Below are 72,089 nucleotides of genomic sequence, written 5' to 3'. Positions count from 1 at the left end.
ATAACCTGGGAAGTGGCAAAGAAAAAAGTGAAGAACCTTTGTCTCAACATGATGTGGGCATAAACAGGGTTTCTTTTCTGAGGTAGTGTTATAATGAACAGTATGGGCTTGAAAGTAAGAACTTCAAGTCAGATCTCAGGCAGGTTCAGTCACTTATTAACAACGTAAGCTTAAATGAGGTTCTTAATCTTGCTAAGCTTTCATTTGTGCATCTGTAAAAGTGGTTAATAATTATACGTACCACAAGCACAGATGTGAAGATTAAATTCTATGATAGGTACTTGGCACAGGGGTGAACATATAGCAAGTATCTAATTAAAAGCTATCATTAGTTTTATGTTTATTATGCTTTTCTAACTTACAACTGGAAAAGATGAATCAAGCTGGGGAAAACTGCTCCTTTTGGTTTTCCCTATCAAGTTTCATCTACTTTCACACCCTGTATTTACATTTGAAAAGTGATGAGCCCCATAGACAAGTAGATGCTCAAGTATTATTTAGGCGCAAACTCTCGGTTTCCTCTTTCATTCTAATTGGCTTTCACTATTATGTGCAGCTTCTACCCAGACAGTAAAGAATATGCCTGCAATCCCGGAGACCTGGGTTCAATCCCTGAGTCAGGAAGATCCCCTGGAGAAGGAAATGGCAACCCACTCCAGTGTTCTTGCCTGGAGAATCCCATGGACAGAGGAGCCTGGTGGGCTACAGTCCATGGGGTCACAAAGAGTCAGACACGACTGAGCGGCTAACACACACACACAAACACATACACACACACACACACACACACACAGTACAGAGTAACTTACATGAGCCAGGGGAACTTCAGAGCTATTTAAATATTTGCATTTGTTTAGTGTGATAATGATTTGGAATTAAGATTCCTGTCTTCTAAGTGTAGTGACACATTTTGTATCTTGTAAGCTTTATATTAGAATTGCAAGAAACATCATATGTGAATATTGATTGAAGTCGTAAAAGAATGCATGAAAGACAGTGAAAGTGAAGTCGTTCAGTCATGTCTGACTCTTTGCGACTCCATGGACTGTAGCCCACAAGTCTTTTCCATCCATGGGATTTTCCAGGCAAGAATACTGGAGTGGGTTGCCATTTCCTCTTCCAGGAGATCTTCCTGACCCAGACATCAAACCCAGGTCACCCGCACTGCAGGCAGATTCTTTACTGTCTGAGCCACAAGGGAAGCCACAAAGAATGCATGCATATGAGCTATTTTATCATTATTGTGACATTTACATTAAATAACACTATAAAACACACAGAATTATGTCTTTGCTACTACATATACATACATATTTTATATGCTTAAAATAACATATTTATTCTTCTGAAAGGCAGAAGTCTGCAAACATTTTCACTATGCTAAAACCAAAATACATTTTAAACACATTAAGAATTTAGGAAGTAAATTCATGTATCACTGAATGGGGATGAGTTTGAACAACTTATCTTTTTAATGATCAGTGGATTTTGCTTTGATTTTTCTTGTATTTTGTTTTTAGGGATTTTTAAACATCGTTTGCCAAGTCTTTAAGCCAGTCACTCCAATTTTTAAGAGGGTTCAGTGGATTTTCTAACCAATCTAATCACATGGACCACAGCCTTGTCTAACTAATGAAACTATGAGCCGTGCCGTGTATGGCCACCCAAGACAGACAGGTCATGGTGGAGAGTTCTGACAAAATGTAGTCCACTGGAGAAGGGAATGGCAAACCACTTCAGTATTCTTGGCTTGAGAACCCCATGAACAGTACGAAAGGGAAAAAAGATAGGACACTGAAAGATGAACTCCCCAGCTCAGTAGGTAGCAAATATGCTACTGGAGATCAGTGGAGAAATAACTTCAGAAAGAATGAAAAGATGGAACCAAAGCAAAAACAACACCCAGTTGTGGATGTGACTGGTGGTAGAAGGTCTGGTGCTGTAAAGAGCAATATTGCATAGGAACCTGGAATGTTAGGTCCATGAGTCAAGGCAAATTGGAAGTGGTCAAACAGGAAACAGCAAGAGTTAATGTCCATAGTTTAGGAATCAGCAAACTAAAAAGGACTGGAATGGGTGAATTTAACTCAGATGACCATTATATCTACTAATGTGAGCAAGATACCTTAGAAGGAATGGAGTAGCCATCATAGTCACCAAGAGTCCGAAATGCAGTACTTGGATGCAATCTCAAAAATGATAGAATGATCTCTTGTTCATTTCCAAGGCAAACCATCTATTATATCATAGTACTCCAAGTCTATGCCCTGACCAGTAATGCTGAAGAAGCTGAAGTTGAACAGTTCTAAAAAGACCTAAAGATCTTTTAGAACTAACACTCAAAAAAGATGTCCTATTCATTATAGGGGACTGGAATGCAAAAGTAGGGAGTCAAGAAACACCTTGAGTAACAGGCAAATTTGGCCTTGGAGTACAGAAGGAAGCAGGGCAAAGGCTAATAGGGTTTTGGGAAGAGAATGCACTGGTCATAGCAAACACCCTCTTCCAACAACATAAGAGAAGACTCTACACATGGACATCACCAGATGGTCAACACTGAAATCAGTTTGATTATATTCTTTGCAGCCAAAAATGGAGAAGCTCTATACAGTCAGCAAAAACAAGACAGGGAGCTGACTGTGGCTCAGATCATGAACTTCTCATTGCCAAAATCAAACTTGAATTGAAGAAAGTAGGGAAAACCACTAAACCATTCAGGTATGACCTAAATCAAATCCCTTATGAGTATACAGTGGAAGTGACAAATAGATTTAAAGGACTAGATCTGCTAGACAGAATGCCTGATGAACTATAGGCAGAGGTTCATGAAAATTATACAGGAGACAGGGATCAAGACCATCCCCAAGAAAAAGAAATGCAAAAAAGCAAAATGGCTGTCTGAGGAGGCCTTACAAATAGCTGTGAAAAGAAAAGAAGTGAAAAGTAAAGGAGTAAAGGAAAGATATACCCGTTTGAATGCAGAGTCCCAAAGAATAGCAAGGAGAGATAAGAAAGCCTTCCTCAGTGATCAGTGCAAATAAACAGAGGAAAATAATAGAATGGGAAAGACTAAAGATCTCTTCAAGAAAATTAGAGATACCAAGGGAACATTTCATGCAGACATGGGTTCAATAAAAGACAGAAATTGTATGGACCTAACAGAAGCAGAAGATATTAAGAAGAGGTGGCAAGAATACACAGAAGAACTGTACAAAAAAGATCTTCACGACCCAGATAATCATGATGGTGTGATCACTCACCTAGAGCCAGACATCTTGGACTGTGAAGTCAAGTGGGCCTTAGGAAGCATCACTACGAACAAAGCTAGTGGAGGTGATGGAATTCCAGTTGAGCTAATTCAAACGCTAAAAATAATGCTGTGAAAGTGCTACACTCAATATGCCAGCAAATTTGGAAAACTCAGCAGTGGCCACGAGACTGGAAAAGGTCAGTTTTCATTCCAATCCCTAAGAAAGACAATGACAAAGAATGCTCAAGCTACTGCACAATTGCACTCATCTCACACACTAGTAAAGTAATGCTCAAAATTCTCCAAGCCAGGTTTCAACAATACATAAACTGTGAGCTTCCAGATGTTCAAGCTGGTTTCAGAAAAGGCAGAGGAACCAGAGATCAAATCGCCAACATCTGTTGGATCATGGAAAAAGCAAGAGAATTCCAGAAAAACATCTACTTCTGCTTTATTGACTATGCCAAAGCCTTTGTGTGGATCACAATAAACTGTGGAAAATTCTTCAACAGGTGGGAATACCAGACCACCTGACCTGCGTCTTGAGAAACCTGTATGCAGGTCAGAAAGCAAGACAGAAATGGACATGAAACAACAGACTGGTTCCAAATAGGAAAAGGAATACATCAAGGCTGTGTATTGTCACCCTGCTTATTTAACTTCTATGCGGAGGAGATCATGAGAAACACTGGGCTGGATGAAGCACAAGCTGGAATCCAGCTTGTGAGATTGAGATTTCTGGGAGAAATATCAATAACCTCAGATATGCAGATGACACCACCCTTATGGCAGAAAGTGGAGAACTAAAGAGCCTCTTGTTGAAGGTGAAAGAGGAGAATTGAAAAGTTGTCTTAAAGGTCAACATTCAGAAAACTAAGATCATGTCATCTGGTCCCATCACTTCATGGCAAATAGATGGAGAAACAGTGGAAACAGTGGGAGACTTTGGGGGGCTCCAAAATCATTGCAGATGTGACTGTAACCATGAAATTAAAAGATGCTTCCTCCTTGGCAGGAAAGTTGTGACCAGCCTAGATAGCATATTAGAAAGCAGAGACATTACTTTGCAGACAAAGGTCCATCTAGTCAAGGCTATGGGTTTTCCAGTGGTCATGTATGGATGTGAGAGTTGGACTGTAAAGAAAGCTGAGCGCTGAAGAATTGATGCTTTTGAGCTGTGGTGCTGGAGAAGACTCTTGAGAGTCCCTTGGACAGCAAGGAGATCCAACCAGTCTATCCTAAAGGAGATCAGTCCTGAGTGTTCATTGGAAGGACTGATGTTGAAGCTGAAACTCCAAATCTTTGGCCACCTGATGCAAAGAGCTGACTTGTTGGAAAGGACCCTGATGCTGGGAAAGATTGAGGGCAGGAGGAGAAGGGGACGACAGAGAATGAGATGGTTGGATGGCATCACTGACTCAATGGACATGAGTGTGAGTAAACTGCGGGAGCTGGTGATGGACAGGGAGGTATGGAGTGCTGTAGTCCATGAGGTCACAGAGTGGAGCTCAACTGAGTGACCGAACTGAACTGAGGGGATTTCACCCTGGCCAAAATGTAAGAACAGGAGCCAGATTCACACCTGTGCCTTAAACAACTAAGAATCTGGATGAAAAGACTGAAAAAAAAAAAAACTTTCCAGACACTGAACAACAAGAAGCTCAAGTGACCCCAAAGGAAAGAAACAAGTAAAGTGAAGCTTACTGTCAGTCATTTGCGTTGTCTGGCTGTGGGCACTTAGTGGAGCCCTGCATGGGGTTAGGGCTAGGACAATGGTGAGCTAGTGAGCTGCAGAGGGTGAAATTTAGGGAGCACTAACTTTCAGGGTCTTGCAATGCAGAGTGAGTCCTGAGGTCTTTCTGCCCCACTTTTTTTTTTTTTGGTCTGCATTGGATTTTCCTTGCTGCATGAACTTTCTCTAGTTACGGCGATCGACAGTTAATCTCTAGTTGCAGTGCACTGGCTTCTCATTGCAGTGGCTTCTCTTGTTACAGAGCACGGGCTCTAGAGCATGCAGACTTCAGTAGCTGCAGCTCCCAGACTCTAGAGCACACGCTCAGTAGTTGTGGCTCACAGGCTTATAGCTCTGCAGCACCACGGATGGAACCTATGTCCCCTGTGTTGGCAGGCAAATTCTTAACCACTGGACTGCCAGGGAAGCCCCTAGAGGTCTTCTTGAACTGGGGAGATTTGTAACCATCTATTAGGGAGACTCAAGTGACAGAAATTTGCATAGAGAGTCTCAAAAGAAAGAGGACTCTGCACAAAAACAGACCCCAATATCTGCATTGTTTCCTAGAGTTTTGACTGATTACTTCCCGTGTGCAGAGTAAGACTCCAAGAGAGTGAGAAAAGAAACATTACCACAGGGGTTATGAATGTTTGCGTCCCAACCAAGCATCCAACCTGTATAAAGAAACTTCATTAAACACCAAGACCATCTTTCCAGAGATTAACATTACTTAAGAGGAGAACCAATCTATTAATACTTTTAGAGTGCAGGCTGCTCCAAACGGAGGCGAACACTCCATTCTACCCAGGGTTTCACTTCAATAAGTCATAGGTATTTAACGGTAAAAAGAGTGGCTTACATTTTTCTTTAAATTTTGCACCCAATTGTATGGGGAATGTCAATGTTTAAAATAGAACAAGCAGAGCTGCTCTCTGAATCGAGAGTCCCACCCTCTGGAGTAATTCCAGAGACTATGTGTGTACTTCTGCAGAAGAGAATTTTAAGCACAAAGGATCTGAAACTCAGCTAATTAGCCCTCCATGCCTCACTCCTATTACTTACAGCACTAGATCCAGCCAAACACGATTCTTAGCATTTTTCCAAAGTTACTTCTTGGGGATTGCAAGGTAAAAATATTATGCTTTTTTTTTTTTTTTCTAAATTCTTACTTAAAGGTAAGTACTTACATTGTACCTCTGGTGCTTATAGATTACATCTTTCCATGCAAGAAATGAGTAGCCACATGTTTAATAATCAGAACCAAAGCTCTGGCTTAGATATTTGCGAATTTACTAGGAGCCTTTTCGTGCCATTAAAAACAGTATTTGAAAAAAAAAAAACAAAACAGTATTTGAGTTATTTCAAGTTCAGGCATTGGCCTCAGAAAATTTTTCAAAGAGAAGAAAAATTGTCAGTCTAAAAATATGAAGAAATCTAAAAATAGTTGTGTCTATTCTTGTACCACGTAAATATAGAACACATTTAAAAGGAGCTTTCCAATAACAACTTCTTTGTTGTTCAGCTTCAGGAGGTTTTAACTCAGTTGCTACAGATGTAGCCTCTTTTCTTGCTGTATTGCAGCCCTCTAGCAAGTTCTGTAAAATTGAAAAGAACCTATAGATTTTGTACCTCTGTTAGCCAATATGATGACACTCTTACCAGCAAACTGGCTATGGATTTAAAAAAGAAAAGCAAAAACTTATTCAACTGGTTATGTTTCTTACTGGGGCTTCCTTGATGGCTCAGAATACAAAGAATCCACCTGCAAAGTGAGAGACCTGGGTTTGATCCCTGGGTTGGGAAGATCCCCTGGAGGAGGGCATGGCAACCCACTCCAGTACTCTTGCCTAAAGAATCCCCATTGACAGAAGAACCTGGCAGGCTACAGTCCATGGTGTCGAAAACAGTCGCACACAACTGAGTGACTAAGCACAGCATGTTTCTTACCTGGCAGGACACAGGGTGTAAGAGCTTTCCTGGGAAATCCATGGAGGAAATCATCTGACGGTATTTAGAGTTAGGTGGAAAACTCTGAAAGAGATGGGAATACCAGACCACCTGACCTGCCCCTTGAGAAACCTATATGCAGGTCAGGAAGCAACAGTTAGAACTGGACATGGAACAACAGACTGGTCCCAAATAGGAAAAAGAGTACGTCAAGGCTGTATATTGTCACCCTGCTTATTTAACTTATATGCAGAGTACATCATGAGAAACACTGGGCTGGAAGAAGCCCAAGCTGGAATCAAGATTGCCAGGAGAAATATCAATAACCTCAGATATGCAGATGACACCACCCTTATGGCAGAAAGTGAAGAGGAACTAAAAAGCCTCTTGATGAAAGTGAAAGGGGAGAGTGAAAAAGTTGGCTTAAAGCTCAACATTCAGAAAACTAAGATCATGGCATCTGGTCCCATCACTTCATGGGAAATAGATGGGGAAACAGTGGAAACAATGTCAGACTTTATTTTGGGGGGCTCCAAAATCACTGCAGATGGTGACTACAGCCATGAAATTAAAAGACGCTTACCCCTTGGAAGGAAAGTTATGACCAGCCTAGATAGCATATTAAAAAGCAGAGACATTACTTGGCCAACAAAGGTCCGTCTAGTCAAGGCCATGGTTTTTCCAGTGGTCATGTATGGGTGTGAGAGTTGGACTGTGAAGAAAGCTGAGCACGGAAGAATTGATGCTCTTGATCTGTGGTGTTGGAGAAGACTCTTGAGAGTCCCTTGGACTGCAAGGAGATCCAACCAGTCCATCCTAAAGGAGATCAGTCCTGGATGTTCATTGGAAGGACTGATGTTGAAGTTGAAATTCCAATACTTTGGCCACCTCATGTGAATAGTTGACTCATTGGAAAAAGACCCTGATTCTGGGAGGAATTGAGGACAGGAGGAGAAGGGGATGACAGAGGATGAGATGGTTGGATGGCATCAGACTCGATGGACATGAGTTTGAGTAACGTCCAGGAGTTGGTGATGGACAGGGAGGCCTGGCGTGCTGCGATTCATGGGGTCGCAGGGTCAGACACGACTCAGCAACTGAACTGAACTGAACTGAGAGTTAGGTAAGTGTATCCTCTGGAGAAGGAAATGGCAACCCAGTCCAGCATTCTAGCATGGAGATTTCCATGGACAGAGGAGCCTGGTGGGCTACAGACCATGGGATGGCAAAGAGTCGGACACAACTGAGTGACTAACACTACTACACCACTAAGTGTAGCATCATGAGGTGATATGAAGTTTCTTTCCATTTCTGTTGCAAAATCTGTGCTTTGGGAGTAAAAATATCCATAACAATTACATAAATTGTTATGATAGATGGAAATTCAGGTTTTAACAATGTGGAAATTCGATTATAATTGCATTCTGAAGATCCAAAACTGAAATGGTGTGATATACAGTAATTGTTCTTTTGCTACAACTCCCTGTAGGTAGAATTGGATTTTATAAATTTTTCTTTGCTAACGCCTTGTAAGTTTTTGTGTATGTGTGCTCAGTCATTTAGTCATGTTGGACTCATTTCGGTCCTATAAACTGTAGCCCACCAGTCTCCTCTATCCATGGGACTTCCCAGGCAAGAATACTGGAATGGGTTGTCATTTCCCCCTCCAGGGGATCTTGACTGACCCAGGGATTGAACCCACATCTCCTGCATTGGCAGTTGGATTCTTTATGGCTGAGCCACCTGGGAAGCCCCTTGCAAGGAACCAATAATTGATATTTCCTTACTGAAAGCAATGCCAATTATCTCACAAAAAGCAAAATGTTATGTGTGAATTGTCACACATCTTATCAAAAGGGCATTATCCTCAGCTGCAATCATTTTTAGAAGGGATCACGTTTTGTTCATTTTAAATCCCCAGCTACGGACACAAATCTCCTGTAAGTGAACATCATTTAATTAAAACCTCCTACTTCATCCAAAGGGTGACTTTTTCTTCTTCTGACTTACTTTCATTGTAACACTAATGTGAAACTTCATAATTAAATAATTGTTGGTGCACTTTAGTACATGTTAGATTTGGACAGTGGCAGTATTCAAGAACCACAGCTTTATTGCTTGGTGACAATGGTAACAGTCACACCATTGTTCTCTCCTGTCACTGAGGCATCTTTTCACGCTATGATCAGTGCCGTGGCCATTGCAGAATCTGAATGCCCAGGACTACATGCTATTCTGTCTGGCAACAAATGTACCCATCCTAGGGTAGACTATGAGCTTTTTTTGTCCACATGACAGGAAAACTGAGGGAGATATTAATTTATAGATTTGTGGATTACTCTCCCAGCTGTGGGGGCTTTCCAGGTGGTACCACTGGTGAAGAACCTGCCTGCCAGTGTAGGAGACATAAGAAACTTGGATTGATCCCTGGGTCAGGAAGACTCCCTGGAGGCGGACATGGCAACCCACTCCAGTATTCTTGCCTGGAGAATCTCATGGACAAAGGAGCCTGGTGAACTATAGTCCATGGGGTTGCAAAGAGTCAGACATGACTGAGCAGGCCTGCATGAACACACTACATACGTTTAAGGTATACAATCTAATGGTTTGACTTACACTCATCATGAAATGATTACTATAAGTCTGGCAAACACCCATCATTTCATATGGATACAAAATAAATATATACAAAATAAAAGAAAAATAACATTTGTTTCCTTGTGATGAGACCTCTTAGAACTTACTTTCTTAACACCTTTCATATATAACGTTTAGCTGTGTTAACTGCATTTTTCATGTTTTACATCACATCCCTAGTGCTCGTCTATCTTATAACTGGAAGTTTATACATTTTAACCACCTTCATCCAATCCCCCATGTAACCCCATGCCTCTGGTAACCACAAATCTGGTCTCTTTTTCTATGAGTTTGTCTATTTTGAAGTATAACTGGTCGACAACACTGTGTCCTGGGTGCACAATGTCGTGACTTGACATTTCTATACATTTTACAATCACCTTGATAAGCCTCGTTACCGTCTGTCACCATACAAAGATTATTTGTATACATACATAGTTATTGACTCTGTTCCCCACACTGTACATTTTATACCCATGACTCATTTATTTAGTAACTGGCAGTTTGTTCCTCTTCCTCTCCTTCATCTGTTTCTCCATTCCCAACTTCCCCATGTACACACTGTTTTATTCGATGGAAACACAACAGTAAAAAGTATTTAAGAAATACTTAGAGCCCTTATAGAGCTTACATTCTAGTAAACAAATACATATGACACATGTACAACAAATAAGCATTGTAGATAATGTCAGGTAGAGATAAGTGACATGAAGAATATGGCAGAGTATGAACATAGAAATTGGTGTGACAAGGGCTATTTCAACCACAGGTCCACTGCAGGTTTCTTGACCTAGCATCTAAAAATAGATACAAATTACATGAGGAGCAGGTGATGGGAGGTCTGCAGGAAGAGTATTTTCTGTGGCAGAGTGAACAGAAAATATTCTGAAAAAACAGATTATACAAGCATGGTTCATGTGACCAGCAGTCAGGAAATGTGTCTGGAACTAGTTAGCGAAGAGAAAACATAAGAAGATAAGTTTGAAGAATCAGGCAGGAGCCAGATCACGCAAGCCCTTACAGGTCAGGGCACGATTTGGGATTTTGTTATGAGTTAAGTGGAAAGTCATGTGGACATTATATTATAAATGAGTAAGAGCAGAAGCGGGGAGGCCAGTATATTTTTGAAACTGAAGACGATGGTGGTGGGTGCAGTAAAAGAATTTCAGTATAAAATGGAACCAGAGGATTCGAAATGGAAAATCTCACAAATGTGTCCCCTGGAGAAAAAAAAAAAAAGGACTGAGATACATTTCCTGTAAACGCCTGCTTTATAGACAATTGACAATACTGGCATTTTCTTAAATGCCATGGAGTTGGTCAGGGGTTGCCCCCTATCAACTTTGGGAAAGTTTGTTTCTGGTCTCCAGAGGCATAAATAAGAAACGACCCAGGTAGGGCTGGGCTCTCAAAACAAGCTGAACTGAGCTTTGTTTGTATGACTGGACTGGGTCTGTCCGCTCAGAAAATTTTCAAAGCTGGTCTCTGTGTGGTTTTGATTTTAACACACTCTAACTGACCCTTCTTTCTGTTCTCTGCCCATAAATACAACCTACCCCAAACCCTCAACAGACTCGCCTGTGGCTTGCTACCACTTGCATGTCCTGAAAAGCAATTGCTCTGCTAGTCTCAAATAAACTCAGCCTTTGACAATTTCAGACCTGCTTCGTTTTACCCTTATATTTAGGTCTACAGTAGCAAACCCAAGAGTTCCAGCTCATATAAAATCTGGCCTGGGGGAGATAAAACTAAGAGATGAAACCACAACCAACGATATTCAGAATGTGAAATTAAGCAACATCACAATTAATCCTGAGACACAGTGAATCAAATGGTGTAAATACTTTGAATTTTTCTACATTACATGAATACAAAGTCAAATTTATTATATTGAATGGTTAGGGTTCAGTCTTTAAATTTCATTATGTATCACATAGATCTAATGTAACCATAGCCTAAATTCGCCCAGATAATAACTGCATATGACCTATATGATAGTCATGCTTTGAATAGAGGAGAGATATATGTCTCAGTTTCCTTGATGGCTCAACAGGTAAAGAATCTGCCTGCAATGCTGGAAATCCGAGAGATGTGGGTTCAATCTCTGGGCCAGGAAGATCCCCTGAAGAAGGAAATGGCAACTCATTTCAGTATTCTTGCCTGGGAAATCCCATAGACAGAGGAGCCTGGCAGGGTACAGTCCATGAAGTCACATAGAGTCGGACACAACTGAATGACTTAGCATGTCTAATAGAAACAAATCTTAAATACTTTAAATTATAACACCTGCAATAATGAAGAAATTATTACATTATTATTATTGAAATCTTTACCAGAGATTACTAAATTTAAAAAAAACTAAAGTTGTAGAGATACAGCTGATGATATTGAGCTGCTGTTAAAGAAAAATTGTATTTTTCCATATTTCTCTGATTTGAGATGATTGCTACTATAAAAATATGAAGGTCTTTGTGTTTTTCACAGAAGGTATTGCTTTATGCTGATAAGCCTTTCATTTTAGATTTTTAACAATGGTGTGGATGAGGATAAAGAAACTTTTTACAAAGAAAATGGGGACAGGTTACAAGACAGTTTCTCAGCACACTTGACTTTCCTCACCTCACTTTCAGAGTGGCTGGTAATGAACAGAGCATTATACTTCCAAAGATGTCATGATCCTCCAAGAGCCTTTTACCATCTGAAAAATGCCTTATTTGTTACATTTCAAGATACATGCCTTTTTTTAAAGGAATCACTTCCTCTCTTAAGAGTGGTGTAGAGCCCTCTTCAATCTCAAAAGGTGGGAAAGAAAACAGCCCCCTTTGTGAGAAACTGATTTCCTCCAATGAGTTAAACTGCTTCAACAACTGAATGCTTTATGGCTATTTGCTGGAAGGTGGCAGAAAGAATTCATGTAAATTCTATTTATGTAAATTACTGTCTCTACTGCTATCAGCTATTAGCTGGTATTTTGTGTTTACTTATTTTTATGTAGTGTCACATTAATGTCAACAAAAATTGTGTAGATGAAACAAGAAGGGAGCACCTCCATGTGTTTTTCTAAGAAACAGATTTTGCCTAAAAATACCTGCCAAGAACAATCCACAACAAATTCTGGACAATCGGGGCTGATAAAGTCATAGCTGGCTCCAATCCCTTATTTTTCTGCATCTGTATTCCCAAGATTAAATTGTGAAGAGTTTGGTTAAAAAAACGATTGAAGAGCTCTTATCAAAATTATTTGTTCTTAACAATCCCTGGGATGTGCATTTGTGTTTGTGGGCTAAGTGGCAGAAATGTGAACATTTAAAAGTTTAAGTTAGAAAAATCTCAAACTAGAACAGCCTGGAGTTCTCTTCCTCATTTCCAGAGGCAGCAGCATTTTATAGGGATAAAATCGAGGCCAGGTGAAGCCTCCATGAATACAATTACAAACTTTCCTTCCTCAATTACACAAGCTCACAGGCAACCTGACCACATAAATATCCAGGTGAGGAAAACATTCATCAGAACTATAGATGTAGGGCTTTCTTACTAGTTCAAGGGTAAAGAATCCACATGTCAATGTAGGAGACACGGGTTTGATCCCTGGTCCAGGAAGATCCCACATCCCACGTGCCGCAGAGCAACTAAGCCCATGGACCACAACTACTGAGCCTGTGCTCTGGAACCCGGGAACTGCAACTACTGAAGCCTGGGCACCCTAAAGCCTGTGCTTGGAAACCGTCGGGCATCTCACTACCGGCCGGAGAGGACCGGACGCGGGGTGCGGGTTTTCCTTCTCTTGGAAACAAGAGAAGCCACAGCAGTGAGAAGCCCGAGCACCACACGGAAGAGTAGCCCCCACTCATTGCAACTAGAGAAAAGCCCTTATAGTAACGAAGACCCAGCACAGCCATAAGTAAATCAACCAATAAACAAAGTTATATATTAAAAAATTACAAAAATCCATACACGTCAAATTATTTAGAATCTATACCACTTTTTCCAAATGCCAGCTTTTATTAATTCTAGGCTATAGGTACTTGTTTGTTTCTTATTGACTTTTTTCCTCTATCTTTTTTCTTCTAGTTTATTACAATTGCATAAGTTTAAGATGTACAGCATCACAATTTGGCTGACATCCACCATGAAATCGTTATCACAAGAAGTCCCATAAGCATCCATCATTTCACATAGATCCAAAATTAAAGAAATAGAAAAAAATTTTCCTATGTCATGAGTAAGATTTTCCTTCCTTGGTGCTTCAAATTTAGCTCATTCATACACAGCATGATATCAGTGAGAAGTTGTAAATCACACTGAAATATGCCTCTATTTAGTGAGCATGTCTCTTGTGGTTACCGAGCACTTGAAATACGGTTAGAGCAACTGAGAAAATGAGTTTTTAGTTTTATTCAATTTTAACTTATTTAAATTTTAACCTGCCTGCCAATGCAGGAGACAAGGGATCGATCCCTGGGTTGGGAAGATTCCCCTGGAAGACGAAATGGCAACCCACTCCAGTATTCTTGCCTAGGAAATCCCAGAGAGAGGAGCCTGGAAGGCTACAGTCTATGGGGTCACAAAAGAGTCGAACACAGCTTAGAGACTAAACAACAATAACAAAAATTTAAATTTATATTTTAAAATGGAAGCTTTATAAAACCCTTTATCATTAAACACAACATTTCGGTAAAACTGTATTTTACAGCCACTGCAAGCTGTAAGACATCATCATTGCAGTACAGAATTTCTATTGGTCTCTGTCAAACAAACAGAAATCCGTGACACCTCATAGTTTATATCATCTGTTGTGTCCTTTGTCTCATGGTAACAGCTTCAACTTTCATACTTTCAAGGCAGAGCACTGGCAGAATCCTCCTATAGTACAAGAATCAGGTGGTTTTCTTTTGTTATCAAGATCTGAGATGTTTTTATCAAACACGAGTTGGTCATTAAGGTCTGGAAAGCTCTTGAAGGAGCCCTAGAGAAAAGTAACAGTGCGGCTTGGGCCCATCCCCCACACTTTCTTTCCAGGCATCATGCAAGGACGGTCATCCATGGTGCCATCATCACATTTTTTATCTTATTTTCACCACTCTACTTGTATTTCCCATCCTTATCATTCTCTACGGGTATCTGAATATTACAATCATCCAAACCATCGCAGCACTTAGTTTTCAAAGTGCATCCAGAGAAGGAAACCTGGCTTGCTGTAGGCTTTCCATGGAAAATTCCCAGGTAAGAATACACAGCACCTCCTGGGCTGGAGGATCCAGACAAGAACACTCACTAAGCACAAGCCTCCCAGGTACCAAAGCGCTTCCCTCACAACTCTGTTGTGACAAAGGTCAGACACACCTCAGGTCCCCCTGGAGGTCCCCCCAGGCCCTGGCTCCTTACACAACAAAGGTCACATGGACACTGCAGGTTTATCATAAGTTGTCAACAGCACTTTATTTTTTCTTTTCAACATCCTGTTCTGCGGCTTCCTTGGCCCTTTTTGCCCGGATGCCAAAGAGCCGGGCGTTGGCGCGGGTCATGCGGAGACTAGCAAATGCCTTAAAGTTCTTCTCCTCCTCTGTGATGACTCTGGCTTTCTCCTTCTTATAGACGTTCCGTATGGGCATAGCAGGTCCAGTCAGCTGAGTGGCCAGTTTGAGCTCTTCAGCAGAGCTGTCTCCCTTCTTGGGGGCCGAGGGCTTGCTGGGGAGCAGGATAAGCTTGGAGCGGTACTCCTTGAGCCGCTGCACGTTGGCCTGCAGGGACTCCGTGCACTTGTTCCGGCGTCTCGGGTCCACCGAGATCCCAATGGTCCGGGCCACCTTCTTGTGGATGCCGGCCACCCTGAGCTCCTCCAGGCTGAAGCCCCTGCCGGCGCGAACCTTCGTGTGGTACCTGACCGTCGGGCATCTCACCACCGGCCGGAGACGACCGGACGCAGGGCGCGGGGCGATGCGGCGCGCCCTGGCCTGCCGGGCCTTGCGTCTACGGATCTTGCGAGCCGGCTGGTTGAACCACGTGGCCACGCGCCGCTGCCAGTCCTTGTGGAAGTGGGGCTTCAGGATCATGCCATTCCGGCTGGGCGCCATGGCTGCGGCCGAAAGGCCTCCTCCGAGGGCTCACGGCCGGGAAAGCGAGTAGGAGATTCTTGACTTCAAGGCAGTGAACTGAGAAGGCTGGTAAGCAGAGAAAACCTGATGGGTGGGGCTGGTAATCAGTTCTGGATATTGCCATCTATATTACCCTCACGTGTTTCGTTTACTTTTCTTTCTTTATTTACTTTTTAATTGGAGTATAATTCTTCTGGTCATAAAAGTCAGGCCAGCCAGGCGTACAAAGACCAGTGCAGTCATCTGCCAGGCTCAAAGGATCAGAAACAGCAGCAAGAGGCCTACAGGCTGGGGAACGAGAACAAGACAGAAAGGACCAGAATGAAACAAGAGGCCAAGAACACAGAGAGATGGTTCAGAAAACACATACAGGGCACTAACAAGAAGGAGACCTTGACAAGAAACCATCTCTAGCTCAGAAACTCGCACACACTTCCTATAAAGACAAAAACCCAAGCCCAAACCTGAGGAGCCTGGGGCTGGCAGGCAGAGAAAAGTGAGTACAAACACCTGACTGGGATTAAAAGGTGAGTTACCCTGGACACAGCACATATTCATTCCTTTTTTTCATCCAACAAGCAAAACATAGCACTTATTGCATGCTGTAACACTCCTTAGGGACTGAGGATACAGCAGAAAGAAATGGACTTTTCTCATTGCATGTGTATTTGGTCACTTCAGTTGTGTCTGACTCTTTGCACAGACTATAGCCTGCCAGGCTCCTCTGTCCATGGGATTTCCCAGGCAAGAATAATGGAGTGGGTTGCATTTCCTTCTCCAGGGGATCTTCCTGACCCAAGCATCAAACACTTTCACCAGTGCCCCCTTCATTGGTAGTTATTTATAATCATCAAAGCAGTTGGCACATTCTGTGTATATTAAACTCTCCTGCTGCATGCCAGTACTCTTTGAGAAGTACAAAAAGAAAGAAGGGATGCAGGAGGAAGAGAAGAAGCTGTGCCAGGAGCCGTCTCACCAGCCTCGCCTACTGGCTCTCAAGGGCTGGGCTCCCTTGAGTAAAGAATCAGCCTGCCAATGCAAGAGATGTGGGTTTGATCCCTGCATCAGGAAGATTCCCTGGAGAAGGAAATGGCAACCCACTCCAGTATTCTTGCCTGGGAAATCCCATGAACAGAGGAGCTTGGCGGGCTACAGTCCATGGGGTCACAAAGAGTCAGACACAACTTAGTGACTAAACAACAACACAAAGTTTTGTCACTGACCAGCCTCCTCATTTGTTTTTGTCTTGTCCAGCTGCCCTCACACCACAGTGATGGAGTTAAAGTGTTGCAACAAGACTGTCCAGGACCCTACAAAGCCTAAACTATTTACTCTCTGGCCCCAAGTAGAAACCAGCTGGACCTAATATTTTTTCAACGGTTTTGAAAATATTAAGTTCATGGAAAATTGTGCCCCTTTTCAAGCCAGCTTTCTTTAATGACTTTTTCACAGTGGAAAAGTAGCATTATCAGTTTTGTTTTTAAATCCACTTTTATTAATAACAGACCTGCACCATCTACTTGTGACAAGAAGGTCCATCCAAGGATTAACAATCCTATTGCTGAGCCTGGAGGGATAAGGATGCCACCCTTTGAGATCTGTCAGCGTGGACCCTTGAGTCTTCTGTCTGGAAACAGAGCCACAACACGCCCAGCTTTAAAGGACCCTAAAATATTACATAACTGTACAATGATCCTATCAGATGACTGAAAACCTTCAACATGAAAAATATTTTCCACAGGCATGCAGTGTATGAGATTTTAACCATCATCTGTAAACTGAAATCTTCAATTTTTCAAACTTGTTTGTTTCCTGAGCAATCGAGTTCAAAGAGCTCAGCAAAACACAGTTTTTGTTGTTGTTGTTTTTTAAATATTTCCATTCATTGTCTTTGTTGTGAAATACTTCGTCTCTTAAAATAACCTGCATTAGCATCACAATCTACTGAAATGAACAAATAGTGCTTGGGTTATTTTGATCTTCAAGGAAAAGTACGTGAATCTTTTCTCCTTCCACCATGGGGAAATGACCACATTTCATGTGTTCTTAACCACTTGCTGGTTTTTTTTTTCTCTACATTTGATTCTGCCTTTTAAAATGTGTCTTTGATAAAAGCGCTGGCTTAAAACTCAGACTGCCCAGGATCCAAATTCCTCTTGGGTACTTAAGTTGTGTGGCTTTCAGTAAACCCCATGAGGCTCTGTCTCAGTGTCCTTATCTGTAAAATGGGGTCATACAGTCCTGACTACATAGATTATAGTGCAAATTAAACAGAGCACCACAGGCAAAGTGCTTAGCACACGGTGCCTAGCACCCAGAAACTGCTTTATATTTTTTGTGTCTATGATTGTCGTTGCTCAGGTGACAACTGGATGACAGTTGGGTCCTACTCTTCATGACCCCATAGACTGTGGCATGCCAGGCTTCCTTGTCCCTCACCATCTCTTGGAGTTTGCCCAAGTGTGTCCATTGTCATCAATGATGCCATCCAACCATCTCATCCTCTGTTACCCTCTTCTTCTGCCTTCAATCTTTCCCAGCATCAGGGTCTTTTTCCATGAGCTGGCTGTTTGAATTAGGTAACCAAAGTATTGGAGCTTCGGCGTCAGTCCTTCCAATGAGTATTCAGTATTGATTTCCTTTAGGATTGATTGATTTGATCTCCTTGCTGTCCAAGGGACTCTAAAGAGTCTTGTGCAGCACCACAGTTTGAAAGATCGATTCTTTGGCACTCTGCCTTCTTTATTGCCTATGAGGAAGGATTGTTATTGCCACAGAAGGGATGGACCAGAGACTCTTTCATTTTGATGTCATAGTAAACCCTGTGTCTGCATGGTTAGAATGTGTAGAAACAGTGTCAGAGACAAATAGTGTCATTGTCAACAAAGCCATCTGTCAGCAGATTAAGTGGATTCAAACAGAAAGAACTACTCCTGTTTATCAAGACACAGAAGGAAAACGTATTAATTATGTGAACAGAAATATCACAGGTATTAACTTGAGTCAACATAAACACTTATTTTGCACTTATCTCGATTCCACTCCTAGGGAATCTTAGTATTTATCTAGTTCAACCACCTGTGTGGTTAAGTCTTTCTGCCCCTCTTTAAATTCTTCCCACGGTGAGGAAAATGTCATTCCCTGAGACAACCTATATCAATGTGAGACTTTTCCTTACACTGAGCTGAAAATGACTTCCTTGGCGCTCACAGCATTTAGACCAAGTTCTATTCCCTGGAGCTGAATCTACTTTCTCTTACCCTTGACAGGTCTCAGAATACTTGATGAGAATGTCTACTAGTCGGAGTTTATTTCTCTGGTTCCTTCAACTCTGAACCACAGATTTTGGGGGCCTTTACCATCCTGGCTTCATATTCTATTGTGCTTTACATACAACATAAATGCTTTCTTTTTAAAACAGCTCACCTTCCATGGCCCTCCGGCAAACGTTTGCTGTTGTTTAGTTGTGTCCAATTCTTTTTTATTTTTATTTTTTTATTTTGGTATTTATTTCTTTTTTTTCTTTTTTATTGGAGGGTATGAATTGCAGCATACCAGGCTTCTCTGTCCTTCACTGTCTCCTGAAGTTGCTCAAATTCATGTCCATTGAGTCAGTGATACTATCTAACCATCTCATCCTCTGCCGTTCCCTTCTCCTGCCCTCAATCTTTCCCAGCATCAGGGTCTTTTCCAGTGAGTCGACTCTTCGCATCAGGTGGCCAAAGTATTGGTGCTTCATCTCTAGCAACAGTCCTTCCAATGAATATTCAGGGTTGATTTCCTTTAGGATTGACTGGTCTGGTCTTTTTGTAATCCAAGGGACTCTCCAGAGTCTTCTCCAGCACCACAGTTCAAAAGCATCAATTCTTTGACGCTCAGCCTTCTTTATGGTCCAACTCTCACATCCATACATGACTACTGGAAAAACCAAACTTTGATTATAAGGAACTCTGTCAGCAAAGTAATGTCTCTGCTTTTTAATACACTGTTTAGGCTTGTGGTGGGCGTACCTGGTGGCTCAGAGGGTAAAGAATCTGCCTGCAATGTGGGAGACCCATGGTCCATCCCTGAGTCAGGACGATCCCCTGGAGAAGGGAATAGCAACCCACTCCAGTACTCTTGCCTGGAGAATTCCATGACAGAGGAGCCTGGTGAGCTACAGTCCATGGGCTCACAAAGAGTCAGACATGACTGAGTGACTAACACTTTCATAGGTTTGTCATAGCTTTTCTTTCAAGGAGCAAGCGTCTTTTAATTTCATGGATTCAGTCAGTCAATTTAGATGGCTCTGGGTTAAATATTCCCTCAATGAAGGTATTCAGCTAACGTGTGTTGAGCATCATGGTAGGTTTTGATAAGGAATGCTGATATATTTATGGGACTGCACTAGGACTTTCCTAAGTCCTGTTGCCAGGTTCCCATGGCCCAGGGTGCATACAGCTGTGTCTGGGTATCTGCATCCTCTGCATGGCTTGCTAGAGGGACTGAGCATACGCTTATGTATTTCCACAGTGGAGTTCCCTTGCCAGATGACATTCCATTGCTTTCTTTCACTAACACTCCCTACCTGGTGCCCAGCATGAGGCAAATACACCTTTTCTTGGTTGTGGACGCTCCCAAGGTGGGGGAGGTGGGAGACATCCCCATTGAGGATGGTGAAAAGTTATCTGGATGGGATGGGCTTGTTGACAACTATGAGATTTACATAACAGATGCTGAGCCACCAGAGAAGCTCTATAGTAAAAAATAGGAGATGGTTAATGCGGAACCCTCAGTTGCACAAAGAATTTTCTAAAATTCTGACCAATAAAATAATTAGGGATTCTGGGGATTCCTGTTCACATTATCAGTCAAGGGATACTCCCCCAAGAATTTATTATAGCAAATCTACAGAAATCTCAGGAGATCAGCACGTAAAATTTTAGCCACTTGCAGTTCACTGGGAGCCCCTTAGTTCTGCAGTGCTCTGTGCGCTGTGCTTAGTCACCCGGTCATGTCCAACTCTTTGTGACCCCACGGAGCCCGCCAGGCTCCTCTGTCCATGGGGATTCTCCAGGCAAGAATCCTGGAGTGGGTTGCCATGCTCTCTTCCAGGGGATCTTCCCGACCCAGGGATCGAACCCAGGTCTCCCACATTGCATGTGGATTCTTTACCCTCTGAGCCACCAGGGAAGCCCTAGTGTAGGGAAGCCACTTCTAAACAGTGACACGAGGATCCAGGCTGATTGTACCTGGACCTCTATCTCCTCAACCGTGGTCAAGCCAGCCCACATGGAAGGGAACGTGGCAGAGGAGGCACAGGGCTTTCTAACACCTTAAAGGCCAGGAGGAGGGACTTCACTGGTGGTCCAACAGCTAAGACTCTGCACTCCCAATGCAGGGGGCCTGGGTGTGATCCCTGGTCAGGGAACTAGACCTCACATTCCTCAATTAAGGCCGGCATGCAGCAAAGAAGATTCAAGATCCTGAGTGCCGCCACTAAGATCAAGTGCGGCCAAATAGATACATAATTATTTTTTTTAAATAATAAAGGCCAGGAAGGTGACATAGCTCACTTCCTTCCACTCCCCATTTGCCAGAGTCAACTCATGGTACCATCACAACCGCAAAGGAGAAATGGAGGGCTGGACCTGAGTGTGTGATAAGCGTGAAGTGTCTCTGCTGTGACACTTGTATATAGGAAAAGATAGAAGAAATACTTTGCCATAAGAAAGTCAAATTTTAGCAATATTAGATTTGGGTACCTAACACCCCCTGTACAATACCAGATTAATTCAAGATACAGAGGAAAGGAAGATGTACTGTTCACATATCAATAGCTAGAATTATGACCTTTTGATAGCTGCTATGTAAGCTCAGTTACATCCATTTATGTCTGTTATTATAAATGATAAATTTTATTGGCTTTGCTAATCTCTTTTATTCTATGCAGAGAGGTTTTGCAGTCATTGAAGCTGATTATAAATGTACTTGTTAATGTTTTCCAATCAGTTCAAGCATGAAGTGGGGTTTATGATTTTTCTACCACAAATCTCATTATTCAGTGATTGTTTCTTCCATCCAACATTTTTGTTTTCCCTGTTAGGTTTAATTAAAAACCCATTTGAACCATAGCACCAGCCTTACTAGCATAATATGTCAAAAGCTCTATGCTCCATGAGAAATGCAAGAATCAACTCTCCAGGGTGCCTCATGCTCCCAACATAACACTAAGCTTTTTATGAGCAGTACTTAAGAATTCTGGGAGAAGATTCGAGGTGCTCATTAATCAATTCAAATTTAACCATATCTTTATGATTGAAGAAGTGTGTATGTGGTTCATAAAGTGGTTCATGAGCTTTCAGTGAAAATTATTTGGTCTACTTTCAAGAGAAGTTTTGACTCCAAGGTGATGACCCATAAGCAACACCCAACTGGCATGATAATACATGTCAAGTAAATGATACCACTAACTATTACCTGCCTACTTTGAGAGGCTTTTCTCATCTGTACTTGAAGAGCTTTTAGTTCACTCAAATTTAAGACAAAAGATTTCAGCTTCAAGAATAAGAGTATTTCAGGCTTCCCTGGTGATCCAGGGGATAAGAATCTGCCTGCCAATGCAGGAGACGCGGGTTCAGTCCCTGGTCTGGCCTGGGAAGATCCAACATTGGGCAACTAAGCCCAATGGCCAGAGCTACTGAGCCTGTGCTCTAGACTCTGGGAGTTGCAACTGTGGAGCCCGCATGCAGCAACTACTGAAGCCCAGGCCCCTAGAGCCCATGCTTTGCAACAAGTCAAGCCGCCACAGTGAGCACTGCAACTAGAGAAAGCCCATGCAACGTCAAAGACCCAGCACAGTGTTCCCAAAATTAAAAAATATATAAATAAATCTTTTTAAAAAAAGAATAAGGGCATTTCTAACAACTGATCTGGGAATATTGTGAAGTACTCCGTCACCATTCATATATACATGTATATGTACATATAATGCCCCCTGAATTAGAAAGTCATCTTTTGGTGTCTGTAAGAAAATCAATAGACTGAATATATTGGGCCCAGTTGGAAATCACAGGGTCTTTCAAGGTCATGAAGTTGTCACTCCTGCTCACTGTGTAAGCCCTTCTATGTTGTCACCAGGTAGTCACCTGGATCCAAGCCAGGCTGGTCTCCTAGACTGAAGGTGCAAGCTCTCTGAAGATGTGTTTTGTTTAAAGCACATTGTCTGGACTTAAACCAGCTTCCCTTTCTGCATCAGTGATCCTGAAAGAAATAAATCTCTGGGTTCATCCTGATCTCTGAGGAATGTCCTTCCCATACAGAGCCTCCCATGTACTGATGTTACTAGGAGCCAATTTACAGAGAGAACATGGCATCAAAATGATGTCCTATATTGAGAATAAATACATGTGATAAATAGGTAAAGCCACCTGTGAAGGACAGGGAAGCCTGGCGTGCTGCTTCCCTGGGGTCGCAAGGAGTTGGACATGACTTGGCGACTGAACAACAACAAAGCCACCTGAAAATTTTAGCAGTTTATTTATGAGAAATGCATGAATATCCCAACAACTAAAATGAGGAGAGAAATCTTGGAAAGGCACGTCTCCTGGGCATGAAGAAGACAAAATCTTTCTCCACATGGGAGGTTTATATGCTAACCAAGTGCTTCATTTGAGTCAAGATTGTCCTCTTTTGTGTTTATTAATCTTATACTCAGGAGTGGACCACCCAGAAGAAAAATAAAAAGGCCCTGAACTTTCTGCATTATTAAAAAAAAAAAAAATATTTTGACTTGGTGTCCTGGACCTGTTAGACTGACTTGCTTCTTTTTCTAGCCATGGTCACCACATTTCTTCTATGGAGTCCTGGTGCTGTGGGTGAACTTGGGGTGCCTCTTGAAATGCCTTCCAGGATCGGGCTGAACTACTTGGATATATCAAAGCAGTTGCATTTAAAAATTGCAAAACCAGGTCCACAAATAACTGACTTTGGTAAAGATTACCGTTGGATCCTGCCTGTCTTGTAACCATCATGCGAAACAGGCCCACTGAGAAGCATCACTGTAATATGCTAGGGCTGAGTACTAAGTCGCTTCAGCTGTGTCCTACCCTTTGCAGCCACACAGACAGTAGCCTGCCAGGCTTCCCTGTCCGTGGGATTTTCTCCAGGCAGGAACACTGAAGGGGGTTGCTATTTCCTTCTCCACAGGATCTTCGTGGCCCAGGTTTCGAATCCATGTCTCCTGCATTGCACGCAGATTGTTTACCCCTGAGCCGTCTGGGAAGCCCTCACTGTCATATACAGTGGGGCTGAGCCGTTAGCTGAGACCACAGGCATGAGCTGTAACTCACCTGCCTCCCACTTCGGCCTCCCTCTCTTTCACCCCTCTCCCTCTCTGTTTTACCTTTCTTCCTGTTCTCCATACCATCCCTATCAGTCTAAACAAAACATGGTGCACATGTAAACCTATAGATTTAAACATTTTAAAATATGTTTGAAATGCATGCCCGCCAAAGAGTTCCTCAGTATGTGGATAAACGAGAAAATGTGCATTCAAGGAAGTGCTTCTTTTCTTTCCTAACAGTGACAGGAAATTTTATTTTTCATTTTTAAAATTTTTTAATTGGAGGATAATGGTTTATGATGTTGTGGTGGTCTCTGCCATACAACAACATGAATCAGTCACAATTATATATATATCCCTTCTCTCTTGAGCCTCCGTTCCCCCTCCCATCCCACCCCTGTAGGTCGTCACAGAGCACTGAGCTGAGGTCCCTGTCTTGTACAGAAGCTTCCCACTAGCTGTCTACTTCACACATGGTAGGGTACACAGGTCAGTGCTACTTTAAGGAAGCTCCTCTTGCATGCTGTCAACCTCTCTGTCCCTCCCCTACACCAGGCCGGCTCCCCAGGCGGGGATGCAGGTGGCCTTCATTCTCAGGAGGAAGAGCAGTGGCCTAAAGAAGCATACGTGTATGTGTGTGTGCGTGGTGTGTGTGTGTGCGTGGTGTGTGTGTGTGTGCAATGCAGTGGCCTAGAGAAGCATGTGCAGGTGTGATGCTGTCTTCTTTGTGTGTGAAGCATGTGTGTGTGTGTGTGTGTGTGTGTGTGTGTGTGTGTGTGTGTGTTCTGCATCTCTGGGGGATAGAAGCCAGGTTCTGACTCGGTCTCTCCTAGGGCACTTCTGTGGGTTTTCTGAAGATTCTCATCTCCCCCCACCGCCCTAGCTGAGGACCTTCAATCAGTGCATTCCCTGCTGAGGGTGACATGCTCTCCAGCCCCTGATGGGGAAGCTTCACCTCCCAGAGGCCCTCTGTCGCAGTCACAGTGGGCAGTCTCATCTCAGGAGAGTGCTGGCCTGACCACCTTCTGGACAAATACATGGTCTATGGCAGAAAGCCGGCCTTTGCCTGCCTGACTTGAGCCCTGGCCCATCCATGCAGGCCCCTCTCTCAGTTCTGGTCTTATCACCAACCTCCTTTTTATTTTTTACTTATATTATTTTAAATATTTTTTTTATGTGGACCATTTTTAAAGTTTTCATTATCTCCTTGACCAGGCATAGGAACCCACACCCCCTGCATTGGAAGACAAAGTCCTAATCATTAGACTGCCCGGGAAGTCTCACCTCTCATCTTCAGACTTTTCTCCTCCTTGGGATCTGCACCCCAGGGCTCAAAGGTCTTTTTCTCCAAACAGTTCCATCCAAACCCTTATCATTCCATCTGAGGCAGAGAAGGCGGTGGTAAAGACAGTGTCCAGCAGGAAGCTGTAAAGGAATCCTCACCATCTTCCCCTCTGATTAAGTTCCTGGTCCAGGTGAAAGGGTGGCTCAGTCTGATCCCCTAGGGACCTGGACAGAAGGTCTGGGCGGATGCTCTGACTGGCATCTTTCTTGAGATCCTCTGGACTCTTCATTCCCATTGTTCTCAGCCCTGGAATCTCAGCCAAAACTCCGAGACTGGGAGAAAACTTATATATCACCTCCTGTTGCATGTGGTCAGTGCAGTCAGGCACTACCCACTCTTTCTCTCCAGACACTGGGAATCATATAGTCAGTCAGTCATCAATCACTGCTGATCTGGCCAGGTCTTGAGGAAGTCAGAAAGGAAGATGAGGTTAGAAGCCTTCAAGAACTGCTGACTGAAAAATAAAAAAACACAACCTAAGAGTTAAGAGTTATGTTTCATTCTCCAGAAATTCTGAGGACTTGAAGGCCCAGATTCAGCATCTCAGATAACTCGGAGACTCCTCACAAGAGTCAAGGTGGTTTGGGGGCGGGGGGGGGGGGGGGTGCGGCAGCAGGGGTCTGGTGGAGGAAGCCAAGAAATACAGTTTTTGCAACAAAGACCAGGTAGTTGGAACATCTAAAGATTACTATTAACTAAAGAAAACCAGACATCTCAGGTTAAGGAATTAAGCACTTTTCTCTTGGCTCAGATGGTAAGAATCTGCCTGCAATGCAGGAGACCCGGTTTCAGTTGGGAAGATCCCCTAGAGAAGGGAATGGCTACCCACTCCAGTATTCTTGCCTGGAGAATCCCATGGACAGAGGAGCCTGGTGGGCTACAGTCCATGGATGGGGTTGAAAGAGTTGGACACGACTGAGCAACTAACAGTCTCACACTGTGTATAGGAAGACGCAAGAGTCTGGGCTCACTGAAATCGTTCTTTGAGATGCACCTCAGCTATCTGGGGCCAGCATCCTGCGCTTTCTCATCCTGAATCTCCTCAGGGGGCACCATCTGGAGTGGCTGAGGGGCAGACTACTGGATGTGGGAGGCAGGGATCCTGCCTCCATCCTAAGACCTGGCAGGGCTCACCACTGGACTGCCATAATGTGATGCCTTGATAGCTACAACATCCTTTGTTTACCAATATGGCAGGCACTGTTTTTCATTCACATAATCATCCCAATAAATAAGACAAATGGATTTAATTTAAAACATATTTAGTCAACAACAGGCTTCCCAGGTGGCTCAGTGGTAAAGAACCCACCTGCCAAAGCAGGAGATGCCTGATAAGCAGGAGATGCAGGTTCGATCCCTGGGTTGGGAAGATCCTCTGGAGAAGGAAATGGCAGCCCACTCCAGTATTCTTGCCTGGGAAATCCCACAGACAGAGGAGCCTGGTGGGCTACAGTCCCTGGGGTCACAAAAGAGTCCTGACTGAGCGACTAAACAACACAGACCCAGGTAACCACTCCCACAATCAGAGAACTCTCCCGTCACCTCAGGTGTTCCCTCCGGGCCTCTTGCTGTCAGCTTCCTCCAGTTAGCCCTGCCCCTGCCTGTGAGTATTCCAAGAGCTTGGCCACTTAAAGATTCCCTAGGGCTTCTTTTTCTTTATCTACAATCATTGTATTTTGCTGGTAATTTCCTGATCAGTATCTGGGATCAACAGACTGGTTCCAAATCAGGAAAGGAGTACCTCAAGGCTGTATATTGTCACCCTACTTATTTAACTTCTATGCAGAGTATATCATGAGAAACGCTGGGCTGGAGGAAGCACAAGCTGGAATCAAGATTGCTGGGAGAAATATCAATAACCTCAGATAAGTAGATGACACCACCTTTATGGCAGAAAGTGAAGAAATAAAGAGCCTCTAGATGAAAGTGAAAGAGGAGAGCGAAAAAGTTAGCTTAAAAGTCAACATTCAGAAAACTAAGATCATGGCATCTGGTCCCATCACTTCATGGAAAATAGATGGGGAAACAGTGGAAACAGTGACAGACTTTATTTTGGGGGGCACCAAAATCACTGCAGATGGTGACTGAAGCCATGAAATTAAAAGACACTTGCTCTTTGGAAGAAACACTGTGACCAACCTAGACAGCATGTTAAAAACCAGAGACATTCCTTTGCCAACAAAGGTCCGTCTAGTCAAAGCTGTGGTTTTTCCAGTAGTCATGTATGGATGTGAGAGTTGGACTATAAAGAAAGCTGAGCACTGAAGAATTGATGCTTTTGAACTGTGGTATTGGAGAAGACTCTTGAGAGTCCCTTGGACTGCAAGGAGGTCCAACCAGTCCATCCTAAAGGAAATCAATCCTGAATATTCATTGGAAAGACTGATGCTGAAGCTGAAACTCTAATACTTTGACCAGCTGATGCGAAGAACTGACTCATTTGAAAAGACCCTGATGCTGACAAAGATTGAAGGCAGGAGGAGAAGACAACGACAGAGGATGAGATGGTTGGATGGCATCACCGACTCGATGGATATGAGTTTGAGTAAATTTTGGGAGTTGGTGATGGACAGGGAGGCCTGGTGTGCTGCAGTCCATGGAGTCACAAAGAGTCGGACAGGACTGAGTGTCTGAACTGAACTGATCCTAGAGAATCAGGAATCCTGAAAAATCTGTCTACCTTTCACTCACTTATTTGGAGCCACCACTTGCTCCATGTATATCAAAGATAAGTTTTGCTTTTTGTTTCCAAAGCTATAACTGCCATCTCTTTAGGGGCTAAAAGAGAAAAGTCTGAACTTAAAGAGCAAGAGATGTACACTTGAAACTAAATGCAGTAAACTCTACTCCCTCCCTCACTTCCTATTACATTTTGGCTAGATTTGGAAAACGTGTCGTACCAGGAAGATGGCTACCGTTAACTCTATTCACCTATGGGAAGAGGAAGAGATAAGAAGTAAAGAACAAGGGAAACTTCCTGGCAGTCCAGTGATTAAGACTCCGTTCTCAATACAAGGGGCCCAGGTTCGATCCCTGGTCGAGGAACTAAGGTCCCACATGCCACAACTAAAGATCCCAGAGGCCGCAACAAAGACACAGCACAGCCAAATAAATAAATATATTTTAATTAATTAATTTTTTTTAAAAAAGAACAAGGCTTGGTGAGGAATCTGAGGGCAAGCAATGACTGTGTAAATGTGGGAGAGGGGTGAACAGAATGAATAAGTCATTTGTTGAGCATGCTCAAGTGCAGTGCTAGGTTCCAGGACACCAGTCCAGAATGGTCTTGCCCACAAGGAGCTCACAGTTCAGTAGGGAGGAAGTCCAGGGAGCGATGATGTGATGAAATTACACGCCATGACCGAGATGCCCCATTTGCTAAGAAAGCAGGCGCTCCGAGCATGAAGTCCAAGGGTATCTCCTGGACACGATGATAGCTGACATCAAGCTTGAAGAACACGCAGAGTATAAAACCTGAGAATTTGTTTTTCAGGGTTGTGCACAGTAATGAGTGACTCATTGTAGAAATCATAAAACATTTAAAATTAAGTGGTATCATTCAGAAGCACTCAAGAAATGAGAAAAAAATTTAAGTGCCATCTGAATCAGATTATATGCAAATCTAAAGTGATTTAATTACATTCTAAAAGACATGGGGGTGGGGCAGAGGGAGAGCCTGCCAAGTCATGGGACAGGCACTGGGGAGGGAGCTAAAAACCCGGGTTCTGTGTTTGAGGGGCAGACCCTTCTGCAGCCTTTCCAAGGACAGTAATGTTACCCACATCCAGGCATTCAGCAATCATGCTGAAGAAGAGGAAGTAGGAGGCCAAAGTTTTTAATCTGGCTTGGCTTTAGAAGATTAAAAACCAAAGAAAGTGAAAGTGTTAGTCTAGTCACTCAGTCACTAGACTCTTTGCAACCCCATAGACTGCAGCCCTCTGTTCATGGGATTCTCCAAGCAAGAATACTAGAATGGGTTGCATTTTCCTTCTCCAGGGGATCTTCTAAACCCAGGGATCTAACCCAGGGGTCAAACCTGGGTCTCCTGCACTGTAGGTAGAGTCTTTACCATCTAAGACACCTTGGAAGCCATAAAACCAAAAGATGGAGCTAAATTATCTTTCTAGCATTTTAACTCCTAGAATTCTCTGGTTGGATGTCCACCTGGCAGATGTTCAGTAATGAAGTATAAGGATGTTACAAAATGTTACTTGAAGGACTGTAATAGCTGGAACGTGATGGCTAGAGCAGTCGATGGCTCTCTGCAAAGGGAAGCAACATTAGGCAGTTCTTCAAGTAGCTATGGTTTCTGCCAAGTAGGGGGATGTCAGATGAAAGTAATCTCGCTATCTCTGACTGAAACGACTTGACTAGTGCCAGGTGCACCCCCATAGGTGCATTCCAGAACTTAGCATGAGAAGTAACTTGGCATGAAAAACGCTGCTAGTATGAGGGACCTCTTTATGCTGGTGTCAACATGATGCAAGTAAGAAAGAGTGGGTCACTGGAGCTTTGTATTCTACATGACTACACGATTATGAGTCATCCTTGGAGTACTTGATCTGCTGATCCAGTTTTAGAAGCACTGAGACACAGAATGACTCAGTTGCTGAGCATCTTCTTGACTGCAGATATTCTTGTACAAACCATATTACCTAGAGCAATCTGGGTGTGTCTCATCTTTTCTAACTATGAAAGCTTTGAGGACAGCCTGGGTGAGGGAAGCTCCAGGGTGATGACAGCTGAGCAAGAGACTTAGCTCTGCTAAAAAAGAAAAAGAAAAAGAAAAATAGGTGCCTCTGGAAGACACTTTGTAACAGAATCCAGTATTATTTATAAGTTTGTGCTGCAGAAAAATGCATTTTCTATTTGCTTCGGAACTAAGGTGAAGAAATCAAGTTGTGAAAATTTGCTTTATGACTTAATGGACAATATGGAGATAATGACTGTCAGAAGTGGGGAGAGGTCTGGGATTTCACTCTACTGGAAGCTAGTAAGCTAGCCTAGTAGTTTCACGGAAGCTGGCAGAAGACACGAGATTCCTGGCTCAGGGACAAAGCAGTGGCAGCCTTCAGAGTATCCGCATTCCCACTCATTTCTCAAGCCCCAGTTCCCACAGGGTGACACTTACAGTGTCAAGACTCCTGTACCCACAGTGGCTTGTGTTACAGGAGACGAATTTTGAACTCAGGGACCCTGAATCTCTTAAAATTGGCAGTAAGCCGGCCAGGAGTTATTTTTACTATAATGTACAGGAAAAAAGGTCTTCCCTGGTGGCTCAGATGGTAAAGGATCTGCCTGCAATGCAGGAGACCTTGGTTCTATCCCTGAATCAGGAAGATGCCCTGGAGAAGGGAATGGCAACCCGCTCCAGTATTCTTGCCTGGAGAATTCCATGGACAGAGGAGGTTGGCGGGCTACTGTCCATAGGGTCGTAAAGAGTTGGACACAACTGAGCGACTAACACTTTCACAGGAAACAAACGTGTCCTTCTCTCTGGAGGGAGATTCCATCTCTGTCTTTCCAGGCTCTCTGCTGTACAATAATCCTCGTAAAGATAACATTCTTGAAAAGGGAATCAATATGTCCAAGGAAAGACAAACAGAAAGCATAGAGGCTTACAGAAAACTGTCTCTCAACAGTGACCAGGGAACAGAATCATGAAATCTATTTAGAGGGCTTAAAACCATGGAAGAGACTTCCCTGGTGGTATAGTGGATGGGAATCTGCCTGCCAGTGCAGAGGACGGGGGTTTGATCCCTGGCCCAGGAAGATTCCACATGCTGCAGGGCAACTAAGCCCATGTGCCACAACGACTGAAGCCTGGGCACTAGAGCCTGTGCTCCACAAGAGAAGCCACCACAACGAGAAGGCCACGCACCACAACTAGAAAGTCACCCCCACTTGCCACAGCTAGCGGAAGCTCGCACAGCAATGAAGACCCAGTGCAAACAAACAAACAAACAAACAAACAAAATGGATGAATATTTCAGGTCATAGGGTAAGCACTGTTTACTGAGGCTCTCTTTGTTATATCTATAATTTGAAAAAAAAATTTTATGTTTTTCATTGACAAAAAGTTTCGGACACATTGGCTAAGATATTAAATTATTGAGTTCTTTCATTCTGGATGACATGACTTGGCTTGAATTATACACAGTCTGTGCAACAGCAATATGTAGTATGTTGGGGCTCTTCTGTAAAAAGTTATAAACACAACTTGATAGACTATATATTCTAATCATGATTGATGAATGCATTCAAATGTTATTTTTTGCAAATCAAAACATTTCAGATACTACACAGTATATTTTTTGATTAAATGGAGTTTCAAGAAAATAATTTTACCTTAGGTTTTGGGTGGATAATGGACAGAATGTGTGATATGAGTTCAGACAACTTACAGAATAAAATATAATGTGGGAAATTTTACATTATGAGCTGAATTGATACTTTGCCAAGTACTGGATTTAATAAAGAACATGCACACAAATGAACAAATATTTGACATCTCAACAGCTCCAAAGTTAATATTTATTTCAGCTTACTTTTTTTCTTGTGAAACAAATGTTTTGAACAGACGAAATGAATGTTGGGTCTTTAATGTATTTGTTAGATTCATATTTAAAGAAACACTTCACACAACAGACAAATTTTGTTAAAAATCCAGTTTCATAAATATTTACTGAGTTCAACCATGCAGAAGATCTGAGTTAAGTCAACAGATACAGTGGTATGCAATATGGGTACCTGGCTTTATGTTGATCATATGGATTATCATGATTATAATTTCAAAGGGTAGAAATTATATCCAGTTTTCTATTGTACATACCTACAGGACTGCCTCTATTTTAAATAAGTCTTAACTATTATTATTGCTAAGATCAGGGCCACAGTAAGGGCTACAATGCTAACATATTACTGTATATTAAGTGGAAAACTTACTGAGTGGAGTATCTCTAAATCCTGGTGAAAATAAATTTTAAGAATAGACATAAATCATGTATTAGACACAGGCCATATACAGTCTTAACATATGAAAGACACTGTCCCAAGAATAGCATGATTTACCAAGGAGAGAACTTCGGTGGCAGAAGCAAACATCATGTAACTGATGTATTAAAAAACAGAATTATTGTTTTTATCATATTAAGTCACTTAAGGGAGGCATATACCAATAATACTCTTCTTGGAAGTTTAATACTTAAACATGAAGAAATGCCATCAGTTCATTGTTTTGTTTTCTCAGTAAAGTAGAAAAAACTAATTTTACTTAGGATTCAATTACCCTGAACCTTTAGTTAATTTAACTGTCCCTGTAAAATTTACTTTTATACAAAAAATAAAAGAGGAAAATACAAGGAATCTAACTGGAAGAGATTTATCACAAACACGTTATGTTTCTCTAAGGTAAATTTTGGGGTCAGGAGTCATTCAGACAAACCAGAATATCTTCATAATCACTTAAGATCTTAATAATGTTCTGTAAGTGGGTCTGACATTTCACACTTGATGAAGAACTGAAGGGGAGGTGGTTCTTGTAGGAAGGGAGCAAAACCACCCAGGTGTTCAGGAAAGGTCCATGTCTGATGTCATCAGAGTAAGTCAGTTAATTGAGAAAACTCAAAGCAGGGAATTGTGGAACAGACTAGACATCTTAGGCACTTTGTTGTTGTTGTAGAGCCGCTAAGTCATGTCTGACTCTTTGCAACCCCATAGACTGTAGCCTGCCAGGCTCCTCTGTCCATGGGATTTCCCAGGCAAGAATACTGGAGCCGGCTGCCATTTCCTTCTCCAGGAAGTCTTCACAGGGATCGAACCCACGTCTCCTGCCCTGCAAGCAGATTCTTTACCTCTTGAGCTACCGGGGAAGTCCCTTAGGCACTTCGAAGATGTAAATATATAATCACTGGTCTTATAGTATAAGGCAGGACTTTTCTATGTTATTGTTGCAGCGTTAACTCTATGGGTAAAGCACCATCCACAGAATGACCAACTTGGTTTCTTTAAAGTTGAGCAATCTGACCTCAGCATCTGTTTGAACTTACACAGTTCTTTTTCTTCACAATCAGTTTTTGCTCCAACATTTAATTTGATGGCATTTTTTGTTTTGGGTGACTCATCTTAATCAGGACATTTAATGCTTTCAGCTTTATACTCACATTTGACTGTTTTACATAATATTTAACTTACATGTATTTATAATAATAACCACAGTGGCAAAATGCGGTTGAAATAAAACTCATGATGTATATAAAGTTCCACTAGAGGGAGTGAAAGGGAGCAGGTACCCCAAGAACACATACCCTTACTAGGTTTGGGCACATGGAGAGTAGAGAGCAGGATCAAGCAAGCCAGTTACATGGAAGGTGGTCAAAGAAGTTTCTGCTGTTTGTCAATTCTCATTGCTATCAATACTTACACAGAAGAAACATTAGGCAGTCCTCATCATTTTAAACCCCTATAGAAGATTATTTTTGAAAGATCAATTCACCTCAATTCAAAAACCTATTATTTTATATTTACTTTCATATAATTTTCATATATGAAGATTATATGGTTCATAGAAGCTTCTAGCCGGCTTCCCTGGTGGCTCAGTGCTAAAGAATCTGCCTGCCAAAGCAGGAGACACAGGAGACATGGATTCGATCTCTGGGTCGGGAAGATCCCCTGGAGGAGGGCATGGCAACCCACTCCAGTATTCTCGCCTGGTTAATCCCATGGACACAGAGGCCTGGCAGGCTACAGTCCATGGGGTTGCAAAAAGTGGACAGGACTGAGTGACAAAACAACAACAAAGTTTCTAGCAACTTGTTACTGAAAACTCAAATTTCTTTTTATCAAATTCCTATGAAGGTTCCAAGACAACATCACTGTCCCACAGAGAACTAGTTAAACTGTTCTTCTTGTCATAAAGTTTCTCTTCATGATTACATGCTACCATTTATCAATATCTATCAGCTGTTATCAATTGTCACCTGAATACTAGAACACTTGGAACTATGATCTTTAAACAGTCTCATTCTGTGCATGTGCCTTAGTATTTTCTCTCTCAATTCTTAGCACCTTTCCTGCAGTATAAATGCCTCAGAGCTTTTAGTAACTCTGTGTCTCACTGAGGTTTTGTAGAATGCCAGCGAGCATAGCCCAATACTGCTTTCCAATATCCTTGGAATATACTGCTGATTATTTTTACAAGCCTCAGCCAGACCTTTCCACAATGTTTTTAATATTTCAAAACTACAGCCAACTCCTATCTTTTGCTGATCTCATGGGGTGGTTCTGTTGAAGTTAATTAAGCCTTCACTTCAAGCCCAGTCTTTGTATTTATCCCTGGATTCGGCAACCATAATTACCCTGTGACCTTCACTTTCAGATTTCTTTGGAAAACAGCTTGGCTTAACTGTGAAGTTGCTCTCCAAAGCTGACCAGGACAGTGCCGGTTCCTTGAGATTTGGTGCTGTCAGCACTCAGGGGCTGTTACTACACTGATCTGTATTTGTACGTGATTTTGTGCTGTGATTATTTTTAAGCAAGGAAACCAATCTATGGTCTTCTTTTATTGTATCTGTATAACCACATGCAAATTCTATCGGTGCCCTAAACTCTAAGGAAATGTAAAAATCTGCCTGTCTCTAATGACTTGCTCAGCAACTGATGTTCATAATTCATTCTGTATACCTGCAGTTTTTAGGGTCGTTAATATTCAAGCTCATTTAAACCCAATGACTTTTGGCCATAAACAGTAAAACTGGCTACACTTTAAGTTGATTTTAAATAAATATTCTAATATTTATAATAATACTGCTCACGTTAATGTTCACTGTTAGGATGGAAGATAAACATTAATGCTTATTATAATACTTATTTAAATTTAGTGAACACTTGTTATTATGGCTAAAATCCCCAGCATAGTAGAAGGCAGTCACTCCTTTTAAACGCTTCTGTAAGTACATATGAAGGGCTTACACTGAAGATTACATATTGTAGACTGATCATCCTGGGACAATCTTTACATCAAGTGGAGTCTCGCAGGCAATTTCTCTCCCCTCTCAGTCTTTGGGAGGAAGGTGTGGGTAAAGTGGACTTGGCAATGAGGAAAGCCGGGAGTGTATTCTCACACACTGGAAGCCCAGAACCAAGGTAAGTTCTTCACCTGCATAGAGGATGGCTCATTCTGGCAGGTGAAGGTATAAGGGAAAATCTATACATACAGACAGACTTAAACGCATATGCGTTCAGACAGGGGTGCCAGCAGAATAAAGTCAACCAAACTTCTTCTCAGCCCCGCCCAATTCCCCGCTCTGCCAGGAAGAGCGCCGAGAGGCGATTTAAAGCTACAGGCTCGGTCCACACAGGCGTCGACGAAAAGGCATAGATTTAAAACGCCTCTTTGTGTCCTCCTTTCCTCAATAATCAGAGTGATGGAAAGTTTAGACTGTCCCTATGACTCTATTTCGGCCATACAGTGTGTCGTTCAAAGAAAGATTTAATATGAATTTCCACAAGGCACTCGGCATCCTGTGCTTGGGAAGTAATTCCGCCACATCCCGTAAAGATTTCAAAACCCGAACACCGCCGACCGATCGGAGCAACGCAGGCGGAGCGGTCCAGCGCCTCCCAGTCACCCGGCCGGCCGCCCCGCCCCCGAGGGAGGAGCCTGACTCGCCCCGCCCCTCGCGTAACCCGGATACACACCCACGCTCCCCTTTCACCTCGGGCCGTTGGCTAACGTGGAAGCGAGACCCGCCGGCCGGCTCTGCAGCTGGGAGCGGGCTGCCCTGGGGTAGTCGGGCGCTCGGAACGGTGGCAGGGGGCTTCTCAGCGCGGCTCGGTCTTTCCCGGGAGGGAGCGATGGGGCGCGCGGGCGCCGGGGAGCTAGCGCCGGTATAGACCGTGCGGGGCCCGGCTCGGGAGTGCGGGGAGGCCTGTGAGGGCCACCGCCCCGAGCGCCCGGCCTCCCGCCATGGCCCCCATGGGCATCCGCCTGTCCCCGCTGGGGGTGGCCGTGTTCTGCCTGCTGGGGCTCGGCGTGCTCTACCACCTCTATTCGGGCTTCCTGGCCGGCCGCTTCAGCCTTTTCGGCCTGGGCGGCGAGCCGGGCGGCGGGGCGGCGGGGCCCGCGGCCTCGGCCGACGGGGGCACGGTGGACCTGCGCGAGATGCTGGCCGTGTCGGTCCTGGCGGCCGTGCGCGGCGGCGAGGAGGTGCGGCGCGTACGCGAGAGCAACGTTCTCCACGAGAAGTCCAAGGGGAAGACGCGCGAGGGGGCGGACGACAAGATGACCAGCGGGGACGTGCTGTCCAACCGCAAGATGTTCTACCTGCTCAAGACCGCCTTCCCCAGCGTGCAGGTGGGCGCCGCGCGGGCCGGGCCGGGTGGGCGCGGGCCCGGGCGCCTGGACTTCTCCGACAGCCCCTGGCGGTCGGGCTCTGGCTCCAATTGGGCGGATCTGGGGATGTAGAAACACAAGTTGAGGTGCTCAAGGTGACACTGAAGAGTTGGTGGAAGAGCTGGGAGAGGTCGCGAGTCGTGGACTCGGCCCTTCTGGCTCCTCCCCTGGTGTGCGCGTCCGCTGGGCACCGGGGATCTGGAGCTCTGGGGTCTGGTATTCCTGCTATTCGAAGGCTGAGAAAGTTAACTTCACTCGCTGCTGCGGGCTTTTCTGTAAAATGAAAGGTTAGGGCTAGAATCACCGAGGCCGTCTATCTTTCTTGCGTTTAGTTGCTGGAAGGGTCGATACACATTTTCTGGTGGACCTGCTAGGAGCCAGCTGAAGACCAGGAACTGTAGACGTCTGTCTTGCTTCAGAGCTGTTAGTATGCAAGGCATTTGTGACTAGTGTGACCACGGTTTACCTTAGCTGTGGACTCATCAGGACCATCTTGATGGCATGTATTTGAGGGGCTCTTCAAGGAAGTGTTTGGGAGTATGATTACCAGCAACTTGACTTCACCCTTCTGGCCCATACTTACTCCAAAGAATGAGAATTGAAGAACGTTTCTGGGGGAAGAAATTGACATTTTCTTAGGGAAATCCAGACATTTCAGATTTGTTGTTAATACCTTTAAACTTTATCATTTCAGTGCAGCTGCTGCTGAATGCATAAACCTTTAAAAAATGTATTACAGTCCAGAGGAAGAGCTCACATACTGTGGTTACTTCCTAAGTGTAGGTGTTAACTCACCTAACAGTGGGTTTGGGCGATGGGGAAGAAAAATTGTTTGCAATGGAATTTCATTAATTAGATAAACAGTGAAATGTAAACCGCTGCTTTTGGGGAAGGTATCTGACTTTTTACTGTTCTTGTAAGAGAGTATTGTCCTCTCTCCAGTCTTTCCTGTTATTCCTTTTTCTTTCTTCGTCTTTTTTTTTTCTTTCCTTTTAAACTTTCTTTTCGCAGCGGGAAGGAACTTTGGCTTTCATATCATGAGCTGCTGGGGACCAGATGTAGTTGACATGATAGTTCTCCAACAAAACAGAATGTTTCATGTTTTTCTTTTGTCCTTTGGCACTTTACCATCACAAGTGATACTTACCTTGTGTTTGCATCTAGATATAAGATGTGCTTGTAAAAGTTCTTTTTCATTTCTCTGAAGCACATGGTGTTCCCTAAGAGTTTGTTGGAGAAACAGGAGTTTCAGAAAACTTGGTGTAAACAGTTACAACAATAGTAATAGTAATCATTTATTGATTATTGTTTTAGCTAGTATAGTCCTTGCTACATAAGACTTGACTTGGTCCTCACAGCAACTTTAAGAAGTAAAATTTATTTTGCCCACCTTCCAAATGGGAGCCCTGAGACTCTTGACACTCCGCTTCACAGTTTATATGAAGTACCTTCAGAACTACCTTTAGGAGGCTGTTTAGAACCTAAAGTATGATCTCCTCGGGAAAATGTAAAATTGTAAAAGTTTGAAAGCAATAATAGTGAAATATAACAGTAGAGTTGACTTTTTTAAAAAAAGATCAGTTCAAAAATATTTTTAAATATTGAAAATGTATAGCCATATGTACATGTGTGTTCAAACGTGAATTCCATCCCACCCCACCTCTACCAAAACTTTAATCCTGTGGGTAGCTTCCACAGGATTCTGCATTTGTTTTCTCTCTTACTAACAAATGCTAAGGGAATTGCTGCCAAGAGTGACAAGCTGCATTTTGTTAAACACAAAAACTAAGCTTTTTACAGATGTTGACGTCTGCCTTTGTGTAAAATAGCTTTGTTTTCTCGTGGCTGAATGTTTGCGGGTCCTTCTTTTGTGTTCTAGTTGGATGGTGATTGGAATAGAGGAAGTTAGGTTCATTTAGACGAAATCAGAGTAGGATGGTATCGTGATGAGCTGTCTCCTTTTGTCAGTATGTTGTTAGACTAGAGGCCAGATGTAGCTGTCTAGGTAGTGACTCAGTCCTAGATTCTTTCCTTTCTTCTTTCTCTTCCTTCAACACCCAGAAGTACAGTCTTAAATGTCGAGTTATTTTTGAAGCCTCACCTTCAAAAATTTCACTGAAATTTTTCAGTGAAGATCTTAAGTTGAGTACCACTTAGTTTAGGTCCTTAGGGAAAATTAGCATTGAGAAGCCTCAGATCCTCTTTTTACCCTGATGCGCTACACAAATGGAGTCAGAGGCTTGAGCCCTCCTGTCTGCTGTTCACCCCTTAGTAACGAGATACTGCAGGTGTCACTTACTCTGAACTGGGGACAGTTTTGCCCCAAGGGGACATGTAGCAATGTCTGGAGATTTGGCGTTCTTGCAGCTGGAGGCAGCACGCTGTTGTCATCCAGTAGGTAGAGGGTAAAGTCTCGAGAATGCACAGGACATTCCTCCTTCATAAGGGATGATCTGGCCTGATTTTCAATTGGTGTTCAGGTTGAGAAGCCCCACTCCAAAGCAGGGCACGTTCTAAGAAAACTCAGAGTTTGATCTAGGACCTCTTGATTCCCTTTTGTCTTCAGCCTTTCTCTTTTGGGATCTTGGGAGAGTCCTCAGGGCAGCATTCCTCCTCTTCCTAAACTCATTGGCAATTCTGATTTCAGTATAGAAATAAAAGTAACTGCAGCCATTTATGTGGCACTCTCTCTTGTTGTATCCTTCTGGATAATGATGAGAATGAAGGCTGAAGATAGATTTTTGGAATGGATTTGTAGCCACTGAGCTGCTGCTTATAGTTTTGATTTAAAGTACAGGGACCTCTCCCTTTTTTTTTTTTTTTTCCATTTATTTTTATTAGTTGGAGGCTAATTACTTTACAATATTTAGTGGTTTTTGTCATACATTGACATGAATCAGCCATGGATTTACATGTATTCCCCATCCCGATCCCCCCTCCCACCTTCCTCTCCACCCAATCCCTCTGGGTCTTCCCAGTGCACCAGCCCCGAGCACTTGTCTCATTCATCCAACCTGGGCTGGTGATCTGTTTCACCCTAGATAATATACATGTTTCGATGCTGTTCTCTCAAAACATCCCACCCTCGCCTTCTCCCACGGAGTCCAAAATTCTGTTCTGTATATCTGTGTCTCTTTTTCTGTTTTGTATGTAGGGTTATTGTTACCATCTTTCTAAATTCCATATATATGCATTAGTGTACTGTATTGGTCTTTATCTTTCTGGCTTACTTCACTCTGTATGATGGGCTCCAGTTTCATCCATCTCATTAGAACTGATTCAAATGAATTCTTTCTAATGGCTGAGTAATATTCCATGGTGTATATGTACCACAGCTTCCTTATCCATTCGTCTGCTGATGGGCATCTAGATTGCTTCCATGTCCTGGCTATTATAAACAGTGCTGTGATGAACATTGGGGTGCACGTGTCTCAGATCTGGTTAGGGACCTCTCTTTTTGAGGGGCTCCTGACCTTGACTTGTCAAAACTTTTTGGCAGTGATTTATTTGATGATAAAGCATGATACTCCTAGCTGGTAGGAGTCTTGGGTCTGTACTATCCTTGACCTCAGAGATGAGAGCTAGACTCTTCTCTCTCAACAGGAGTAATTGCTAGAAAAGGAGTACACACTTGAGAAGTGTGAAAGGGTAAATGAGGGCCTGGGGACCGAGGATCACAAAAAACTGAAAACAGTCATTTAATTTCAAAACAGTGAGAATAATAGCAGCCAGCTTTTATTAAGTGCTTACTCTGGCTTAAGCACTACCCCGAGCATTTCATTGATTCACCCAAAGAACCTAATAGGAATATATATTTATCATCCACTTTTAGCAATAAGGTAACTGGAGCTCAGAAAGATGAAGTAACTAGCAGAGGTAAGTCACCTACCAAGTAAAACGAGGAGCTGGAATGGACTCAGGTAGTGTGGTGATAGACCACATACTCCTAATAATGGTTCTGTATGCAGGTCATAGGTAAATTCTGTGAGAGTTCTCTTGATGGGAAGGAAGCAGAAGAAGATGAGAAGTAAGGAAATAGAGAATAGAGACACTAAGTAAAGACAAGAAGTTGGGCTCTAAGGAATTTGACTAGAGTGCTACATTCTAGCCAAGAGAAGGTTCTATGGATTTTTTGTTTCATGTTTGTTTTTAAGGTGTAACACAGGAGCATGTTTAATTATTTGTTAGGGATATATTTGAGAGGTAGTAGTTGACAGTAAAAGGCTTCTGTCCGGTGGAAGGAGAAAAAAGACAGCTGGAGAACCCTGTGTATCCATTTAGAAAATAGTTGTTGAATGCCTACTGAAAGCAGTGTATCTAAACACTTATTAGGATGTAATGATCTATGGAGAAATACGGTAAATACTGCCTTCTTAAAGCATTGACCCAAAGTTTCTTTGGCCCCAGAGTAACTGAACTGTCATATGAATGGCATTTACTGTATTTTAGGGTCTTGATTTCTTATTCTCCAATTCCCTGGTGAAGACTGAGACCCAGCCAGTAATGGGTGATGAGGTAGATTGAATAGAAAGTGTTACAGGGAAGAAATGAAACTACATTGGTGAAGGCTAGTGCTGTCAATCACAAAGTATTTATTTAGCATCTGCTGTGCCAGGCCCTGGTTTGGGCAGTGAGTACAGAGCTATAGTAATGAAGGAAGCTGACCTTAAATTTACAGAACTTACATTCTAGTGGGTCAAGGTAGATGACAAATGTACAAACATGTTGATTTCAGATACTAACAAGGGCTTTGAAGAAGAATAAATAAGATCACGTGGGAAGAGTGCTGGCGTTGTGGGGTGGGGTCCTGCTTTGGCCATGTTTGTCAGGGAAGGCCACTCTGAGGCACTTTCCTGTGGGCCCAGAACTGAACAATGAAAAGCAGGCATGCCACCATACAGAGGTTTGAGGAAAGGTGTATGAACAGGAGAGGACATTCCCTGAAGACAAGTGAGTCTGGGATGGAGTAAATAAGGTGCAGATAGAGAAAGGGTACTGGAGCCAGATCATCCTGGATGTACTTTAAGAGTCTGGATTTTATCTCTGTGTAATGAGAAACCTTTAGAAGGGTTTTTTTTTTTTCTTTCTGACAAAACAAGAGACGTTATTGGGAAGGGTGCCCAGGCAGAGAGCAAGAGGGTAAAGAAACTAAGGAGGACTGGTCTGCCGCATGTCTCACAGTCTTGGGTTTTATGGTGATAAGATTATTTTCTGGGTTGCTCTGTCCAATTGTTGTGGCTCAGGGTCCTTCCTGGTGGCGCAGGCATTGCTCAACCAAGATGGATTCCAGCAAGAATCCATCCACTTTCTACTCTCATCACTACTGCCTGTCTCAGCCCTCACCAGGGAACTGAAGAACAAGAAATCAAGACCCTAAGATCCTGGGAGGTTGGTAAGACATGTGGCATTTCCTTTTAACCTTTCCTAGATTCTTCAGTTGGTGGTGGCTTGTTTGTTTCCCATTCCTCATGGGACCTACTGTTGTAAAATAACTCATGCAAATGGTTACACTGGTGTCTGGCCAGAGTGGGCACTTTCAGTCACTGTTTCCCCTGCAGTCCTCAGACTCAGGTCAGCAGCCCTTGGCAGCCCTTATGCAAAGGTCATTGTGAGTGTCATTGGAAGGTGTTTAGCAGGGAGCTACACCATCTGATTTAGGAAGATAGCAGGTTGCCTGGTTGAGAAGGAAAGCCTCTTAAAGGCAATAATTGGTCTGTTTTGTTCATTATTATATCCCATTGCCCAAAGCAGTTTACGATATGTAGTCATTAAATCATTATTGAATGAATGAATGCTTCAGTGAATGCACAGTTGGAGGCAAGAGCAATCAAGGCTATTTTTGAAATCCAAGTGAGAGAGGGTTCAAAGTAGAATTTTCTTAACTATAGAAAGAAAGTGAAGTCGCTCAGTTGTGTCTGACTCTTTGTGAGCCCATGGACTGTAGACTACCAGGGTCCTTTGTTCGTGGGATTCTCCAGGCAAGAATACTGGAGTGGGTTGCCATTTCCTTCTCCAGGGGATCTTCCCAACCCAGGGATCGAACCCAGGTGTCCTGCATTGCGGGCAGACGCTTTACCATATGAGCCACCTGGGAAGCACAATGACAGTTATTTAGAATTGGGAGGTAGAATTTCTAGGGCTTAACTAGCTGGTGGAGCATGGAAAGGAATTGAGTTGGTAAGGCTGTTTATAATGGTGGGAGTGGTTTGTTAAATTTGTAGGTGTGGCATGGTAGTAGCAGGTAACAAATAGCTCTTGTGCAAAAGCAGGTCAGGTAATTGTGCTATTATGTTCTTACTCACTTACTCTGCTTGTTTCTCCCTAACCTGACTCTCAGTGAAGATTTTGTCAAGCACATTTCTGTACCTTTTTAGCACATAGTCAGTTGAAAGAATATGAAGAAGCTGATGAACTGTAGGCAGAGATCTTAATCATAAGGCACGGTGGTTGCCACTCAGACTTGGCGCTACCATTTTTGTGAAACTATAGTGATCAAGATGCTGGGAAAGATTGAAGGAAGGAGGAGAAGGGGTCGCCAGAGGATGAAATGGTTGGATGGCATCACTGACTCAGTGGACATGAGTTTGAGCAAGTTCCGGGAGATGGTGAAGGACAGGAAAGCCTGGGGTGCTGCAGTCCATGGAGTTGAAAAGAGTTGGACACAACTGAGCAACTGAACAACAACAAAAGTAGTGATTGAGACCCAGGAACTGCTTCTCTTTTCCCAGAGTCACATCTGTTATTTTAAGTATATTCTGTGGTTTTTGCATCATCCAAGGTGGCCTAGTGTTGTCATTAAGATATGGGCTGTGTAGCCAAAATGCTTTCTGGTAATATCTGCAAGGTGGCAGAAGAGGAATTCTCTGCTGTCACTCCCTCGTAGAACATTGATTTTGGCAGTCTCCCATGGATAAGAGTTCCTTTATGGAAGTCCGGGAGTACAGCAGAGATGTTTCAACACACTGCTGGGGCAAAAAAATCCAAAAATGCATTGAAGAGAGTAAGAGGACTATTTTGACTTCTCTTGCGTTGCCCCTCTGTCACGGTAGTACAGCTCAGTGCCAGGAGAGACCCCTCAGACTGTGATTCCACTCACAAGAGTGTGTACATGTACACCTTGCACACTGTTCAAGAGGCCGCCTCATTTCTCACCTCACCTGGCTGACTGAGGTGGTCTGTGTCTGAGGGTTGGGAGGAGCCGTGGGAGCACCTAAGTCAGGACTCAGAACTCAGCAGAGGGCTGCTAGTAACCTCTTCATAAATGCCGTCAGGAAGCTTGCCGTAGCCACTGACTCCTTACCTGCAACCCCCTCCACCCCTAAATCCCCGCAAGTGGCCCGTGAGCACTCCCAGCAATACAGGTCTCTGGTTTTTTTCCAAAAGGAAAAATTGACAAAACTTTAGCTAAACCAAGGTAAGTGTCCATCTATGCATAAATTAATTTTTAAAAATGTGATACACATAAAATGGAGTGCCATTCAGGCTTTAAACAGAAGGACATCCTGCCATTTGGGACAACATAGATGGACTTGGAAGGCGTTATGCTAAGAGAAATACACCAGACAAAGAAAAACACTATGGTATCACCTATATGTGGAATCTTTTTTTTTTAAAAAAAAGTCAAACTCATAGAAATTGTAGAATGGTGGTTACCATATTCCAGGGGATGGGGTAAAGGGTGAGATGTTGGTCAAGTGTATGCACTTTCATTTATAACTAAGATGAGTAAGTTCTGAGCATCTAATGTGCAGCGAGGTGACTGTGGTTTACATTATTGTATTACATACATGAAATTTGCTTTGAGAGTAGATCTTAAATGTTTTCACCACAAAATAAAAAAAGGAAATATATGAAGTAGCAGATACAGTAATTAACTTAATTGTGGCACTTACTGCACAGTATGCATGTATATCATCTCGTCTTGTACACTTGAAATACATTCAGCTTTGTCAATTATACCTCAGTGACGCTGGGGAAAAAGCCAAAATATGTCAAGGAAAGTCACCCCACCATGACGTTTACATGCATATGTATTTTTTCTTTTTTCTACTTTCTCCCAAATGGTTTGTTCCATTTCTAAGAAGAGATTAAAAAAAAACCTTTAGGGATTTTGATTGAAATTACTTTAAATCTACAGTTTGCAGATGGGAGAATTGACGTCTTTATCATTGTTTTGAAGGCCTGTTTTTAAATCCATTATCACTTTTCTCTTACTGTTGTATTCAGTTTTCCATAATATTGTCAGTCCATTGTCACATTTTTAAATATATCTCTTTCCCTAAATATCTTTAAGTTTTAAATAGCTTGTTTCTGTGATGCTTAGTTTCTTTTTATATTTCTCTAGATTCTCTGTCCTGCTTACACAACAAGCTAAGTTCGAATATTCAATTGGAAAGCACTGGAAGACAACATATCTGGAATTTCTTATATATTTTCATTGGCAAAGAATTTCCTTGAAATAAAAATACTAATTTATCTGCTTTCAATTTGGGAGATTCTGTCTAAATTGTTTTTCTCTATTGTGCTTTTTCCAAGTAGTGATTTTTTTTCTTTAAAACCTTTTAAACTGTCAACCATTCTCAACCTTTGATACAGATCAATACGGAGGAACATGTGGATGCAGCTGATCAGGAGGTGATCTTGTGGGATCGGAAGATTCCTGAGGACATCCTAAAGGAAATAGCCACTCCCCAGGAGGTGCCGGCAGAGAGCGTCACCGTCTGGATTGACCCACTGGATGCCACGCAGGAATACACGGGTGACTTTTCAGTTAAAATTGATCTCAGACTGGATATTGCCTTTTTGTATTAGAGAACCAGAACAAGGGCAGGTGGTATATTCCTGGTGGTGAATATTTTTTCCAGATGGACACAGCTTGTCCAGTTAGATTTAAGACAGAGCTGGATTAAAGCACTGTGGTCTGAAACTTCTGGGGTGGATCAGTTAGTTATTGTCAAACTTTTTTGAGCGCTATATCGTGGCATCCTCCTCTCAGTGACGGTGGCTCACTGTGTCACTGATTCTTTAGTGAAGGGAAGTTTCTGGCAGTCACAGCAACAAAATGGTTCCTATTGGACACCTGTCTATCGAAGTGTTTATTTATGTATTGATTTGTATATTGAGGTGTGCATTATTGAGTTATTTATTTAGATAAATCATACACTATTGACTTGTGATTTTGGGAATTTAGATTTTATTGCATACGCATCTAGTCTTAGAATTAAAAATAGTAAATCCTAGGCACCCAGGGAAGGTAAGTGGCAAAATCAGAGTTACTTCCCCCACCTCCTATTTCTGTCTTGTCTCATCCAGCTCTAGCTCCTGTTTCATTTCTGTGGATTTTCTTCCAGGCCTTATATCTTACCCAGAGGTTATCTAATTTCTGCCTTTTCTTTATTTTCTTGGTATATAAAAGTTGATGGCTTATGTATTTGTCCAACTAAATGGTACATCCTCTGAGTGTGGGGGCTTCTTTTTCTCCTTTGTATTCTTGTGCTTAAGCTCGGAAATTGACCCAAAATAGACACTCAGCGGATAACTATTTGGAGAACAGGGAGAAGGCACTAGACATGTGTATCTAGTAGTAACAAATTCTAAAACAGAAGTTTCCAGAAATAGATAATAGAAACATGGACTATCGAGAGGTTCCTTTATAAACAGTTTTTCCTAGACTGAAATTAATTTGCTGATACAATGGTGACAATACTTAGTGAGTATATCCCTTGTACAGGGTCTTTTCTGAGTGTCTGAGACTCAATTTTCATATTCAGTCCTAACATTATTTTAATAATTGTTATTGGATGGTTTTTTTTTTTTTCTTGTAGAGGATCTTCGGAAGTATGTTACTACTATGGTGTGTGTGGCTGTAAATGGTAAACCTGTGCTAGGAGTAATACATAAGCCATTTTCTGAATATACAGGTAAGAAATATGCTAGGAAAAAAACACCAACAAATATGCTAGAGCTGCCAAGAATTAATGTTATTAAATCATTTCCTGTATTATTTATGGTCCTGTGGAAATTTCAGCTGTGATTCAACAATTATTAGAGTCAACCCACCTCACCCTTCACTGGATACAGTGAGGATTTTAGTGTTGGTACTAGTAATGTATGACAAAGCATAGCTTTCTGAACTTGTTTAGAGGATGGAAACTGTTAAATGAAGACGAGTGATCCTTAGTGTGTAGGGAATGCAGTTGGGCGTGGACACCCAGCAGCTGTGGTCCTCTCTGTTTCCATCATGCTGTTGCTGGGGCTACGGTCCTGGGCTCTTCCACGTGAGGTTGTGTGCATTCTGGGATCTGCTGTGAAGTGGCCTTAGCCCAAAGAGAATTAGAACTGCAATAAAGAAAATGTAGAGCAAGTTGATACCAGCGAGGCAGATAGGTCCTGGTTTCCATATCTGTTCATGTTAGGAGGGAGAATGGGAATAATAAAGTGTCTTATTTTTAAAAAACCTTTATTCCATAAAAATATATAATCTACCCCCCAACCATACGCTTAGTAACATAAGGTGCTTTTACTAGTCAACAAACATTGCAAAAGAATCAATACGCCCTTAATTAGGTGTGAGTGACCTTCCTTTCCTGGATCGAAGGTTTGTTTGGCTTGTGCCCTCTTTGGGGAGTGATGTTCAGATCCAGGCTGCATATTGCTGTTGCCCAGTACAAACGGCCAAGTATTGTGTATTTACCAGAATGTAGCTATACTTGACTATAGTGGGAGCTAGGTATTATTATTGCTGGCAGCAGTTAGAACAGAGCTGATCAAAATCTTAGCAGATTTAATTAAAATTAATTCACTGAGGGACATTCTTAGAAGCAAGAGATACACATTTAGAAGCTAATAGTACACGTTTTACTGAAGTGATGTATAAATGTGGACACAGTCTATCCACTCCATGGAAATCTGCAGCTAGTAGAAAGAAGTTGTGGTGTCTGAAGTGTGTGGAGCAAAGTACCAACCGCTTATTATTTCCTACCGGACTTTCTGTTGGCATGTCTTAGAGATGGAGTGTTGAACACATTCTGTTAGCTGTTTTAGCTTATCACTACTACCGTATCATCATCATTCACGTATATTTATTTAAATACCTAACTGTGTTTTAAGGTGTTTGAAATAATTTTGTCCATATAAATGTTATGATTGAATGCATTGAGCTTATGTGATCTGAAATATGTATTTTTAGTATTAAATCAGTAATTCTTATCTAAATTATCCTGGTACTATCTACTGAGATGTATTCTCTTTATTCTCTTACACAATACTGACCTCTAGAGATACAGCATTGCAAATTCACTTCTTGATACAATTGTGTGTTTTTTGATCATTTCCAAAAAGAATTTAGAGGATTTTTTTGTTTCTCTTTTCTTATTTCACTTTTATTACAAATAATTTCAAAAAGTGATAATGACTTTTCATGTACTTTAGATTAACAGTTGATATTTTTATATATTTGCTTTTATTTATTCATTCATTTATTTTTCTATGTATTTTAGAGATAATCACAAAGATCATGACCTTTTACCCCATATATTTCAGTATTAATCTCTAAAAAGAACATATTTCTAAACAACAACAGTACTGTTAATAATAAAATTAGCAATTTTATCCAGTAGTCACATTTCCCCCAGTTGTTCAAGAAGTGGATTTTATAACCTGTTAACTGAGACCACAGTCCAGTTTAGTGACAAGCATTTCTTTTGGTTGTTAGGTCACTATGTTAAGTTCTTTTAGACTAGAACCTAGATCAGCCTCCAGACTCCTTTCTCCCCATGACATTGACTTGTTGAGATCAGGTCACTTATCACAGAAGATCCTGCCCTTTGGGTTCTTCTGATTATTATTTTCTTGTGATTATTATCTGCAGGGTGTTTACTAGAGAAATCTCTTGGGGTCAGATTTGTGGGAGGGAGGGCAGGAGGTGGGGAAGTTGAGTTGCAGTGTGGTCCAGTGAAGACTGCAGAGTGGCCCTGCAGGGAGCTCTAGAGCCGGGGTGTTCCTCAGCAAGGACCTACTAGTCTCTCTTCTGGTTGGGCATGGTTGTCTAGCCCCTTGTAGTTTTGTCTTAATATGTGCGTGTTGTAAAAAATAAACATATGATCCTTGTACTCGGAAAACCAAAGCTCCCTGTTTGGAGATAAAAGATTTCTTGGGAAGTTTTTTTCCAGTCACTCCTGGTATGTTGGTTTTAAGAAGCCTTGGTGCCTTTACTAGCTATTACATTTACTTTCCAGCCTGGGCGATGGTAGACGGTGGGTCAAATGTGAAAGCCCGCACTTCTTACAATGAGAAGACCCCAAGGATTGTCGTGTCTCGCTCGCATTCAGGAATGGTCAAACAGGTGGCTCTTCAGACGTTTGGAAACCAGACTACGATCATCCCAGCGGGTGGAGCTGGTACGTTCTTCCTCTGTATGGGCCCCGCCCTGTGCCCCGTGTGGCCACGCCCACATCAGGAGGCTCACTGGCGTCTGGTCCTTGGGAAGAAGTGGGAGTGGACACTGGGGCTTCTAGGACAGGCCTGGTGTCCTGCTTGGTTATCTCGAGAGCGGGATTTCAGGCACACCTGCCTCTTGGGTACAGACAGCCTCACAAAGGAAACAGTCTCACAGCAGCGGCTTCTGACTCTGGAATGTATGCAAGTCTCTTCCCGACATTGGTGGTGGTTGTACGTGATCTGACTTTGAAATGATTGTGCTGTTAGTGTAGCAATGACCATCGCACAGAGAGAAAGAAGGATCCAGCCATCACAACCCTGTACTTAGCAGGGGCTGGCAGGAACCATCATTAAATGTTATTAGAACAGCTAAGGGCTAGTGTTACTAGATTGATTGATTTATTTTTTCAATTTTTATTTTATTTTTTTTGAGAACCTCTTGAATTTTAATAAGACCGAATTCAGGGGCTAAAGAGAGGGAGATGACTAATATTTCTGGAGGGTCAGAGTCTTTGTAAAGCAATTCAACACTGAATCATTTTCCCTTTTCCATACAATATTGATTCTCATCTCTATAATCCTTGCTTACACTGTCTCCATAACACTGAATATTCCTTTACTTCCTCTTCACCTTGTTTTTTTTTTCTTTTTTCCATTTATTTTTATTAGTTGGAGACTAATTACTTTACAGTATTGTACTGGTTTTTGCCATACATTGACATGAATCAGCCATGGATTAAAAATACAAAAAATACCCATAGCTTGAGGTCTATGTGAAAACAGGCCATGTCTGGATTTAACCAACTCTGTTTTAAATGTTGTTTGCTAATGACAGAAGTGTTTTAATTCAAATAAATTGCGAAGTATGGTAGGAAACATTTGTGTTTAAAAACCTTTTTCAGCACAGTAATAGAAAAGTAATGCTTTTAACTTTTAAGCCTAACAGTTTTAGTTTACTGCTGACCTATACATGTCTTTCTTAACATGGTTTCATTGTTTTTTTATAGTTGGTTGGTTGGTTAGGAAAGGTGATATCTAAAATTTCCAACAGGAATAGAATAAAACAGGTTTTTGACCCAGTTTCTTCTGGGTTTGTTTCGTTATTTTATTTTTAAAACTCTGCCTCATTACACAAAAGACTTAAGATGGTAACTTTATCTTGTGCTTTCTCCTTTCTAATCCATTCTTCCTAAACGCTCAAGGGAGACCTGGGGGTGTTTAGCTTCAGTGTATAGTCCATAGGAAACAATTCGTATTGAAGGTATCACCTCTCAGAAGACAACCACAAAGTAGATTTAAATTTAAAAAATTATAAGCATATGTTTATTTATACTTGAGAATAGCTTAATAAACTACTTTGCATACTTTGCAGTATTGTTTTGCTCATTTGGGTTTTACATCTGTACTGTGACTTTAAAAAACTACTTTTAAAAACAAGTTTAGACCTAGCAGTTGCAGAGATAGCGTAGCGAGCTCCTGCATACCCTGTGCTGGTGCCAACAGCATCCCCAAGACAGCACACGCCTTTCTTCCTCTCTTCCAGACAGTAGCCTGAACCCTGTGTTTCTCTTGCAGGTTATAAAGTTTTAGCGCTCTTGGATGTGCCTGATAAGAGTCAAGAAAAAGCTGATCTATATATCCATGTGACATACATCAAAAAGTGGGACATCTGTGCTGGCAACGCCATCTTGAAAGCCCTCGGGGGGCACATGACCACCCTGAGCGGTGAAGAAATTAGCTACACTGGTTCCGACGGCATTGAAGGGGGGCTCCTGGCCAGCATCAGGATGAACCACCAGGCTCTGGTCAGGAAGCTCCCGGACCTGGAGAAGACGGGACATAAGTAAGCCAAGCTGACGACAGGTGACAGCCCACCCTGAGCCGAACGGTCGGCCTGACGTGCTGAGGCCTCAAAGCAGCGGTGGAGACTGTGCATGGTTTAGGCCGTCCCGAACTTTTTAAAGTATTTATGAAGCATCTGAGACTTCTTTTCCCTGTAATAGGATGCAGGATCAGGGAGAATGGGTTGCTTCGTGTCTCAAGTATTGTCTTTATTTTTGAGACTATTTTCGTATGGTTGTCATATACAAGGCGCATATATATATATTTGTGAATTAAAATCTATAGCTGAGTCTACATTGTTATGAGTCACCATTTTCACACAATATCATGAATCTTCAGTTTGTTAATACTTTCATATAGAATTGGGCTGAAGAAAGGATTGTTTTGTGTAGGTGTTTAATACTACTATACAGTTATATCTCATTGAAAATAAAATAATTGGGGGTTTTTACCCCTAATTCAGATAGAAAGCACAAGAAGCTGCAAATTCATTAATATGCAACAAGTTCTCTGTTATCGAATATTTCTTATGGATTAAAATAGAAAAAGCTTAAATTGTTTTTTTCTTTGAAATTTTAATAACAGATTCACCAGCTAGTAGAGAATATGGATATATGATGGTTGCATTGTAATTTCTATGTGTGTGTATATTCTGTTTCATTTTGGTTTGTTTTTATAGAGACGTGTATTTGTACCTATGGGTTCAACATTTCTGTCATCTTGATGATCAGTTTCACTTGTCCTGTGGACGGTGCATGGTTCTGTCCTTTCCCTCCTGACCCACATTTAATCTTTAACTTGTAAGGTTTGGATTAAGGTTTCAGGGTTTAACGTTAGAATTTTGGTACTTTTTCTCATTAGGGGTAAAATATGCTATAAGGCGTTATAAAAATATAATGTTATTCTGTTATTAACTGAGAGTTATTTGAAGTTACGTGAATTGAACTAGCCTTCATTATTTTTAAAAGCCTTGTTTTAGTACTTTTTAAAAAATTTGCCATGTCTGTAGAGATTCCCTCATTATCAAGAGTGAGTTAAGGTGGCTTTTGCCATTAATAAATGGATCTAATCTTACCAAGCTCTCAAAGTAGTAACCTGAGATACTTTGTATTTTCCCTTCGGGTTAAAAAAATGATGATTGATCTTGCTTTTTGATGAATTTTTTTCCTATTCAGGTATGCACAATCTGTTTGGAAAAGGTGACATATTTGCAGTGTCACTGTAATTCGAACTTTGTCTTGTGAGCCGTCTCTCATTGGGATGTCTGATTTCTCTCAGCGTGATAGTCAGAAACTTCACTTCAACAGTACCGTCATTTCACATGACCTTGCCATGGTTTTGTTCCATAACACACTGATAAGGAGAGGGTTTTCTTAGGGTTTCATGGTTTCCTTTTTTCTTCTCGTCTCTGTCTCTCTTTAACCCTAGATCAGTTTTTAACCCTTGGTCAACTTTCCACTTATTTTCTTGTCTTGGAGATAAAGTTGACCAAAGGAAGGGCAGGCATCCTCACCGGGTGGAATGTGCTTACAACTTTAGGCTTGCAGATCACACCGTCTGAGGTCCTTACTGCTCGTTGGGGAATCAGCCCTAGTGTGATACACACATTGCCTTTACCCAGTAACCAGCCACCAGTCCTGCAGGGGAGTGGGCATCAACAGCTAGGGTTTTATTCATCAGAATTCATTCCAAGTTTTAGCAGTTGAAGTACCTGGTGTTTAACCAGGACTTTTAGGAATTCTGAGCCAACTGTCAGTGGCTTCATCTTTTTACTTTGCAATGAGATGAGGAGATCTTTTTCCTCGGGAGAGACAGCAGAGGCATATGCCGTTTCCAGAGTCCTGTGGTGTAAGTGTGTGTTCTAATTGTGATGTGTCAAATTTCAGGGAAAGAGACTAGGATATTAGGAAATGGGACTAGTTCATATTAGCAGGCATGGTGTTTTGGCTTTAGTTTTTAATTTTATTAAACCACACATAGATAATGACTTTGTGGAAAGCTTGTGTCATGTGCAAAAATTAGGATACTGGCTGACAAATGCATTATTTTTGTGATTTGTTGAGTATAGCATAGTACTAATGGTTTTAAGTGCTTTTATAAGAAGTTCATTTGAAAACATTTCATTTCTAAAAGTCAGTATACATTACAAAACTAACATAAGTTCAAAGAACAGTATTTATTTATGTAGGATATTGTGCCAGGACACACCCATGAGAAACACCTTCTTGTGTGAGACAGATAACATCTCCCATAAATACAAGTATTTTTAAAATGTTTACTCTTAGTGACTCTCACCTACCCAACACCTGATCTCCCTTTCCCTCATCTTTGCCCTTAGAGGATGGTTTTCCATTAAAATTGAGTTTTCTGCATCAGTTAGTGAAAGTAGCACCAATAAATAACCTTAGGATCCATCAGCTGTCCCCTTCCTCTGCCCCTCTTTCTCTCCACCTTGTTCCATGTCTCCCTAACTTGTTAATATATGTTATCTTATTTCTACTTCTCTTTGTTAACTAATATACCCTTCCTCAACACTTAACCCTGGAATTCTCATAGACCTGTGTCTCTCTGATTGGCTGCTGAAATTTTAGGGCAGAACTGAGACTAGAATTCCAGTGGGGGAGATTAATACTGACGGAGCCCAAGGTGACTATTACTTTTTAAAGACTCCTCAAAAAGTAAAGGAAAGTAACCTTTAAAACCACAGAGTAACTGTCAAGAATAACCCAAGGCTTCTGTCTTAAGCCTTTCTGACCCATCCTTGGAAGAATGAAAGTGCGGAAAATACAAGTGCGTTGCCTGCTGGAGAAAGTTTGCTATCTCTATTAGTTTTCATAATTGATCCCTACTTCAGTTGGGATTATAAGGACCACAAGACATGTCCTATTTATCTTTGTTATTCAGTTGTCCCCTTTCCCCAATTTAAGTGTTTTTCTTTGTTTCTAAATATTGAGTTGTTTATGGCCATGTAATGAAGTAATAAGCTTCATGTGGTTTGTGTGCTTTAAGTAGCAGTTGTGCAGATTCTTCCTGTTTGCTGGGTGCTTCCTTTGAATATTGTGCAAATTGAGTAGGGGCGGTGGCTGAGCAAAGAGCGGGAGGAGGAAAGGCGGGGGAAGGGGGAGGCCAGGCAAGCGCTGCCCTGTCTCAGGGTGTTTAATTCAGAAATTGGATTTGACTCAGGCTTTGCAGGTGATGACTGTCTCCCATTGCCCAACGTAAGTAAAGAAAGCTGGCATGCCACCCCCTCCCTATTCCTCAGAAAAGAAAGTACCCAACTTGCCTCTCCTTGATAACAGCTTGAAAATGGCTTTCTGGAGACAGTCTTAAGCAGGTTTAAAACGGGAACTGTTTAGAATCTAGCCACAACCACTCACCTTGGCTGTGTGTCGATTGGTTGTGAGTAGAAGCAACGATATTTCATTTTGGTTTAATTTAAGACTTATTTGTTTTTAGCGTATGCCTAAAAACGTCTGCCTTGTAACTTGTATAAAATAAATTGATGGTTTCATTTTTATTCTAAAAAAAAGTTGTGCCTTAACAATAGGGCATTGTATGTTAATAAGGGAAAACAAAAAAAATTTTTTAGTAGATGGGGAAAACAGTAACTTTTGCCATTAAAATTTAAGTTCTTTTCATGTTTTTAATATTAAAGTTGGGGAAAATCATTAAAGTTAAATAAAATTAATATAAAATTATTTTTGCATAATCTAGCATTTACAACTGAAGTACTTTTTTATAAGAACTGGCATCTTGATGTATATAAGTCTGAAATGATACATAATCCTTTGGTTTTTAATTTGAGTTAATAAGACCATGATTTTGATTTTTAATTTTACTTTTAAACCATTTTAGTGTGCTATTATATTTGTTCTAGAACTCCGAGTCACTTTGGTTTTAAAAGCTAGCTGTTTATTTATCATACCAAGTCAGAAATTTCTTAATGTTAAAAAATACTGTATGTTTGTGATGTAACCAACCAGAACAGTTCCTATATTTGGGAGGGTTTGGATTAACATTTACTAAGAAGGCAAGAAGAATTGAACTTTATACTTCAAAAGGAGGTTTTTGGTTTTATGAGGTGCTGGTCATAAAACTTGTTTTCTTGTTTGTTTGTTTTTAATTTTATCAAAGCCAGGCAGGTGTTTGCATTCTAATTTACTATTGATAAAGGCTTACAGGGAAGCCACTTTTTAAAATTATTTTTTAAAATGAGTAATGAATTATGTGGGAAAATGAGATTTATAAATACTAGTTTTCCTTTGAGATAATATAAATCAAACTTTCATAAGTTAAGGGTGATACATAATATCATAACATGTATACTGTGTTTGTAAGTGTTCCCTAAAGTATTACATTCAGGTAATTTGTGTAAATTGCAAAAGCAGAAACTGTGATGTTCGGTTAGTAGTATGTTGTGTTAGAATTCTTTGGGGGATGTATGTTATATACATAGTTGACTGTTACGCAGTTGCTCCTCTTGTATTGAGTAGGAGATACAGCATCTCAAGTCATTTTTAGATCAGTTAGCCTTCAGAGAGACTTCTCCTCTCTTCCCCAATTATCTCTTCCAAGCCGTCTTCATCATCTGTGTTCAGTTACGGTGGAATTGTTTATTGACGTTAATTTATGTGTAAAATACGGACTTGAGTGTCCTTTGTACTCTTGCATCCACCGTTGGCAGTAGCCAAAGCTAGCTTCATAGTCTTAACAGGAGAGACAGCATTCTGCCATAGTGAACTGTGGTGCTGCCAGAGGGATTTTTCCCCCCTTTCAATGGTTTTACTTAAGTTCCTCGATAAGCAGTTGAGTTTACATTAAAACAAAGAAATGGTATATCTTGTCTATGTCCTGCCTCTTCCAAATTGGATTTTTTTTTTTAATAATTTTTCACTTCCTTATCAATCTCTTATAGGGGGCTAATGATGAGAGGGGTTAAAATAAAACTGCCTACCCTCTCACACATGGAAGGCTGTGGAGGAGCGAGACCATTCCTGTTGCCAAGACATGCTTCAACACTAGAGTTCTCTTTGCTCACCATGCAACCCCTGCCTCAAGCATATCACCTAATTTAAGAGGGTCCCGGCTTCAGCCTCTACTGCGAAGTAGAGGTAAGCCCTCCTCCTTCCAGTTTTTTTGAGCAGTTTTCTGGCACCTCCCTTGTTGCCCTCATTTTTACATGGGTTGTTGTAAACTTTTTAAGAACAGGGATTACATCTTGGTGATTTTTGTATTTCCACCTCGACCCCGGCAGCTAGCCCAGTATCTGGAAAAAATTAGGTGCTTCATGTATGTCAAACTAAGTGGAATAAAGGATTTCTACTAGCATCAGTGTTTCTCATGCCTCAGTTGTGTAAGCTGCTTGTTGGTTTCCTCTGCGGATATGTGTGTTTATCACCCATACACCCTAAGTTATTTTTTAAAGTTTTGTTTTCTTGCCTTCCAATACTACCCCATGGCCAGTTAGCTCTAGAAAAATGTAGCTGCCTCTGAATGAAATGATTATCCCAAACTCTGCCCCTGGATATACTTTGCCAAACTGAAATTTGAATTTTCTGAATAAATTGGTCATGTCTGAAAGATGGTGTGCTGCTTGTACTTTTTTTTTTTTTTCATCTTTTAAAAAATTTTTACTGTGGTAAAATATATATAATGGATTTGCCATTTCAACCATTTAAAAGTGTACAGTGAGTAGTGTTTACATTTACAATCCCTAGTGGCTCAGATGGTAAAGAATCTGCCTGCAATTCAGGAGATGCAGGTTCAATCCCTAGGCCAGGAAGATGATCCCCTAGAGAAAGGAATGGCAACTCACTCCAGTATTCTTGCCTGGAGAATTCCAGGGACAGGAGAGCCTGCTGGGCTACAGTCCAGGGGATCGCAGAGTCAGACATGACTGAGCAACTAACACACACGCTATCATCACTGTCCATTTGAAGAACCTGTTCATTCCAAATAGAAACCTTCTCCACCCACTGGACAGTCATGCCATCCCCCACTCCTGGTAACAACTCTCCTGCTTTCTGTCTGAGCGCTTAATTTTATGGGACTCTCTTCTGTGTCACCATTTACCAAAAAATCATCTATTTGAAAATGGGCGTACATGACAAACATACCTCTAGCAAAACTCTCAATTGAATGTTAAGTTTTTTTTTTTTAAGTAAGATGAAGGGAGGATAGAAAGAACCAAAGAAGAACAAAACGGCAGAGAAGTAGTGTTAGGAAAAATCTGATGAGAAAGATAACCAGGATGCTTGTTTTCCTCAAGTCTTGTCAATGATAAAATGATGTAATCCACCTGCTTTGAGATGTTTTAGTTTTTAATCTGGTTTCTTTGGAAGATGAATAAATCAGGCTGAAGGAGGGCAGGCCCCTTCATTCCATCACTGGCAAACTGCTTGACTCTCTAGCTGCTTTTAATTTCTATAGCTACACTTAAAAAACAAAACAAAACACTTTCAACACTTTCAAAATGTTTTTTTTTCTGAAAAGCATGACTTTTCTCAAAAGTATGATTTTTTGGAAATTTTGCTTGTTAAGTTTCCGTAGGATTTCTTGAAAAAATATTAGATCTGCAGATTGGTGTTTCCCATCTGACAAAGCTGAGTGCAGAAACTGCAGGGTCAGGGAGATGTCTGGGCTTGCTCTCCAACGGGTAAGCCCCATCCCAGCTGGGAATTTCTGAGTGGTGCCTGTTTGGGAATTCTCTACCACTCCTTCCATGCCCAGCTGGTCTCACTAGGCTACAATTAAATATAAGAGGAAGAAAATACCTGTTTGAATACTGAAAGGAGCAAAAGACTTCTAGACATGTTTTTTAGAATTCTGAGACACGTGATTTTACCCTGAGACATTAGCAGTATTGAGTTCATATTAGATATTCTGTCAATATCCCTTAATAATTGCATTTATTATTGTAAGTGGTTGGCTCAGAAAGGGCAGTGAGTGAAGGGTGTGCTTTGTTTGTCTAGCACCACTCTTCCCCTCTCATTTTCTTTCTTTTTTTTTTTTGGTTAAATCACTGTAGAGATGAAATTTAAATCCCTGGTATCCACTTCAAACTGAAGACAGCTAGCCAAAAAATACCAGGCACTTTCATGATCTTCACAGCACATTTTAATTTTAAGGAGTGTTACAGGTCATTTCTGGTATTTCTGTTGCTATGCCTGTTACTGAACTAAGGTTCAGATGCTCACCACTCAAAAGTCAGTCATTCAAGAGGCAAGTGTCAGTAAAAGGGAAAGCTGCTTTAATCAGAAAAACTAGCAAGCTGGGGAGAAGGGAGTCTCATGTTCTGAGATCAACCCTGAAGATTTTGCTCAGCCATGGCAGTTTTAAAAGGGGAAAATGGAGGTGGAGGGGGAGAATCTCAGTGGATCGTGGAGGGGTGGAGGTTGGGTTCCACATCTTTCCCACTGCATACAGACTGACGAGCCCCCAGTTTGAATCTTTCCTAGATTCTGGACTGGTATTTCAAAATGCCTATCTTGAGACACAGATGTACAGAACAGACTTTTAGACTCTGTGGGAGAAGGCGAGGGTGGGATGTTCTGAGAGAATAGCATTGGAACAAGTATACTATCAACGGTGAAACAGATCACCAGCCCAGGTTGGATGCATGAGACAAGTGCTCAGGGCTGATGCACTGGGAAGACCCAGAGGGATGGGATGGAGAGGAAGGTGGGAGGGGGGATCGGGATGGGGAACACATGTAAATCCATGGCTGATTCATGTCAATGTATGGCAAAAACCACTACAATATTGTAAAGTAATTAGCCTCCAACTAATAAAAATAAATGGAAAAAAAAAGAAAAAAAACCACAAAAACCAAAATGCCTCTTTCACTGAGATTCAGCATGTTCAAATCTATATGCAATCTGCTGTTTCCATTAAAAAAAAAAAAAAAAAAGGTGTAATGACCTATTCTTAGATGTGTGATGGGATGCTTTTGAAAAATTTATGCTTATTATTTCTTCAAATTATATTCAGCCCTTCAAGAAGGGCTACAATCTCCTTCTTGAGATTGCAATTACTTTTCTTGCCTGGGAAATCTCAGGCAGAGGAGCCTGGAGGGCTACAGTCCACAGGGTCACAAAACATGACTTAGCGACTAAACAACTGTTACATTAGATTGTTTACTATTGCTCAGGGCCACACAGATTCTGCTCATTATTTTTTCAGTCTTTTTCTCCCTGTGCTTCAATTTCTACAGTTTTTATTGTCATGTCTCCCACTTCATTTCTCTCTCTCTCTCTTTTTTAAATTAATTTGGTTGCACTGGGTCTTAGTTGTTGCATGTAAGTTCTTTGGCTGTGGCATGTGGGACCTAGTCCTCTGACCAGGGGTCAAATCCAGGTCCCCTGCATTGAGAGCTTGGAGTTTTAGCCACTGGACCACCAGGGAAGGCCTTCTCCCATTTCATTTCTGTTGCCTTTGCAACAGAGTTGCCTTTGCAACTCTTGCCTTTGCAAGAGTTATTACTCCTGCAGTATCTAATCCATTGTTAAGTCTACCCAGAGAATTTTTTATTCTGTGTGATTTTTAGCTCTAAAGTTTCCTGTTAGTTATTTTTTATAGTTTCCATCTGTCTCCTCATTTTACTCATGTTTTATTTTTGAACATAATGTCTTTTAAAGTTCTATCCGATAATTCCATCAACACTGTCATTTCTGGGCCTTTTCCATTGGTTTACTTTTTCTTCTAAGTATTATTTTCCTTATTCTTTGCATGTTTTAGTACCTTTTGATTTCAAGAAAATAAATATCTTGAGCAATGAAGGAATTTTTAAAACACGATTTTAAGTTAGTGTAAGAGGGCACACAATTTCTGGAAGACATACTATTTAAATTATTTTTAGTTATCTTGTTGGATATCGATATTTTATCATTTGGTTGTTACAAAACATCAGAAAGTTATGAGACAACAAAGCATGATCTACAGATATAGCAGTCTGTTCATTATCTTTCCCTTAACACTATAAATGATCAAGAGAGTTATAATGAATTAAAATTGATGATCACTGTTTTGAGAATTAATATGTACTTTTGAGATTACCTATATGTAGCCTAATCAAAATGTCAGGACTACTATGATGCACGTAATTTATTTCGTCGTGAAGTGTAAGAGATTTTATATTCTAGTCTTTTGTTTCTGGAAGAACCTCCCCTCTCTTTAAAATTTGCATGAATTTAAGTGGTATATTGAATTTAAAAGCTATTTATATGGTAATAAGCAGAGTAACAATCAAATTTGTGCTTGAGCTCCATCACTTGTGAAGGAAATAAAAAGTGTTTTCAGCCAGAAAAGAATAAATTTATTTTTGCCCAGAAAGAACACTATTTTTCATCTTCTGTTCACTCAGAGACAATGTTTAATAACTCCAGCAGTTAAGTCCTGAAGTCCTGGGAAACAAAATCTCTGAGTAAGTCAAGAAATTTGAAGGTCTGCTTCTTGGGGAAAAAGTCACTGACTTAAATGGAGAAAGAAATTAATAAAGGCTGGAATGCCCTGGATGTAAGAAAGGTTGTTTAAGACAGCAAATAACTGAAGTGTGCTCAGTCACTGAGTCACGTCCGATTTTTTGCGATCCCACGAGCTGTAGCTCACCAGGCTCCTCTGTCCATGGGATATCCCAGGCAAGAATACTGGAGTGGGTTGCCATTTTCCCTCCAGGGGATCTTCCTGACCCAGGGATTTAACCCGTGTCTCCTCCATCTCCCGCATTGGCAGGTGGCTTCTTCACTAGGGCCACCTGGGAAGCACGCTATATCTGTTCTCAAGTGCTTACATGAGATGCATGATCTAAATATTGATATGCAACAATAACTAGAAGTGATTCAGTTTGGGACTTTATGAAAATAACAATAACTCTCAAAGGACCACTTCCTACCCTACGAAAAAAGAACTCCACAAGCTTTAGGTAACGTGTGTTAATCATATACAACAACCATAAGTGCTATTTGGAGGGATTCTAATTGTAGTTGATTATCCCATCTCTCAAATAACTATTAAAACACTAAAACTAAGATCATGGCATCTGGAGCCACCACTTCATGGCAAATAGAAGGGGGAAAAGTGGAAGCAGTGACAGATTTTATTTTCTTGGGCTCCAAAATCACTGCGGATGGTGACTGCAGCCATGAAGTTAAAAGACGCTTGCTTCTTGGAAGGAAAACTATGACAAAGCTAGACAACATATTAAAAAGAAAAGACATCACTTTGCTGACAAAGGTCTGTATAGTCAAAGCCATAGTTTTTCCAGTAGTTGTGTATGGATGTAAGAATTGAACCATAAAGAAGCCTGAGTGCTGAAGAATTGGTGCTTTTGAACTGTGGTGCTGGAGAAGACTCTTGAGAGTCCCTTGGACTGCAAGGAGTTTCAACCAGTCCATCCTAAAGGAAATCAACCCTGAATATTCATTAGAAGGACTGATGTTGAAGCTGAAACTCCAATACTTTGGCCACCTGATACGAAGAGCCAACTCATTGGAAAAGACCCTGATGCTGGGAAAGATTGAAGGCAAAAGGAGAAGAGGGTGGCAGAGGATGATGGTTGGATAGCATCACCGACTCAGTGGACATGCACTTGGGCAAGCTCCTGGAGATAGTGAGGGATAGGGAGGCCCGGCAGACTGCAGTCCATGGGGTCACAAAGAGCTGGACACAACTTAGTGACTCGACAATAACAACAACAAATGGATATGCCACATTTTATTTACCCATTCATCAACTGATGCATATTTGGGTTTTAATTTGGTTTTATGTTAAAATTCTGTAATGCCAGCTTCCCCCATCCTCTTGTAAAAATATATACATGTGACAATTCTGTATTTACAAACATTAGTATTCTGAATTAACATATCCGTACCAAGTGACCACAAGTATTTATGAAGGTTCTAACTGCATAGCTTTCTCCCCTGAGAGGTTGAGAGTTTGTAAGGCTATTCTTAATGCTAGTTACTGCCACCAAAATAAAAAATGAATTGAACCTGTGGGATTTAATCTGAGGAGGTTTTATGAGATCTCCCCTGTGGCCATCAGCAGGGATGGCTCCATGGGTCCAACTGGGGGCCGGTGTCCACCTGTTTCTCAGCTCTGAGTCCTGGTCCAGTGCTCAGGTGTGGAGATCCGGCCTGTGACCTGTCTCAGCCTTGCGATTCCCCATCCTTTCTCACACACTGAAAGTTCTGAAGAAGTTTTGGCCTCAAATGTTCAATTCAAATAACGAATTAAGATTACCCCTGACTCCCCTGTTCTATAGCATGTCAACAAAGGGATTTGAAGACGGGTGGAGACATACGTGCCTTACAGGCATGAGGGGATTCTGAACTAAGGTATATACATCTGAGAGGGAAGTCAGGTGTCAGGGAGAAAACATTCAGAGGACTTATAGCAATGTACCACTGCCCTAGGAAACCAACACAAAGCCAGGTCACTAGTCTGTCTACAGGTTGAGATGATCCACAAAAGAAGCCACAAAAGTATCTCTCCAACTAAAAGAATATTCCTACACAACAGGTAAGAAGGGGTGCCTCCAAGAATTTATTGGTTATGGACATGACACTCTAGCATATTTTTGCATTTTGGAGACTTAGGGTCTTAGAAATTACTGATGCAGAAGTCAAGGATATTAAATAAATTCATAATTGGATTTTTCAAGATGCTTTTTATTTGTTCTTATAAATAGACAATAAGCAAACCCACCTGCAATGCAGGAGACGCAGGAGAAGCAGGTTCGATTCTTAGGTTGGGAAGATCCCCGGAGGAGGGCATGGCAACCCACTCCAGTAGTCTTGCCTGGGGAATCCCTGCAGCCTGGTGGGCTGCAGTCCATGGGGTCGCAAAGAGTTGAACACGACTGAAACAACTGATCATGGCATGGCACACCCTAATTTAAAAATTGGAATGTAGACCATTATTTTAATTTCTTTAAAGACTTTTCTGGATATAGACCATTTTAAAAATTTGTATTGAATTTGTTACAATATTGTTTCTGTTTTATGTTTTGTTTTTCAGGCCACAAAGCATGTGGGATCCTAGCTCCCTGACCGGGGATCGAACCCACAGCCCCTGTCTGCATTGGAAGCTGAAATCTTAACCACTGGGCCACCAGGGATGTCCTCAGATCATTATTTTAAAAAATAAAAATTAAAAAAAAGTCTAAAATCGGAATATTGTGAAAGCACAGAACCATTCCTTAAATGTCTCAGCTGCTTAATAATGGCAAAGACGATTTCTCCCTCAATTTCAAGTCTTTCAGCGGCTCTTATTAAGAATATCATTTTGGAGTTTGCAAAGTGCTTCAACATGGATTCAAGCTTTCCTTCAAGAGGAGTGATCCTGCGACCTCATGACATTTCACATATAATATTGGATTCCTTTGATGTTTGTTTTCTGCCACTTGCCAACATTTGAATTTGTCTTGCTCAGACAGTCTGAAGCTTGGAGCGAATGGAGAGAGAACATGACTCAGTTCGCTGGTGGAGCCCAGTTCCTCACATGCTCTGCATCCCCTCTGTAGGACTCTGGGGCCTTCCCCCAGTCAGTGCTGTTCGCCGGTCAACCGTGCCTCGGGGACTTACATGAGAACATCAGGAAACAAAGGACCCCATCCCACTGGACACAGAGCAGGGTGGTTTTTTTCCCAAACCACATTTCCGATCATGAAATGCGATTTCCACAGCTCTGATGGGAGTTCTTCCAGATAAGTCCCGGGTCACGTCTTATTTCACAGCAGGAATGCAAACAGTACACTTGCAAAAGTTTTTCTTTCTGTTTGCAGTGAATTCAGTTCTCTATCAGGATTAAGATCTTCGGTTACATCAAATCTCCAACTGGCAGAAGACCAGAGCTAACTTCTCAAAGGCAACATTGTCATGGAAAATATTTTCAATAGTGGGTGTAATTTTCCCAAAGCAGCTCTTAGTAGGTAAGCTGTGGTGTGCCATGGGGCTGGAAGAAAAACGATGTTTCTCCAAGATGCTTTTCATTCTCTGGGGAAGTGATAAAACCTTCTTCAATGTGTCACACAGTTGTTCTGGACCACAAGCCAAACAGTCTTGGAAACCTCAGAGGATTAAATACATCAACAAAAGGAAACATTTAAAATGAGATGGTCTGTCGGGCAACACAAGGACACAGCGAGAGCTGAATTTCCAGCAGTGACAGCTCACCCTCAACCCCAGACCCCTGGAGACGGACCGTCAGGGAATCTGCTAAACCAGTGGCCTGTGGTAAATGCAACAATTCAAGAGTAGTTGTTTGTCAAGCTGTGTCAGAGATAGGAATCTCCAGAGATGAGAGTAATGAATATGAGAGTTTGCCCCCAGGAACTTGGGCACAGCAGCTCCGGCATTTGAACACCCCTCTGCTTCTCATTAGCAGCGTGGTCTCGGGCAAGGTGACAACCACAGGGTTGTCATGAGGGTGAGACGCGACACAGTATGGAAGAATCTTAAAACAGTCACACGGCCCTTAAGGAGGCCCAGTCTCCTCTCTGAGCCTGTTTGTGTTTGTCTGATCTGAAGACTCATGCTCCATGCTGCATTTATCGGACAGGTCTCTCTAGCTTTCTGCGTGCATGGGTACATGCTAAGTGGCTTCAGTCATGTCCAACTCTTTGTGACCCCATGAACTGTAGCCCACCAGGCTCTTCTGTCCATGGGATTCTCCAGGCAAGAATACTGGAGTGGGTTGCCATGCCCTCCTCCAGGGAATCTTCCCAACCCAAGGATCCAGCTGGCCTTTCTTGAATTGCAAGTGGATTCTGAGCCACCTGGGAAGCCCCTTGCTTTCCAGGGACAGAAATGAACTCAAATTAACTTAAACAGAAAATGGTTCATTGGTTTAAGGGTCAGAAAAAGAAGATTAAGGCTGAGAAGACTAGCTGTTGAAATGATGTGGTCATCTCTCTCTCTCCTTCTCTCTGGGGGTATGCTGTTTCCTTCTCTCCTTTGACAGACCTTCTTTCCCCACAAAACAAGCCCAGACCCACATTCTCCCACATGCATGCAACAACCACATCCACTGTGCAGAAATTCCTGGAGAGAACTGCGGTTGATTTGGTTCTGGCAGATGTCCTTGCCCTTCCCAAGCCCTCCTGTCCAGCGGGCAAGACAGTGTCTTTGAAGAAAAGAAGGAAGAGGGTTGGGGAGAGGAAACCAGAGCTACTATTAATAAATTCCAATCAACAGGGAATTCCCCTGAGGTCAGGTGGTTAGGACTCTGCACTTTCACTGCCCAGGGCATGGGTTTGATCCTGTTTGGGGAACTAAGATCCCCCAAGCTGTTCATTGTGGCCAAAAAGAAAAGCAAAGCAAAACCTAGAGAAAAAAAGTATCTTGCTCAGTTTCACAGCCTCAGTTATCATAGATAACTGTGCCCTCAGCCTTGGCCAGACTGTCTGTGCCCTGACTTCTCTGGACTCCTCGGGACTCCTGGCGGGACTCCTCTGGTTCAAGTGAGTGAAGTTACACCAACACAGTTTGGCTTAAGCTGCCCTAACAAAGGACCACAGCCTGTGTGTCCTCAGTAATAAAAATGTACCGTCTCCCAGTTCTGGAGCAGAATTCCCAAATCAATGTGTCATCAGGGTTGTTTCTCCAGAGGGCTGTGAAGGAGAGCCTATCCTGGTTTCAGATAGAGGAGGCTTTCCCTGGTTTCTGGTGTTTTCTGGCAAGGGTGGCCTCTCCTTGGCTTGTATGTAGCACATCACCATTCTCTGCCTTCATCTCCAAGTGGTGTTCTCCTTGTCTGCACCTACATTTCTTCCTTTTACAAGGACAGCAGTCATACTGGATTAGAATCCACTCTTCACTATGACCTCCTCATAAATAATTATGTTTGCAAAGACCTTATTTCCAAACAAGGTTTATTAAGCGATGCAGGAAGTTAGGACATAGAAATTTTGTATGGGAGACAATGTAACTCAATTATATACTTAACGGGGCTTACCTGGTGGTCCAGTGGCTAAGACTCTGTGCTCCAGTGCAGAGGACCCCAGTTCAATCCCGGGTCAGGGAACTAAATCCTGCATGCCGCAACTGAAGATCCCACACACCACAAGGAAGACTGGTGCAGCCAAACAAATGTAAAATAATAGTATTAATAACAATACACCTAGAAAGAATAGAATAAAAAGATAAAAATGGAATAGGGACCATGAATCAGAACTTTTAAATCCATGACAGTAGCATTTTCTGTGCAACCAAAGCATTTTTAAAAAAGATTTTGTAACACTTTATGAGTGTTTGTTTGCTTTTTAAAGAATTACAATTATTTAAGGGCATCTGATGGACTTCCCTTGTGGCTCAGCTGGTAAAGAATCTGCCTGCAATGAGGGAGACCTGGGTTCAATCCCTGGGTTGGGAAGATCCCCTGGAGAAGGGAAAGGCTTCCCACTCCAGTATTCTAGCCTGGAGAATTCCATGGACTGTATAATCCATGGGGTCTCAAAGAGTCGGACACGACTGAGCGAATTTAACTTTCACGGCATCTGACATGCTTGACTTTTGAAAAGTTTAAGTTCCCAATTTGTGTTTAAACACTCTGAGATACCTAATTTACTAAATGAATGTACTTGGCTATATTTTTGTAAGTCGTATAAGCATATTTAGATGAACGTCAGTTAATTTAAACTGAATATTAGAAAAATGGTAGTGAGTGTTCCTCACCATGAAGTCAAGCTCTGCAGATCCCTTGATTGGAGGTCCCAGCACACACTGACCTTGGGGGATTTTTGACTCTCAAATGCTCCTGGAATTTCCCCCAGCTCCCCAGTAAAGACAAGCACTGCCTTGTGGAACTCTGTGTCGTAGGCCGAGCCTGGCAGGAGCTGGGGGGTTCGTGAAGGGCTTTGAAAACTAAGCAACTTTTTTCCTATTTTCAGCAACTTTGACGGCAGCATCTTTTATGCAAGTAATATCTTACAGTACGCTAGTGACCAATAACCCACCTGCCAAGGCAGGAGACCCGGGTTCAACCCCTGGGGTGAGAAGATCCCCTGGAGAAGAAAATGGCAACCGACTCCAGTATTCTTGCCTGGAAAATCCAATGGACAGAGGAGCCTGGTGGGCTACAGGCCACGAGGTCGCCCAGAGTCTGACATGACTGAGCGACTGAACAACAACTTCTCTGACCATCACACCTCTCTGCCAGGTGGTAGATCTTGGTTATTTCTTCTGTTCTGGTCCCATGGGTCTCAGAGAGCATCAGTCCCCTGGGATCTTGTTAAAATGCAGCCCCGGGTCTGCAGAGACTGCGATGGGGCTGAGACGAGGCTTTTCCGAGAAGCTCCCAGGGCTCTCCAGGTGCAGGAAACACACCGGGAGGAGCGAGGCTCCAGACAAGAGTGTATCTCTGGGTGGGTCTCCCCAGACCCCCCACAGTAATGCTGTTCTGGGGCCACAGAGCCTGTGTCTCAGGTTAGAGCGCCCATGGGACCCTGCCAACCACCCTCGGCCTCAGGGCCTCCAGACAAAGACTTCCCAGGGACACTCTTTCTTTTCTCTTAGTTTTTTGTTTGGTTTTTTTCTTTTTGATCTCAATGCATGGCTTGCCAGATCTTAGTTCTCTGACCAGGGATTGAACCTGTGCCCTCGGCAGTGAAAGCACAGAGTTCTAACCACCGGACAGCCAGGGAAGTCCCAAGATACTCATTTCTAAGCAACAGAGGGTAAGGGGCACCTCCCAGGAATGTTTGGTCCTAGATGTGAAACCACTTCATGTTAGAAACTGCCGATGCAGAAGTCAAGGATGTTAAATAAACAAATTCATCACCAGGGTTTTAAAGATGCTTTTTTTTTGACTTGTTCATTATAATAGAGAATTCTAAGGATGTAGACCATTTTTTATAAAAATCATTTCCAAATGATTTTTCAGTTTTCTGCAGGTTGCATCCATCATTTTCTGTTGAATAGGATCTTCACTTTATTCACATAGATATTATTATGTTAATTATATCTGGAGAGATATATGGACTTGTTACCTCCCACTTCAGTGTCGCATGAGCTAAAAAGCAACCTCTATTTCTACAGTTGTGGAAGGCTACTCATGGTGTTTTGAGATTTAGAAGAAAAAGTTTAATGATCTAGACTAATATCTAAAATTTTTAAGTTTAAAATTACCTATGGATATTATAAAATAGATGTTGGCTTTTTGACTCTAGCCTTTTGGTTCATAAAAGAAAATCAGGATACCTGTAATTTTTTTTTTAAAGCCTTTTATAACGTTTGCTTTCTCCTTTTGTTTTGGTTGTAAATCTGGTTTCTTTAGCATGCAATACCAAATCTGGCCACACGAGAGAAGCAGAGCACCGCTGTCTGTGCTCAACCAGAAAAGCCTTGTTTTGAGTGTGGGATTGAATTTCAAAACCTGTAAATTAGAATTGAAAATCACAGAGTGTAATAAACTTCTTCTGCTGGTTAACATTCCACAGGTATAACCTTCTAACTTAAAAGTTCATGTGAAGGATCCTGTTTTGAGTGAGCTCTATTATTAAGGGGAATAGCTCGTTTCTTTTCAGCTGGTCCTACCAGCTTTAAAAGGATGGATGAAGACGATGAAGCAAGCATGCTAAGCTGGTTAACTTCATTCCAGCCCAGGTATCACTCTGACCATGGCTTCTAGCAGAATATAGAAGGGGCAGGGCGAAGACAAGAAGCCTTCGAGAGAAGAACACTGAGTTGGATGAATGCTGTGCCCACATGCAGAAGGCTGTCTGGAAGAATCCCTTTGCAAAGGAAAACAAGGGCCCCTAAAAGGATCACTTTGGAAACCACTGAGCTCATTGGAGCTGGGATCTAGAATAGCTGTCCTAGACAGTGACAGGATTGATTTGTATCTGGCTCTGTGAGCTTAGTCTTCAAAGGCATGCCGTCTTGGACATGCTTCTATCTTGTCTCTGTGAAAACTGACAAAAGTCTTATTCATCTATGTTTTCATGGGGGAAGTGTGGCCAAAGAGTGGTGATTTGAAATTCCATCAAACACTCAGACGTGCAAGTTCAGAGTTCTGTCCTTTAGCTGTGACCTCACGTCACAGACATGGTAAAATTCTGAAGGATGACATGAGTTCTTGCTGCGCCTCCTTCTTTAGGCTGGAAGGTTGGACACAAAGAGTTGGACAGAGGACCACAAGCTGTGTGTTCTCAAACAACATCGACTCATTCTCCCCTGGATCTGGAGACCAGAAGTCCAAATGAAGCCATCAGGGCCAGGCTCCCTCCGGATGCTCCAGACAAGAAGCTGGTCTTTGCGTCTTCCAGCTTCTGCCGGCCGCTGGCTCTCCGTGGCTTGTTTCTGTCCAGTCTCTGCCTTGTGCTTACACCTCCTCCTCCGTGTCTGTGAATACTTTTTCCATCTCCCTCTTTTATTTATTTATTTAAAATTAAAAAGAAAAATTGGATGTGTTGGATCTTCCTTGTGGCTCTTGGGCTTGTTGCCCTGAAGCATGTGGGATCTTAGTTCCTCAATCAGGGATCTAACCCACATCCACTGCATTGGAAAAAAGATTCTTAACCACTGGACCACCAGGGAAGTCCCCTCTGCCTCCATCTTGTAAGAATTTTGCCATTGGATTTAGTGACCACACTGATAATCCAGGATAAACTCCTCTCAAAATCCTTAATCACATACTTTGGACTCTTTAAAATAATAGTTGGTCTTCTACCACATCCAGTAAATATTCAGTTTCTGGAGACTAGGGCATGGATGGAGGCTTATGGGGTGTTCGGGGAGGGGGGCACCATTCAACTCACTCCCAATGGATTGGTGGCCACTCAGACCAATAATTCACACAGTCCCTTCTGGTGGTGACATTTAATGAACTGGCAATAGACTGACAACTTGGGAAGCTCTACTGTTATCTAGTACAAGCTCAAAATAACTGACAGGATAGACGAGGATGATTTTCAACTAAAATAGCGTACCTCTGGGTTGCATTCGTTTCTTTAAGAGACTCTCACACACGTTACTGTGGTTGGGGTGTCTCTGACCTGTACACGCAGGACGGATCCTCCGGTGAGCTGTGTGTTTTCTCACTTACTCATTTGATACCCATTCTCTCTCTACGACCTCGTCTGCAAATTCCTTGCAGAGTGAAATGTGGCAACCATCATTGTGATAAGGGGAAAAAATGAATTTAGAATATTAAGAACTTTTTTTCAATTTCTTTGTAATCGATGAAGATGCTGGTGGATAGGTGAGGGAACCACTGTATAAGTAAATATTTTAATAAACAGATAATTTATGAGGATATTTAGTGTTCAGGAGCAAAATTTACATATAAAGTGGTTTTCTAAATTGCTCTAAAATAGTTTCGAGCTGTAAGCATTTCCCTTGCTTACATTTTTAGATTGCTTCATAAGCCCTTATTTCACAGAAAGTAAAAAGGTACAGCCATGTGAGCTGGAGTTACCTCCAATGCTGATTTAGAGGAGTTTCAGAAAGAAAGCGAGGTTTCTGCCATGCTTGAGAGAAACCAGGCTGCATTTTTATTTAGGTTTTGTGCCAAACCAGCAGGATCCCCCCTTTCACTCCGTCAACCACCTCCTCCCTAAGTCGGGTGCAATGAGAACCTTTGTTTTTCTGTCTAACCCTCATCTGTTCTAGTCTGCCTTCCCTTTGGCTAAATTGTGTATTTCTCAAGGAAAAAAGACGCAAAGGAAAACCTCCAAACCTTCTAAGTCTCCTAGCACCATCCAACACACACCCCACTGTTCAGCAGTGTTTGTTTACGAGATCCAAGAATGAGGAAGGCAAAACTATAGAGTCTTAATATGCTTCCAACACTAAGAAGTTGGTTGAAATCTTTTAAGGCTGAACACTAGCCTGCCTGCCAGTGAAGGAGACATCAGAGACACTGGTTCGATCCCTGGGTTGAGAAGATTCCCAGGAGAAGGAAATGGCAACCCACTCCAGTATTCTTGCCTGGAGAATCCCATGGACGGAGGAGCCTGGCTGGCTTGCAAACAGTCGGACAGGGGTGGGTGACTAACACTTTCACTTTTCACTTTCAAGACTAAACACTAGAAAAGAACAAAAAGGCAAAGAAAAATAAAACACACAAAGGAAAAATAATACCCACATAATTTTTTCAATATGAAACATTTAAAAATTTATCTAAATTTTACATTTGTTTATATTTGTTCATTTGTAAGTGTTTATATATTCTCTAGTACTATTTATTTGTACGTTGTCATGTTGTTGCTTAGTCACTCGGTTGTATCTGACTCTTTGCACCTTCATGGACTGTAGCCCACCAGGCTACTCTGTCCATGGGATTCTCCAGGCAAGAATACTGGGGTGTGGGTTGCCATTTCCTCCTCCAGGGGATCTTCCTGACCCAGGGATCAAACCCATGTCTCCTGTGTCTCCTGCATTACAGATGGATTCTTTACCCACTGAGCCATTGGGGAAATGCCCCTTCTCCTTGGCTCCCTCCAAAAAGGCACCTTCAGAGTGGTTCCTGGCTGTGGAAGGCCAGCGTGGGAGTGACCCACGATGGGTGGCTCACTCCTTGCAAGTCTCTGGCCTTGGGTGAGCCTGTGGGTGCCCATGGCTCAGCTTCGGTCTCCCGTGGGGTGGCCCTTAGGCTCCTGGTGTGAGCTCAGCGCTCCCCCGGCTTCAGTCTCTGGGTGAGCCTCTCGGGGCTTCGGCTGTTCTGTACAGTGTCCAGGACAGCAGGGTTTGAACAAAGACCCTGTGTGGCTCTATAAGGTCTGTGAAGGGGCACGACCCCTGGACACAGAGCAGAGATTATCTGTGGTATATGTACTGCTCTCGCCTCTGTTTTAGACTGACTGGCTGTCCTTCCCTCTCCTTCTCCCCCACCAAGAGTAGGTATGTGCATCTCAGATCCTGGAGGTTTAGTGAGGAAAGAGAGGTCGAAAGGTGGTGATCAATGATGCCAATTTCCTTCTCCATAGTGACAGAAATTACAGGGATGAACAGTTGAGTAGTGAAATTCCCTGGTGGTCCAGTGGTTTAGACTCTGCCTTGCAGTGTAGGGAACACCAGTTTGATCCCTGGTCTGGGAAGATCCCACATTCCTGAGCAGCTAAGTCCAGAAGCCACAACTACCAAAGCCCGTG

General features: G+C 42.1%; 2 protein-coding genes across 2 annotated transcripts; one reads left to right on the top strand and one right to left on the bottom strand.

Moving 5' to 3' along the window:
- Positions 1-14,979: 14,979 nt before the first annotated feature.
- On the bottom strand, positions 14,980-15,704 carry LOC122679402 (60S ribosomal protein L13-like). The gene has a single exon (XM_043880049.1). The coding sequence runs from the start codon at positions 15,638-15,640 to the stop codon at positions 15,005-15,007; it is 636 nt and encodes a 211-aa protein (XP_043735984.1). The 5' UTR covers positions 15,641-15,704; the 3' UTR covers positions 14,980-15,004.
- A 20,358-nt stretch (positions 15,705-36,062) lies between these two features.
- On the top strand, positions 36,063-56,581 carry BPNT2 (3'(2'), 5'-bisphosphate nucleotidase 2). Its single transcript, XM_043879322.1, has 5 exons — positions 36,063-36,682; positions 45,317-45,479; positions 46,546-46,641; positions 48,958-49,119; positions 50,735-56,581. Exons 1-5 carry the CDS (start codon positions 36,296-36,298, stop codon positions 51,004-51,006), a joined length of 1,080 nt encoding a protein of 359 aa, XP_043735257.1. The 5' UTR covers positions 36,063-36,295; the 3' UTR covers positions 51,007-56,581.
- Positions 56,582-72,089: the final 15,508 nt, after the last annotated feature.

Source organism: Cervus elaphus, chromosome 21, assembly GCF_910594005.1.
Source record: "Cervus elaphus chromosome 21, mCerEla1.1, whole genome shotgun sequence".
NCBI classification, from domain to species: domain Eukaryota; kingdom Metazoa; phylum Chordata; class Mammalia; order Artiodactyla; family Cervidae; genus Cervus; species Cervus elaphus.
The sequence above is the reverse complement of the archived record's forward strand: the minus strand, read 5'-3'. Positions and strand labels throughout refer to the sequence as shown.

Coding starts and splice junctions, on each gene's coding strand:
- LOC122679402 (XM_043880049.1), bottom strand. CDS start 15,640: ATGGCGCCCAGCCGGAATGGCATGATCCTGAAGCCCCACTTCCACAAG.
- BPNT2 (XM_043879322.1), top strand. CDS start 36,296: ATGGCCCCCATGGGCATCCGCCTGTCCCCGCTGGGGGTGGCCGTGTTC. Junction 36,683..45,316: donor CCGCCTTCCCCAGCGTGCAG/GTGGGCGCCGCG, acceptor CCTTTGATACAG/ATCAATACGGAGGAACATGT. Junction 45,480..46,545: donor TGCCACGCAGGAATACACGG/GTGACTTTTCAG, acceptor TTTTTCTTGTAG/AGGATCTTCGGAAGTATGTT.